Source organism: Dipodomys merriami, unplaced genomic scaffold (genome assembly GCF_024711535.1).
Source record: "Dipodomys merriami isolate MVZ:Mamm:240054 unplaced genomic scaffold, mDipMer1.0.p SCAF_9, whole genome shotgun sequence".
NCBI classification, from domain to species: domain Eukaryota; kingdom Metazoa; phylum Chordata; class Mammalia; order Rodentia; family Heteromyidae; genus Dipodomys; species Dipodomys merriami.
This window is the reverse complement of record NW_027206512.1, coordinates 8,896,712-8,957,659: the sequence shown is the minus strand read 5'-3', so window position 1 is coordinate 8,957,659 and position 60,948 is coordinate 8,896,712. Positions and strand designations below refer to the sequence as shown.

Sequence of the window (60,948 nt, the reverse complement as noted above, 5' to 3'; positions counted from 1 at the left end):
AGGTACACCCAAGTATGTGGCAATAAATTTTTAACTTATGACTTATGATGTTTCTTCCTTTTTTAAAAATTGAATTCAGGGCCTTAGCTTTCTAGGCAAGCACTCTATCATGTAAGCCAGTCCTCCCAGTGCTGTTATTAATATTTTTCCAGGGCTGAGCTGGAGCTCACTATTCTCCTGTCTTTAATTCCCATAAGCTAGAATTATTAGTGTGCATTGCTACACCTAAAAGACTTCATTTTGCACAAATGTTGCACTCCATATATATATACTAATAAATTTACTATATGGATTAGATTCTGCATTAGTTGTAATATTAATTGTAATGAATACAAATTATAATTACTTGTAATTATAATTAATGCTACAATTAACTTAACTGTAATATGAGTTTATTTTCTTCTTAGGAAACTACCCATGCTGTTTCTTCCTAGGGTGTCAGCTGTGAGTAGCTGCTGTTTATCCATTGCATTTGTATTCATCTCTGGCTCTGGTGGAGTGGTAAAAAGATAAGATTTGATTGTACTTCTATTCACCTGACCCAGGCTGAGTTCAAAAGACTGAAGAGCAGTGACTCAAGGCTTAGCCAAGGAAGAGCAGCCTGTGAGCAAGTCACATAGAAAACCAGATGTTGACTATGAAGCCCTAAGTATAAGACTTTGATCCCAGAAAGTTTGTCAGATCTCTGGAAAGGAATTCATGGCTCTAATTTTAGCAGTCATAGTGGAAAGTATGTCAGTGGTCAACTATAGCAAATGTATTAGTGAGGGATTGGGAACTCTAGAGTGAGAAGAAAAGGACAATTTAGGAGATTTGGATTTGTTCTGACATATTAAGGGAGGAATAATAGAAATAGGATCAGAAATTGTACAGGCTGCTCTTAAGAGTAGCAAGTCCTTAACCTAAATTTGACAAATATTGTTTGTGATACTTTGATTTAACCACAGAAATAAGATACTTAAAAGACAAATATTTGACAACTGTATTTAAATTGTTTGCTATAAAATAAAAACTGTCTACTCAAAAAAAAAGAGTGGCAAGTCTTAAGTTCTCTCATAGTGGGATTTACATAGATTTATTTTTTGCTCATCTAGAAATAAGGTTATCAAGGTAGCATCAGAAAATGCCACCTTCCTTTTCAAAGAATACTTGAGAATTTTTATAAATTTGCTTCTTAGCATGCACTTGCTCTTAGTAGTATTTTTATGTTTAGTATTTAGCAATATTTTCATACTAAAGGTAAGATGAAGCTTATAAAACTCATAATACCCAACCATTTTGACGTTTAAAGCACAAATTTCATAAGATTTAAATTTATTATGACAATAGTACTTAATATTTCACAATTTTATTGTTTTATGTGGTTTATAATAAGTGCACTTTTGGGTAATATTTTAAAATTATACATCACATTATAATTTTAGGTAAACAACTTTATAATGAAGATTTTTATATAATGCTACTTGGTAGGTAATTTTAACAATGTCTTATTATTATCAGCACCATTTTTAAATTACATTATAAAAAGCATTATTTATGGATATATTTTTTTATTGATTAAATTTCTGTTTGTATTTAGCATTAGGGTATGAATGAAGGCCTTATTACATATTTGGCAAGTGTTCTACCATTAAGCTTCAGCCTCAAACATGATTGAAAGTTTTCACTGCTGTGGAAGTGGGGGTGTGGGTCAAGTGGTAGAATACGTCTCAAATGGAAAAAGCCAAGCAAGAATTTGAGGCATTGAGTTTAAGCTCCACAGCAGTGTGTGTGTATGTGTGCACACATGCAAACACACACACAGTTTTCAGTGGCAATATATCATGTTAGTCAGGAAAAATGAATATTAAAATATCAATATCTATTTGAATGTTACTGCAAGTTATACTCTTAAGAGAAAACAAAAGCAGTTTTCATAATAAGCTTGTGTTTGACATGGCTGCAATTCATATTTCCAATCTCAGCCAAATTATTTTTTTGATATTCATGGTTATAATAAATAAGGAATGAAATGGAAGTTTATCTGTAACTATTTCTTTACCAATAGCACATTCCACAGTTCAGAGGAGAAAGCTGACTTTCTTTCTATAGCAATCTGCAAGCTGTAGAAAGTGTGACAGTTTACCTTGTTTATAATATGTATAGAGACTGCATATATTAACTTTATCTAAATGTCTTCCAAGAAGTTTTTGCTTTCCTCTTGGAAAGTACTAAAGCAATAGTCACCTAACTATTCTCTTCCTCCAAATCAGTATCCTAATAATTGTTTCTCTGTTTCTTCTGTAGTCTATCTACCTACTTACCACTAAGCAAATACTATTTGTCAATAGCTGTTCATGGGTGTAATCATAGAAAATTTGGAATGCTCAAATGGATGTGATAAAGTTAAGACTTAGCTAAGGGGTTTTAATGCTTTCCAGACAGACTACCTCTATACAAAGACATGAAATGTCAACAACAGAAAACGACTTCATACTACCAATGGTGATTTGTATGTCATTTGTTTTATTGAATTGCTGATGTTCCTTGCTTCAGAAAGGGTGAATGTTTTGAAAATAAATGTACTGAATCTCATGATAAATAAATATTTATTATTCTGATTTTCTCAGAGCTTCAGGTAAGGACATAAAGGAGGGTAAGAGGTGTTCTAAGATAGAAATGGTTAGGGGAGGAGTAGGGAGGTGGAGGCACAAAACTGACCACGTTAGACAGGATAAATAAACTTAGGGATCATTATAGTGGTAAAAATTTATTCCAGTACTCAGGAGGCTTAGGCAGGAAGATCTTATGTTTAGGCTAGTCTGAGCTACATTTACAAAAGCCTATCTCAAAAGCAAGAAATCAGGAAAGGAAGGAATGAGAAAAAGAAAGAAAGAGAGAAAGAGAGAAAGAAAGAAGGAAGGAAGGAAGAAAGAAAGAAGGAAGGAAGGAAGGAAGGAAGGAAGGAAGGAAGGAAGGAAGGAAGGAAGGAAGGAAGGAAGGAAAGGAGAAAGAAAGAAACAAAGAAACAGAAAGAAGGAAGGAAGGGAGAGAGAGATGGAGGGAGGAAGGAAGGAAGGGAGGAAGGAAGGAAGGAAAGAGAAAAAGAAAGAAAGAAAGAAAGAGAGAGAGAGAGAAAGAAAGGAAAAAGAGAGAAAGAGGGAGGAAGGAAGGAGGGAAGGAGGGACAGAAGGAAGGAAGGAAGGAGAAAAAGAAAGAAAGAGAAAGAAAGGAAAAAGAGAGAAAGAGGGAGGAAGGAAGGAGGGAGGGAGGAACAGAAGGAAGGAAGGAAGGAAAGGAAGCAAGCAAGCAGGAAAGCAAGAAAGCAAGCAGGAAGGAAATGAAAGAAGGAAGGAAGGAAAGGAGAAAGGAGGGACAGGAAATAAAAGAAAGAAGATTAAATTCATAAAATCAATGTTTTTAGTGGAATTACCTTGTGGGAGTTACAATGTACTGGAGCATTTATCCATGAGACTTCTCCTATTGGCTCAGGGCTTCTGAGTCTTATGCAATTGACAATTGTGGAGTAAGAGAAAATAAAAAAAGGACAAAATTGATTGGTGGGGCCAGGGGTAGTCTAGCAGATTTAACCTTTGAATTAGAGGTGAAAGAAAATGTCACATTATACAATAGATTTCATGTGGTGTTTTGTAGAACCAACTCTGTAATGGCTGAAAGAATTTTTTGTTGTTGGTGTTGTTGATTTATCTTCACTGTAGAATTTAACTGAACACTGGTGCTTGCCAGTGTTAATGTTCTTTGCACTGTTTTCACAACTTCACCTCCTCATTTGTATCCCAGCTTTAGAAATCAAAGAAAGAACAAGAGACATGCTTTGACTTAATACTCTTCACTTATTTTTTATTGTCTTTTGAGGTTCAGTTATTACCCATTTGAAAGGTAAAATCATTATTATGTTTCTTAATTTCTGAAACATATGTGATGGCTTCTAGGGCTCATTTTGGGCTCAGAATGTGCCTCTTACAAACATGCTTACCAAGCATTTTGGCTCCAGCATATTCCTTCTCTTAACTGTGTGTATATAAACTATGTACATCTGGAGATCTATAGTAAGAACTGAGATTACCAGAGATTACTGCATACACCTAAAGTCTCTCTCTCTGTCTCTCTGTCCCTCTGTCTCTCTCAACAGTTTAAAATAGGGTAATGAAAAAATAAGGTACTTTTAAAAAATAAAATGAAAAACTTTCCCAAGCTTAAGGAAACATCAGATTAATAATTTGGATTCCAATTTCTTTGGCAGTTGTTTTGGTTGGTACTGGAGCGATTTCTCTGTCTCAGTGGACTCTAAACCTCAATGCTCAGATGTCTGAGTCTCTAAGATTATAAGTGTGAGCCACTGGAACCTAATCCAACTGGAAAAAATTGACTATTGGCAAGATAATGACCTGAATATGATGATTTTTTAATTGTAAAGCCTAATTGAGGGTTTATTGTTGCAGTTGCTGCCTGAGGGAAGTAAGCAATCTGTCCACTACTTCTCCAAACACTAAGCTTATATCATTTTTCCCCTGGCATTGGGCTTTTAATTCAGGGTTTTAGTCACTTTATTACTTAAGTCATGCCTCCAGCCCTTTTTGCTGCTCTGTTTATTTTTGAGATAGGATTAGACTTTTAGTGGACTGTCTTCTGCTTTTTATGGCTTCTGCTGTAGCTGGATGACAGGCCAGCACTACCATCCCTAGCTTGTAATTGGTTGACAAGCCCAGCCTATCCTTAAATCATGATTCTTTTGATTGCAGCCTCTGTAATAGCTAGAATTACAGGTGTGAGATTCTGATGCCTGGCCAAATTTCAATCTTTGAATGATCAGTGGTATTACAAAAGCACATACCAGTGAACTGATACCACTCATCAGATTTAAGTAAAATACAAAGGAATAAGATTTTGTTCCTAAAATGTGAAAATTCTCCAGTTTATACTAAAAAGGCATTTTCTTATTCTCTTCACCGGTATGTTACCAATTAAATGGAGAGAACTTCGTATTCCAAAAGGCTGAGAAAGAATAGACTAGATTATTTAGCTCTATTACAAGTAAGCATACATTTGATTGAGAAATCAAGTGGTCCTTTCTGTTTCCTGCCACTATGTCAGTGATCCCAGCCCTTTCCTATACTCAGGCCCTGTCTTAAATATCAGCAATGACCAGCTAAGCTGTGCAGACCCAGAGGAGATTTGACTGGTATAGCATATGATTTCCATATTCTCAGTTCCCCTTACAGCACAGAATTTTTATATTGTTTAATCTGATAATGTTTAAACAACAATTAAACAGGATTTCAGGGTAGAACAGTATCTTCAAAATTGCAATCAATTTAAATGCTCTTCATTTATTTATTTGAGGAAGTTGATACATATGGAGGTTAAATACACTTTGCTCACATCATACAATTAATAGTAAAGCCAAGACTAGAAATGAGTTTCTGGTATCTAATGACTTGGGTAGAATGGACAAGATCTATCATTTTTGGAGTAATGGGGAGTGCTGTGTTAGTGGAGAACTCTTAGTAAGGAAGGCAGAGGGACTGGGAACAGGGTGATGTGCTTCTGTCTTTGCTCAACTAGCCTCAAACAAATGTGCAGAACCTAGGCCAAAAGAATACTCTATCACCAACACTGTTTAGAATTGTGGGCACATGGTTATTATTGTTTTAAGTTCTCTATAGATAATGAACCCAGAAATAAGTCCTACTATCATGCCATCTGTATGCCATAGATGGAAAGAAATCCATAAGGTTTAGTTAAATTCAAATACAATAGATTCAGAGCTTAATTTTTAGAGGATGTAACAGAGGAGTTAGGATGGGGGTATGGATTTGGGCTTTGAGCAGGTATCTGCTTCTCTAATGTAACATTTATCATTTGAGTTCAAATTTTAGCTTAGGATTTTTAAGGCTATTCTAATCTGAAAGAATAAATATTTTTCATTTCAGAAGCACATCTTTCTGGAAATGTACTCTTGGACTTGACTAGATAAATGCTATTTTTTTAAACTTGGCCTCTATTGATTTATTTAATGTTTGTTACTTTGGATATAAAAGCAGATTTTGTCAAGTCAGATGATTCAATTTGACAGAATAAGTCCTTAGCCAAACAATCTATGCCCAACGACAATCCACTTTAAAGTTTACAGAAGCTCAGTTCTGTGTCAATTGAAATGAGAACTTAGCTAAGAGTCCCAGAAGACTGCTGATTGGCTGAGGAGTGGCAAACAGGATATATAAAAGGCTGCCGTGGAACATCTGGGAAGTTCAATGTTACCGTTCTAAAGTCAACCTGCTTGCTCCCAACACAGTGTCTCTTCACCATGAGTGGGTGTCCGTTTTTAGGAAACAGCTTTGGGTGAGTATTTACCTGTCTTCTAATGGAGTTAGGCTCTTCAAAGTGCACAAAACAAACATGTTCATGTATGAGATTAAAGAGTATTCAGCCCTGCCACATTCATGCCCTTCATTAATAAACTAAACAAAATTAGTAAGAGTATTAGTTAGCTGAGTTTTCTCATGCTCTATTTTTTGTTCTTATTTATTTAAACTGTAGATATGTTCTTAAGAATCTATCTCTAGAAGGCACCAAAGAAGACGAGTCACAAACAGGTGTGAATAGAGCCAGCAGAGGAGGGCTTATCTATGGGAACTACTTACAGGTAAGTAGTGAGTGCTACAGATATTAGCTGCTATTTTAGACACTAAATTCTACTTCCTTCCATCTTTTTCTCTTGATTTTTCTTCCTTTCTTTCATCCCTTCTCTCTCTGTCTTTTGGTCTCGGTCTCCATTTCTGTCTCTCTCTCCCTCTCCCCTCTTCCTCTCTTTCTCCTTCCATTCTTCCTTCCTTCCTTCCTTCCGTCCGTTCGTTCTTTCTTTCTGCCTGTCTGTCTGTCTGCCTTTCTTTCTTTCTGTCTTTCTTTCTCTCCTTCCCATTTTCTTAATCATCAGTAGTATTACGTACCTAAAGATATCCATATCCATACCAATTTATACCTTTTCCCACTTCCATTTAGAATAGTCAAAGAGGCTTGTAAGTGAAAATTCAGCTCTGATAGAGGTGTAATAAAAAGCACAGAATCCAGACTCTGGGCAGAAAAGTATAAACAATAAAACAGTGTCAATAGCAGGCAGTTTTACATAACTTGGATAAATAAGAGAGAGTCAATAAATCTTCAGCCTAGGTATGTGTAAATGTATTTCAAATTCTCTCTTGAATCTTTTATCACAAAGTGGAAATGCAAAAGGCACACTAGTTATTTTCTTGAAATCATTAGTAAGTAAAAGAGAGATAACAACAGATGAAGTATTTGGAGACTCTCTGGTTCACTTGAAGTCTGTTTTTCTCCTTCTTTCATTCTGCCTCCTCCTTATCTTCCTCTTCCTCATTCTTCACAAGAAAATTTATTAGATTCAGGAGAGTTATTTATTTCTCAGAAGAATAAAAACTCACAAAACTCAATTTCTTCTCCATTATTTAAAGGAAAATTGACTTTTTTGAGAATTTTTGGACCTACCATTTCTAGACTGTCTTCTACCTTATGTTAAAGTTGATTTCATAATACAAGTTCTTCAATTTTAAAATTAGTGTTTCTGTATTTTCATTTAAAGTTGGAAAAAATTTTGAATGCACAAGAACTCCAGAGTGAAATAAAAGGAAATAAAATCCATGATGAACATCTTTTTATCATAACTCATCAAGGTAAGTTGCAAAGAGTTGAACAACTATTGCAGGTGGCCAATTATCAGTCATGAAGATAGCTGCTATCTTTTATCTAAAAGATGGTGAAGAACAAGGGATCGTGTTCATTAAAAAAGCTGAAGAATTCTTTTCCCTGTGAGATAAATTCTCACAGGACCCCTTTTGCATTTTACATCAGTCATCTCTATCTTCCTTATGCTAATGAGGTCACATAGGAGGACTTCAGCTTTGTCCATGGCTCCAGGGTGATTTTTATCTCTCAGAATTTCATGAAGACTTTGCTGTCTCAGATGTGCCCCTTTCAAGGAATATGACATTTGAATTTATTGCAGATTTACTTGTTTGTAAAAATCTAGTACTGAACAAAAAAGTAAAATTTGAGATATATTTATCAACTCCAGCGGCTATTAGCCCAGAAGTGTATTAATATAAAAGTTTGGAAGTTCCTGTGCGAAATTGGGTACACATTTTATGAATATGTACCTGTGGTCCACTAAACAGAAAACACTGTTTCTACAGTTGTCAGTGTTATAGTATAGTCATGTGTCCCGTTTTTGACCAGGACCCAATCACTCATATAGGTCCGTCTTCCATGGCTGCATACATTTGTATTCATATGACACTCCTGTGTTATTTTTACATTTTTGTTGTAGGCTGATGCAAAAGCAAATTGGTCGAAAAGGAATTGTGACCTAACACAAACTAGAAATTCAAAATCTGTTTAGAATACTATTTTTACTTTCAATTGTATGAACTTAGTCAGGTGATGAGGGCTCTGGAACCCATTTCTCTATTAGTAAAATGGAGAGAAATTTTGCTCTTTCTTTTTAATAGACTTTCCATAAAGATAAAATAAGGTCATGTGCATTAAGCACTTAGAGTATAGAACACAGTAAGCCTTTAACAGTCACTATCATTATTTAATAAGGATGCTTTCCTTCCATTCTTTTATCATAGTAGTAGCCAGTGGTTCATAGGACTAGTGACATAAAGTTAAACTTGAAAAAGAGACACATATACCAATAGATGTTTGACTTTCGCTGGGCCCAAATATAAAAATTACATCTCCCTAAAACCTCTTTAAATATAATTTAAAATTGTAACTAGATCATCCTAATTATCAAAAACCATAGCCTGTAATCTATAAAAATGAATAAAATAGGAAACACCAGAAGCATCTAATTTTACTTACTTCCTGTACTCATTTCATTATTATATTGACGATTTAATGTTTTCCATAAAATAACTCAGGTTTTATATTAAGCCAATACTATGCTAGCTATTCAAGGAACAAATATAGATGCATATAACCAAATCCTATTTCTAGAAGTTAAACTATTGGTAGAAAGGAAAAATAATTCAGATGTGAAAAACACATTTTTGCTTGCCAAAACAATCTAATAACACAAAGGAGTCAAAATATGTTAGACTTAGGCTTCTGCTTGTAACTAACTTGTCTAACTAGTCAAATCTTTCCTTTTCAATAGCATCAGTATAGTAGTTATTACCTTTAATGTCAGCTTTACCATTTGGTAGCCCCTGTGAAAGGGAAAAACAACTCCAAAGATCTTTCTTTGGAGAAGGATTCTTTGACAGAATTCATACTTAAATAGCCATAGAATCAGAATGGGTATTCTAAAAGATGTACTAGATAAAGTTGAATCAACTTCAGTAAAGGTTTTCTTGGGAATAAACCATGAGAGTAATAAGAAACTTTGTTGTTAATTGTTTTATCACATTTGGCCAAAGTGGGATTATTTATCCTGGCCCTTAAGTTGTTAGGGTTTTGTTTTTATAAATAAACACACAACACAACCCAACACATCTACTGCATTTTAAGTTACTTACCTCTAGAGTTTTAATGATAAACCTTCTAATCTTACATTTTGGCTAGTGATGATTAATTTCTCCATTTATTCTTAAAGCTGCATATCACTGTTTATTCTGTGTATACCTCCAGCTCCCACACAGGAAGTGAATTGGGTATGTACCCTACTCTAAGTTTGCTCATTGGAATCAGTTGAATAATAATAAATGTAATAATGTAGGTGAAAGCCTGGCACACTCACACATTGAGCAATTGTAGGCAATTGTAACATCAGCATTTAGTTGTGCCATAAAATGGGCATCTGTTTTCCATTTGGGGGTTTTAATTTATATGTTCATTTTTAAAAATTTAGTGTATAGAGGCACTAAATTGACAATGATTTTTCTATTACAGCTTATGAACTCTGGTTTAAGCAAATCCTCTGGGAGTTAGATTCTGTGCGAGAAATCTTTCAGAATGGCCATGTAAGTTGTTACATTATGATTTTGACAACATTTTGTTGAAAAATGGAAAATATTAGCATAAACATTTGAATACCAACTATTGAAATGACTAATATTAAAACAATTAAACTATCTGAACAGATCATTTAGTTATATTTTCCTACTGCCTTTGCTGTGAGGCTTCTTTCATTTTCAAGCTATTTGTGTAGACGTCAACATTTTTCTCTAAAATAAACTGCTATACATGATGGTCGATTACAGAGAGGTCCTTTAGGTAATACAACTGCATTTCTAATGAGCAATAGCGATGTGGAGAATACAAGAGTAATGAGCAAGATAGAAAATAATGAAAAGGAGTGACAGAATCAAGAGACAGAAAAGGAAGAGAAGAACAAGAGTAAGGAAAGAGAGAATGCAGAATAAGAAAAGATCAGGAGGACAAAGATGAGAGGAGGGCAGAACAGAGCCTAAGGGGTTGGCAAAAGTTCCAGTTGCACCTACCCACTTCCATTTGGCTTCTTCTTCCCAAGCCCCCAAAGAAATGTGTGTTCTTTGGTCCCTTCTGCTTCCTGGGGTCCTGAAAAGGCACCCCATGCATCCATATGCCCTTTCCAATGTGTGTAAGTACAGTTCCAAAACATGTCAATGGCAGTCCTGAAGGGTCGGTTTATCCAGATCTTGTTTAATCTTTACCTTAAAAGTCCTCATGGGAGGTTGATTTTCTCTGAAGCAAAACTAAAAAAATAAATTTGCTTTGAAATTAGTAGGAGTGATGTTCTAGAATTTACATCTACCTTGTGTTCATCTAATATTCTAATTTTAAAGAAAGAATTTTTCTGATCTTCTAAACATTCTTTGTCCACAATTCAGAACTGCTCTTAGCCTGACATGTACTTACAGAAAATTTGAGTTCTAAGATTCCTTTTTAAAGTAAAAGACATCTTACTGTCTCCGAATCTACATGGGATACTCAATGTTTTTCCTTTCTTGTCCATCAGGTCAGGGATGAAAGGAATATGCTCAAGGTGGTGACTCGGATGCACCGAATTGTGGTGATCCTTAAGCTCCTTGTACAGCAGTTCTCTGTGCTTGAAACCATGACAGCCTTAGACTTCAATGACTTCAGGTGAGCACCTGTGGCAGGCAAAGTGCAGTAGGGCTTGTCCTCTTGTTTATGTGGGGTAATAGGAGAATATATAAGGCATGGGATCTAAATAATCTGGCCTACTGACACAGAAGGATGCTGAGGTCTTTAATCAGAAAGCGTTTCCTTAATTACAAGCACTTCATGAGTTGCATTGACTTATAAAATAATAGGATCAGTTGAGTACCAGTGGCTTATTCCTGTAACCCTCACTACCAAGGAGGCTGAGATCTGAGGATTACAGTGTGAAGCCAGACTTTAGAGGAAAGGTCATGAGATTCTTAACTCCAATAAAATACCAAAAAGCCAGAAGTAGAACTGTGACTCAAGTGGTAGAACATTAGCCTTAAACAAAGGAAGCTCAGGGACAGTAGCCAGGCCCTGAGTTCATGCCCCAGGACTGTCACACACACAAAAAAATGTGATTAATTTCAGTTCATTATTGAATATCCTATTTGTCTCAAAAAAGAGAATTTTAGACACATAAGTAACATAGCTAATATAAACATGCTTTAAAAATAAAATCTGAAGTAAACAGAAATGATATTTAAAGAAGTATGTCAGGATGAAGTGAAGACAGTGTTAGAAAACTGGCCAAGTATACCCTATGACTTGAATTTGGTCCCTAGAACCACAAAACCCTTACCTAGCGTTCCAAATAGCTAGAAAAAAAGTCACTCGAAAATGTCTGATTGATAAAAATCATACACTCGAAAGTGTATGATTATATATTGAGCTATAAATTTATGATTTACTACATAATTTAGGCAATTAAAATGACTGAATACATATTTATTTGTATGTTTTATATACTTATAGAAATGTATGTATGCATATATATATGTTTTTAAAAATATGCATATATTTTAAACCAAAATTAGAGAAGTTTTTCAAGAAACTTAAGTGCTTCTGATATGTAATATGATATGTCCTCAAATGTTTGACAATCAAAGAAAAAGCGGTAGAATTATTTGTGGTATGTTTAGAATCAATTTGAAATACCAGAGCCTATTTGATGAAGTACACTTAATAAAGACATGAATGCTTGGGTGTTTGGTAAGGGGATAGTGAAAACATCTTTTGATTGGGGATTTGGTGTTAGCTGTATCATGTGTTTTAGAAATTCTCTCACTGATGCTTATGAAGGTAATGGATTATGTCTAAGAGTATAACTTGTAGGAAGAATTAAAAATATTTTTTTCCAGTCTTCTAATATTGTGAGGTAAAAACAATTGCCCGATGTTCATTTTTTCCTTAGAAAATATCACCACAAATGCACACGTATGTATATTAATACACATATACATAAGTCTATATGATATTTGTTCCAAGTACACTTGTGGCAAATTTATATAATTATATAAATTATATATAAAATTATGAATTACATACATACATTTGTGCACACCTGTATACAGTAGGTATTTCACAAGGACCAACTTCAAATTGCTTGACATCAATAACAATGCTTAAGTAGTTCATGTTTATTTTAAATTTCAGCAAGGATGAAGTTACATGTGGAGCTGGAGTGTGCTGCATATGTCTGTCTCTGGAGTACACTGACAGCCCTCACAGGGGAAGAAACATGCATAATAACAACCCATCTCTTCATTGATTCCTTTCTCTTCCATTCCTCTATTTTTTTTTCTTAAAGAGAGTATTTATCCCCTGCATCAGGCTTCCAGAGTTTACAATTCCGACTGCTAGAAAACAAGATTGGTGTTCTTCAGAGTTCCAGAGTCCCTTACAACAGAAGACATTATCGTGATAACTTCAGGGGAGAAGATAATAAACTGCTACTTAATTCTGAGCAGGAGAAAACCCTTCTGCAGCTCGTGGAGGTACATGCCCTGCTGTTTTTCCGATTAACTAGATACTTCTTATTAATTTAGCTTCTGCTAAATCCAAAATTTAAAACTCACGTTAGAGTTGGGTTATACATTCATAGCAAATAAAAAGAGAAAAATGTATGAAATACAAACCTTGTAATTTCAACTTATAAAATAATAAAATACAGAGAACCTTCTTGAGAAATTAGAAATTTTTCTGTAATTTATTATATGTTAATATTTAATAACTCCATTATGACACATACAATTCTTTTAAACATTTCTGCTAAGCAATATTCATTAAGGTAATTCTTTTGCTAACTGATTAAGTATTCAATTTTATGTATATAAAATATAATTGAAAACATTTCACTTGAGTATATTTCTTAATTAAATCAAATTACTTTAGAATTTGTTATAATACTTTAGAATTCTTTCCTTTCATATACATTTTCTCTAGGATCTATAAGTAACCTTCAAGAATTACTAATTCTAGTCAGGCATCAGTGGCTCATGCCTATAATCCTAGCTACTCAAGAGGCTGAGATTTGAGGATCTCAGGTCAAAGCCAGCCTGGGCAGGAAACACTGAGACTCTTATCTCCAATAAACCACTCAGAAAATTGGAAGTGGCACTGTGTCTCAAGTAGCAAGTGGTAGAGCACTTGCCTTGAGCTAGAGAGCTGAGGGATAGCACCCAGGCCAATAGTCCAAGTCCCAACAACAAAAATTACTAATTCTAGTTTTTGTAATTAAATTATGAAGGGATAGTGTGTTGTTTGTTCTTTCTTCACAAAGCCTTTATGAATGCAAATTAAATGTTTCTTTTTATGAGTTATACTATGTTCTTGAATCCCTGAGTGTTATGAATATAAACTTAGGTTACTATAGTTTACATGTTGTTATATAATTATTTATTAATATAGGGTCAACATTACAAAGCTAATTTTAAAACTAATTACAGAAAATATGCACGTCTTCATGAACTTTGTTTCATTTCTAAATATTGAATAATCTTAAAATAGATTGTATAGTCAATACAGTGCCCCTGAAAAGATATATTATTTTATATTTTCATATTTTCTTCAGCTTCTAAAATATTTTTTGAGACTAGAAACCAGAAGATATCATTAAAACAATGTAAACATCACCTGATATAGAAGAAATAATTGTATTGTCAAAGCTTATAGAATTCACAAAGTTAATTGTGAAGGTTAAATGTGTTTGTAACTTAACTATCACTATTCTACAATACTGTAAAATATGTGAAATTTATGTAAGCACCTAATCTCAATTTAAAACAAAAAAGTGAGAGAAGGGATGGGTTAGGAGTGATTGAAGGCAATGTTATCAGACACCTTGTATTCATGTACTGTTTTGTAGAATGGGAACTTCTTTGTACAACTACTTAACAATAATAATTTAAAAGTTAAAAAAAATCTCTCTACAACATAGAAAAGTATTAGCACATTAGGAATTTGTAATTTTAAACTGTAACTTTTATAATCATGAATAAATTATATAGAACATGCAAAAAAAAGGGCTGGGAAGGTGGCGCAGTGGTAGAGTGCTCGCCTTGCATGCATGAGGCCCGGGTTCGATTCCTCAGCACCACATAAGCAGAAAATGCCGGAAGTGGGTGCTGTGGCTCAAGTGGTAGAGTGCTACCCTACCCTTGAGCTGAAGAGCTGAGGGATAGCACCCAGGCCCAGAATTCAGGCCCCACGACCGACCAAAAAAAAAAAGGTATAGAACATGCAGGAAAAAAAAAAAAAAAAAGAAAGGACCCTTTGCAACAATGAGATGTACAAGTCTTTATGTCGAAAAACGAACTTTACAACTTTGGTGGGGGGTGGGGGGAAGGCTAAGTGGGAGGAGGGGGGAGTATGAGAAGGGATGGGAAGGGGAAACAAAGAGGAGGCAACAATGCTTGATAAGAAATGTACTCATTATCTTGCCCATGTAATTGTAACTCTTCTGTATGGTATTCTCACAATAAAAATAAAATAAAATTAAAAAAAGAAAAACAATGTTTAACTACATTCATAGATTGTAGCTATTCACAGCTTCCTACCTGGAAGCCAACTATGACTCCCATAAGTATGTACCATTTAAGGAAGAAAGAGCAAATATTATTAATAATGACTACCTTAAAGATCAGGAAATTGAAACACATCAATTTCTATCTCATAAATTAAATAAGCTAAAGGAAAAATTATTAAATCAATTTGTGTCAACTTTTTCAAACTTAGGAAGAGTTTTTTGCTTCAAGTTTCTAATAATGGTATATTTTATATGGCTTGAATTTTACCATGTAACTTATCTAAAACAATGATACTTACTTAAGGCATGGCTAGAAAGAACACCTGGTCTGGAGCCTCATGGATTTAACTTCTGGGGAAAGTTAGAAAAGAACATCATCAAAGGCCTGGAAGAGGAATTCATACAGATTCAGGTATTTATGATATCATGAGTTAATATGAATATATTAAGGGTGATAGCGTGACAATACTGGGGCTTGAACTCAGTATTGACATTCTCAGTTGGCTTTCTTGTTCAAGTCTTCTGCTATAACACCTGAACCACAATTCCACTTTCTTCTTTTTGCTATTTTATTGATGACAAGAGTCCTTCAGATTTGTCTGTCCAAGCTGGCTTTAAATCTTGATCCTCGGATCTCAGCATGTGAGCCACTAATTCCCAGCTCAATCAAATATATTATTTAAGCCACAAAACGTTTCTTTTCTTCTCCTTCTTCACCTTCTTCCTCTTCTTCACCTTCTTCCTCTTCTTCACCTTCTTCCTCTTCTTCACCTTCTTCCTCTTCTTCACCTTCTTCCTCTTCTTCTCCTTCTTCCTCTTCTCCTTCTTCCTCTTCTGCCTCTTCCTCTTCTGCCTCTTCCTCTTCTGCCTCTTCCTCTTCCTCTTCTTCTTCTTCTTCTTCTTCTTCTTCTTCTTCTTCTTCTTCTTCTTCTTCTTCTTCTTCTTCTTCTTCTTCTTCTTCTTCTTCTTCTTCTTCTTCTTCTTCTTCTTCTTCTTCTTCTTCTTCTCCTTCTCCTTCTTCTCCTTCTCCTTCTTCTCCTTCTCCTTCTTCTTCTTCTCCTTCTTCTTCTTCTCCTTCTTCTTCTTCTCCTCCTTCTCCTTCTCCTCCTTCTCCTTCTCCTCCTCCTCCTCCTCCTCCTCCTCCTCCTCCTCCTCCTCCTCCTCCTCCTCTTCTTCTTCCTTCTTCTTCTTCTTCTTCTTCTTCTTCTTCTTCTTCTTCTTCTTCTTCTTCTTCTTCTTCTTCTTCTTCTTCTTCTTCTTCTTCTTCTTCTTCTTCTTCTTCTTCTTCTTCTTCTTCTTCTTCTTTTTCTTCTTCTTCTTCTTCTTCTTCTCCTTCTTCTTCTCCTCCTTCTCCTCCTCCTCCTCCTCCTCCTCCTCCTCCTCCTCCTCCTCCTCCTCCTCCTCCTCCTCCTCCTCCTCCTCCTCCTCCTCCTCCTCCTCCTCCTCCTCCTCCTTCTTCTTCTTCTTCTTCTTCTTCTTCTTCTTCTTCCTTTCTTCCTTGAACTCTTTGCCTGGTTGCTTTCCCTCAGTTCTTCAGCTCATGGCTAGAGCTCTACTATTTGAGCCACAGCGCCACTTCCGGTTTTCTGGTGGTTTTTGGGAGATAAGACTTTCCTGCCTGGGCTGGCTTTGAACCTTGATCCTCAGATCTCGGCCTCCTGTGTAGCTAGGATTACAAGCGGGAGCCACCACGCCTGGCAAGTAATGATTTTTTTTAAGAAGTGCAGGGAAGCTTCTCCTTGCTTCACTTTTAACATTGGTAAAATGAGGATATCTATGTTAAATGTCTGGTAAGAGCATTTAATATAACCCATGCTTGGAAAGCATTTAGGAAAAAATCTCCCACGTAGACACAGGACAGAAATGAGATCATTAGATCATCATTAGATGATCTCAGTTATACCGGTTGCTTCGTTATTTGTACTTATTCATCCATAACCTCCAATTTGAATATTTGCTTGGTTTTCAGACTACATATTTAACACTCTAGTTGGTGTTTCCTTTAAAAAGATCAATAATACTGAAATTTCCCTATGCACTCTCACACTGAGCTTGTTTTAGAGTTAAGGTGATTTTCTCCTTTAACTCTTCTAAGATCAAGTCAGTCATCCAAGAGTAGGTCTTGCTCTCACTTTCTTCAACCACTTCTTTGAGTTGTCACCCAATCTGACCACATTTAGCTTTCAAATAGTTCTCAGATATCTCTGTTTCACCCACCAATAACATTGGAGAACAGAGGGGTGATGATGTTCACCTGGCTAAGTAAAGCCTTGGTTTAGAATTTCAATAGGCAGTGTAGTTTCTGCTAAGAATCCTTCTCTAAGGTGAATTACTTTATTTCCGTGTTAAAAAATTGCTATTTTAAATTATCTCACTAAAACGATAAAATAAAATTATCTCAATATTGACAATATTATTTCCCTCTTTCATTCACCTTAGTTGATCTCTCACAATTTGATTTTATTCTTTTGGTGACAGTCCTGGGACTTGAATTTAGGCTCTGGGCTCTGTTCCTGGGGTTTTCTGCTCAAAACTAGCAGTCTACTACTTAAGCCACAGCTCCACTTCTGGCTTTTTACATGGTTAATTGGAGAAAAGAGTCATAAACTTTCTTACCTGGGCTGGCTTAGAACCATGATCCTCAGATCTCAGTCTCTTGAGTAGCTGGGATTACAGGGGTGAGCCACTCACACAATTTCTTTAGGAAGAGAATATTGGAAATTTTCAAATTATTTAAATTTATATGAAAGGGTAAAACCAGTGTGTGGAAGATTCCTTTTCATATGGAATAATTGCTCAATTGTAATATTAACAATAAGATTAAATATTCCAGGCACACACTTTTAGCAAACTGAGAGTATATTTCTCCTATCTAAAGCATTCTAAAATAGGAATATATTTTGTCTCTTGAGAACATTCATGAAATTTTTCCTTAAAGGCTAAAGAAGAATCTGAAGACAAAGAGGAACAGATGGCTGAATTTCAGAAGCAGAAAGAGGTGTTAATGTCCTTATTTGACGAAAAGCGCCATGAGCATCTCCTTAGTAAAGGTAGATACAAAATTCTTTTAAAGATTCTTTCCCTGGAATATATATATATATATATATATATATGTATATATATATATATATGATATATGAGTATGATCATATAATTTTATAAGACTATCAAACCTAAATGAGGAAAATAAAAATTGCTATTCTACTTAAAGAAACAAGAATTGGGTCAAAGTCATCTTTCACAATCCTAGTTAACAAGTTCCTATGCCCACTGTGTATAAAATAAGCAAAATCTTTCCTACTAAATGCTATCAGGGATACAAGGGTAAATATTACACAGGTTTTGTTGTTGTTGCATGTTTTTTATTGGTGACAGAATTGGGGCTTAAATTTTTGTTGGACTTTTTTGCTAAAGGCTGGCTATCTACCATCTACATCTCCACTATCAGCCTTTTTGTGGTTGCTTTTGAAGTCTCTCAGATTTATCTGGCTGGGCTGGTTATGAAGTTTTATCCTCAAACCTCAACTCTGTTCCCAAATCTCAACTGAGTAACTAGAATAACATGTATAAGTGACCAGCATCCAGCCACAATACAGGTTTCAACAGGCTCACAGCCTCAGAAGGAAAGGAAAGGATCTCATTGTAATTAGGTACTCTGTGGTAGAGGTAGGAGGAGAAGGGAAATCCTTGAGGTTTCGGGGTTTTAATGGAGGAAGTGTTGTTTAGGGAGACCAGGAAATGTCCCTAGGTAGACTTTTGGCACAATTCACTTCCTGAAACTAATAAATATAATTAGGGCCTTTATTACTTAAATCTCTTATCTATTTGGACATATTGTGTTCACTTTGACTTAGAAATTTTATTGTAATATGCCTTAAAATTTTTGAGAAAAAGACAAGATAGAAGTAACCAGTCCAAGATGTGGCATAACATGATTTTAGCAAGAGTTTCCTTCTATAAGGTTAAATTCATTACCCTTATAGAGGTTTCCAAGACCTTTGGTGAAGGTTGACAAACCTTATTTTCCCGCTGTTAAGGGAAAAGCTTTCTTCTAGTATTTCATCTCTGTGCAGTTTAAGGCGATGAAAGCAAATTTTAAGTGAACGAGAGAAAACTACTTCTTATAGAAGTTACATTTATTTTTAAAAAACCAGCTTATCCTAACATGTTATTTAGAGGTTTTAAAGAGATGACACTGTTCAAAAACAAAGGTACTCATTACCTGACTTATGTAACTGTAACCCCTCTATACATCACCTTTACAATACAAATAAATTAAACAACAACAAAGTTAATGTATTAACGGCACACAGGAATTTATTGTGGTATTGCCCATATGTATATATAATATACTTTCATCAAATTCATGCCCTACCACTCACTAAAGGTTTTGAGGACTACAAAATTAAAGTTTATCTATCTATATTATAGATATATGATATGTACATATATTACATATTTTTGTGTGGGTGCTTACACACACATACAGGGAATAAAAAAATTAATCTGAGGCAGGGTGTTGGTGGCTTATGCCTGTAATTCTAGCTACTCAGGAAACTGAGATCTAAGGATAATGGTTTGAAGCCAGCCTGGGCAGAAAAGTTCCCATGAGACTATTATCGCCAATTAACCACTCAAAAACTGGAAGTGGCGCTGTGACTCAAGTGGTAGTGTGATAGCTTTGAGCATAAAGAAGCTTAGGGACTGTGCCAGGACCTGAGTTGCCCCATAACTGACAAAATAAATAAATAAATAAATTTGAATATTACATTGTTTTCTAAAAATATGTCCACTTAAATTTTTAAAAATTATCTCCTTGATAATTTTAAAAGAGATATCAAATTAATATGACTGCTGTATATTACCCATGAAATGAGAGCTTGCTCTGTGTCTTGTAGGTGAAAGACGACTGTCATACAGGGCACTCCAGGGAGCACTGATGATTTACTTTTACAGGTAAAACTTATCAGAACTGAGCTAATTCTCACATACTAAGTATACCACTTATATGTTGGAATCACAATGCAATATATTTAGAAAAAAAAGGAAATATTGTTTTAAACTTTTGAACAGAAGTATAATTCTATCCCTGTAGCAGATTATATGGATATGCACACACAGATTAATCAAAATCATTTTTATTAAATCATATAAAATAGTGTGGGCCATAAGTAAGTACCCTAAAGGCCAAGTTCAAGTTTTCTTAGAAACTGCAATGTGTTCTGTCATTTGAACTATAAGCTTTTTTCTAAGTTAATATTTGCCATCTATATTATCAATTTCAAATAAAATTGCCTTTCCTTTCTGAAATATGCACTAGCCTTGGAGTGTTCACTTCCTCCTTTTCATGGGGGTAAAGGTTATATGGGGTGGGAGCCTAAGCCACTGATTGGTTCATCAGTAGCAGAAAAGATTCAAGTGTCTACAGGATGTTTTACTTCCTTGTAATTTAACTTTTAAAACCTTTCAATCTGTTCCTTCAGAATATCAACATAAACCAAACCTTTTTTGTTTCCTATACTCAAAATTAATATATACCATTAAAGTGAAGCTATCCTGAGCAAATTAAGTAATCAGAAAGTTGAAAAATTTGAGGAAAAATGGGGAAAATATAAAAAGTGAAAAATAGTTCTCTGTGTGTGTATGTATGTGTGTGTATATGTGTGTGTATATGTGTGTGTATATGTGTGTGTGTGTGTTTAATCTAGAAGCTTTTGATTCATTTGATTTAGATTTGGAACAGTATATATCTTCCTTTCAAGAATCTGTTCAGAGTAACTTTGGCTAATTACATCATGTATATCTTATAGAACCACATAGACTTCACATAAATTCTAGGAAGTAGTATTATTAGTATTTGAGAGGTAACGAAAAACACAAACTGAAAATAATCCAAACTTGTCACCACTCCCACGTGGCTAAATTTACATTTTTTTCCAGGGCTAATTATAAAACTCATGTTCTTCCAGACCAACTGATTCTCTTAAAAAAATATCTTCTCACTCTTTTGTGTAGGGAAGAACCTCGATTCCAGGTCCCTTTCCAGTTGCTGACCTCTCTGATGGACATAGACACACTCATGACGAAATGGAGATGTAAGTCTTCCTCTTGCCTTCACAGTCCTCCCATACTTCTATTCCTTTACTCCAATACTCTTGGGGACTCATCAAAATATTTTAATCCATTTCAAATCAGAAAGAAAATGAACTTTAAGTCAAAGAAAATGTTTTAATATATAATAGTGATCCATTCATCTAATGCAAAGCATTTTCAAGTATAGCTTTACATTCTCTTTTTTCAATGGAGGAGGGGTTTCCCAAAGGCCAAACTGGCAAGGATCCATGAGAAGTCATTAAGTGGCCATTCTGCCCTTGTTGCGCTTACAGACTCATTGCAGTGATGGATGGAGCCCATGCCATGTGGGATGCTAGGCAACCTACTGTCCTCATCTGGTGCTCACAGATGAGCCTTCCATCTGCTAAGTGATAAGGTGTCAGCCTTTTCTCAGAAACGATCATCATTACCAAATCCTTGTTTTTAGAATATTTACCAACTAATGGCATCAAATATCCATGTAATAAATGTGTTTGCCTAGATAACCATGTGTGCATGGTGCATAGAATGCTGGGCAGCAAAGCTGGCACTGGAGGTTCCTCAGGCTACCACTACCTGCGCTCAACCGTGAGGTAAGAGGCAAGTTCTTCTATTCATTGGGGTGGCAATCACCCAGTCTGTTTCTGAACATTTGTACTGATAATAGCACATTTGTAGTTAGCTAACACTGCTCCTCTTGGTCTTTTGGAGGAAGTCGTATACAATCCTCCATGGTGGAATTTCATCATTTTGCTTCTGTGATAGAAAAGTACCTGAAAATGCTGTGTCTTTGCAAACTTGTTCCAGCTCAATTTTTCAGTAATCTACAACCATCAGCATCCATTTTCCTAATGTCATCTTTGCTAGATAAAGAGCACAGCTAAAACAATTTCTTATTTCCCCATGTGCCTATTTAATATCATAAAACTACTTTCAACTATCAAAAGAGAGCGCTATCATTTATTGAAGACTTAAGACATGCTCAAGCAGCTTCCAGGGCTTGTATATTCGTATTTTATTTAGTATTCCCTATTATAGATAAATGGGTAATGTGAAAATGAGGGGAAATGGCTCCTTGGAAAAGAAGAATCATCAATAATGAATTAGATATTCATATTTATTTTGCCAAATTCTTTAATTGTTCCCATCCCTAATCTTACTACCAGATTGGATGATATATAAAACACACAGGTTAGAATTGTTATTGCATATTTTGACTTTCCATGATAATAAATTCTTGATCTTACCAGGCAGTCAATGACTGTACTAAATAAACACAAATATCACAGATGCCATTGCCATTGTGCCTTTATCTTATTTGGTCTTTACAAAGGCCAACTAGAAGGAGGAATTGTAGGTTTTCATTTATAGAGGTAGAAAATGGAACACTAGGGCTGGGAAGGTGGCTCAGTGGTAGAGCGCTTGCCTTGCATGCATGAGGCCCTGGGTTAGATTCCTCAGCACCACATAAACAGAAAAAATAGCCAGAAGTGGCGCTGTGGCTCAAGTGGTAGATCTAGCCTTGAGATGAAGAGCTGAGGGACAGCGTCCAGGCCCAGAGTTCAGGCCCCACGACCGGACATCACCCTCCCCCCCCAAAAAAAAAGAAAAGAAAATGGAACACTAATGTTCAAACCGTATGTCTAAGAGTTTTGTGATTAAACCAGAATTCAGGCCGAGATTTATTTGACTTCAAGCAAATGTTCTTCCTCCATAAGGCTACATCCACTGAAAAAGTGCTACAGTTTAAAATATTTGACTTACAAGCTGAAAGTAACAAACTACACTTATAATTACACAAAGATGGTATCTTAATGTATTAGGTTGTCCCCTTATCATAGTTATTTGGTAGCTAATGTGAAGTTGGGAAATATTGTCCAATGAACAGCTAAGAACTCCATGCACAGTTTGCACACCATCTGGTGAAAACAAGAACATGCCATTAATATTATGAAAGTGGCAGGACATTAATGGTGTTAAGTTTTAATCTTTATCTCCATGGTCTGACTCAACAAAGCACAATACAATCTTTCTTGTGTGTGTGTGTGTGTGTGTGTGTGTGTGTGTGTGTGTGTGTGTGTGTGTGTGTGTGTGTGTGTGTGTGTGTGTAAGGGAGAGAGAGAGAGTGTGTGTGTCCTTGAACTCTAGGCCTCAGTGCTTGCTGTTCTTTAGGTTTTCTCTCAAGGCTTCAAGTATAGCACTTTACCACTTGAGCCACAGCTCCACTTCTGGCTTTTATTTAAAATAGTTAGTTGAAGATAAGAGACTCACAGACTTTCTTGCCCAGACTGGCTTCAAACTGTGATCCTCGGATTTCAGCCTTCTGAGTAAAGGCATGAGCCATTTATGCCCAGCCTAACAAAATGCACCTTAAAAGTATGAATGTAGCCAGGAAATGGTATCCCACACTTGCAGTTCTAGCTAATCAAGTGGCTAAGCTCACAGTTCAACACCACCTTGGGGGGAAAGTGCACAAGACTCTTTTCCAACTAACTAGCAAAGAGATGGGCTGTAGATGAGGCTCAAGACAAGCAAACTGAGTAAGCTTGATGCCCTGAATTCACAACCCTATACTGAGGAGACAAAAGCATGGAACATGAAACATGAACTTTGGTTATGAGTAAATAACTAGCAGTCTTAATAATGCTACATAACATACTGCATACATATATGTATATATGTATACCTACATAGATGTTTGGGTGTATGTATACACATATATACATACAAATATGTTATATATATATATATATATGTGTGTGTGTGTGTGCTATTCACAGCAGATAATACAATTTTGAATACATAGTATAGCTTTTAATATCAATTATTAAAATATCTAAAAGAAATTAGAGAAGAAATGTTTAGATATTTCATGTGAGCAAATCTTACACATCTTCATCTGTATGTCTTTCAGTGACAGGTACAAGGTGTTTGTGGATTTATTTAACCTTTCCACATACTTGGTTTCTCGACACTGGATACCGAAGACAAACCCAATGATTCATAAATTCATCTACACAGCTGAGTACTGTGACAGCTCCTACTTCAGCAGTGAAGAATCAGACTAAACTCATGAAAATTCTGTGAACAATATTGATTTCTCAGGCTATTTTTTTATTTTCTAAATTCCCATCAACGTCTGGAAATTCTTTGGGAGATGTATTTTTACATTTAGTTCAGACCAATGGTATGTTGATTCAACTCTGGAAAAAATTTTATTGCCATCAGTTTGTGATCATATAAAATGAAACATCAAGAAGAGAAGTAAGCTAATTGTAACATTGTACATGTTTTTATTAGAAATTTTTGTGTGTTTGTGCATGTGTGTGTGTGTGTTATATTCCTATAATTCCAGCTACCTGGGAGGCAGAGACAAGAAGAATGGATGGTGGTTTGAGTCCAGCCAGGGAAAAATATTAGAAAGACTCCATATTATAATAGGCTTATACCTATTATCCTAGCTACTCAGAAAGATGAGATATGAAGATTACAGTTCAAAGCCAGCCCTAGCTGCGAATCTTAACTACAATTAACCAGCAAAATGCTGGAAGTGGAGATGTGGCTCAAGTGGTATTGAGTGCTGGTCTTGAATGGAAAAGTCAAGAAAGAGCTTGAGGCCCTGAGTTCAAGTCCCTGAAACTGGCACAAACATTAAAAAAAGAAAAGAAAAGGACATGAAAATAAAGACTTCATCTCAAACAATAAGCTATGCATGGTGGTACACTTAGGTGGGAGAATCACAGTTCAGTACTGGCCTTGGGCAAAAGTGAGACCCTATCTGAAAAAAACTAAATAAAAAAGGATGTGTTGTGGCTATATGGTAGCATATTTGGCTAGCATGAACAAGATCTTGAATTCAAACCCAATGACAAAAAGAAGTCAAAATTTTAAATTCAACTTCCCCTGATTTTTAACACTAATGTAACCACTTCATATTATCTTATTGTTCTATACTTTATAAGCTTATAAATTACATCAAATCTTTGTCCAATAAAATGTATACTTCTGTACAAACTGACTCAAACAAACTGACTCAAACAAAAAGTGCAATAGTAAAACTGTATTATTAAACTTTGGGTTATGTAATTTTTTGTTTGTTTTGTATTTTTAGAACACTGTATTTGTTAGGGCACTTGATTACACTGGCAGAAATCTTCTGAAGTTGTTAAAGGAGATTTTCTGGCTCACTTCTCCATTAGCTACCAGAATGCAAGAGAGTGTTAGGAGAAGAGCCCGAAGACTAGGCCTACCTCGGGAACTGGGTTTAGTTCTTGGCATCCCATATATGTGTCATGCTTTGAAAATCCTCTAGCAATTGTCCTCTTTGTGGTGTCAGAGAATAGCTAGCCATTTTCTTTCTCTATGTATCTAAGTTTTATCAGATTTGCACTTTCAGAAAGACTCATTTATCCAATCCCAATACCTGTCCTCCGGGAGGTAGAGTCAGCTATAATGCAAGGGACATTGAGGTAGGAATGAGTAATAGTGCCCACAAGAACAGAGTTCTCTCCAAAAGAATGCAGAGATAAGTAGACTAACTAGCAATCCTATTTATTCCAGATATAATGTTACTGGTAGAATCTAGAATGCATATCACCTTTGACTAGACTGATTTTTCTCTAGCAGACAATAAGTTCTTAAGAAATGGCCTATTCTTTGGTCTCAATTTCAAAGTTTTTAAAGTATCCTATCACCTTGTGGGTCTCTTAACTGCATGTAAAATGGACACTTCATCAGTAGTTATGGTTTCAACATACTGTCATTTCAATCTATAAGTAAATACACTGGATGGTAAGCAAGCAGTCACAAATGAATTAGCTGAAGTGTAATAGACTCTACAGAGTGCAAATAGTGTAGTTCTTTGAACAGACTAAGAGCCCCCCAAATAATAGTATAATAACATGCAAACACAACCATATGTAAATATTATTCCATTTTACGCAAAAGATTGAACATATTCAGATTTCAGTATGTATGGGCATCTTGAACAAATGCCCCACACTCATGGAGGGATGAATACAATTGTTTCACCTGCTTCACTTGTGTGTGTGTGTGTGTGTGTGTGTGTGTGTGTGTACATGCCCATGTGTGTAGTGAGCAGAAGTGTTAAGCTGAAAACACTGAGTCAAACAATACAAATCCTTGATTTGTATTGTTTGTCTAGCAAATTCTGGTTCTGCTAATCACATATCACAAAAATCATTGTAAGGCTGAGTCAGCATTCACCCTGAGACCGTTGAGAATTACTCACAGCAACATTCTGCTGATTTTCATTAGGGCTTGAGAGTTAGCAGTGAGACTGTCACTGCTCTGGGAAAAGTAGTCTGTTAACTTGAGCATCAAACAATCCAAGGATGCAAAGGTAGAGCAGCCTTCCTCATGCAGCTTACCAACAGAAGTTGCCTGCTATCTTGAAGGCCATTTGGGAGCTATTAAATGGCTTACAGGGGACAAATTTATACCAGTACATTTTAAAAGATAAATGTTGGGAGAATATAGACTACAGTAACTTAGGATCAACTGAACCCTAATCTACTTTGAGAATCCTGGGTAAAGGGACATTGAGTTTAGTTAGTAATGTCTAGCCCAAGTAAAAAAAAAAAAAACCAAAACCTAAAATTATGAGGATTTTAGATAGATATGTGGGATGGGCAGAACTGTGACAAAGACAGTTAAACCACAGCGTTACACAAATGCTAACCCTAACTTCATACAAAAAAACAAAACAAAACAAAACAAAAAAACCTTTGGCTGGGTGCTGTTGGCTACTGCCTGTAATCCTAGCTAATCAGGAGGCTGAGATCTGAGGATCGTTGTTTGAAGCCACCCTGTGCAGGAAAGTCCTTTAGCCAGAAGTGGTGCTGTGGTTCAAGTAGTAAGGCACTGGCCCTGCGCAAAAGAAGCTCAGGGACAGAGCTCAGACCCAGAGTTAAAGTCCCAGGACTGGCAAAAAAAAAAAACCAAACCAAACAAAAAACAAAACAAAAAAACCCAAACACCCTTAGGTAATATCTGCTCACTACCAGCTTGCTAAGCCTTGTGCTGGTTGTCATTTTAGTACTGATCCCTATAGCTCAGGACCTATGCGACTTAACATCACTTTTAATTTACCTTTAAATACCTTTCTTTCCTTCTGTAGCTTTGGATATACCTCCACATATTCACCTCACAATGTACCTTCAGAATAAACTCATTCTCTTGGGAGACTATCTGTCCACCTTTTAGTTTAGGTAATGCAAGTGAGGATTGATGGGCATTCTACAGGCACACCTCAGTAAAAATGGACAGGCCAATGGATAGATTCTCAAGGCTTGTGTAGCCTGATTAGGGTATCTAAGATTTCTTTTACCTTTATATATTAGGTGATCAAAGAATATTGATGTTGTTGACAAAAACAGACACCCACCCTAGGGAATGAAGGAACGTTGAGGAGTGATTGAGGATGATGAGTAGAATTTGGGAGAGCATAAGATCAAGTGTCTAGGAAAACAATACTTGGACATATGTACTTGGGGACAAGCAGTCTGCACAAACAGATAGTATGACAGTCTTGCACAATTGGGTGTCTAATGAGCAGGCACATTCAGAAGAGTTGGAATAAGCAATTTATTCCCTAATGGGCAAATCCCGTCTACACTCCTAATTGGTTAAGCACTATGGGATGTACAATGTTCCCTGGAGTTTTGTTATTTTTCTATTGAGTAATTTAAAATATGTGTCTTTTTAAAACATAAATAAATAAAATAAAATATGCATCTTTGTGGTTAGTTGAATTATAGAAGAGGGTCTTATTTCCACCAATGCTTTGTTCTCTTGTGGGGGAAGGGCTTTCGTGGGTATGCACTTTCTGGCATGTATACATTTTACTTCATGTTCTTGTGGTCAACCCTTTCTTCTGCTAGTTGCACCCCCTTTCTAATGTTTTGCCTACTCTGTTAGGTTGGGAAATTTCAAGTGTGTAGACTTTCTGGCTCTCACACCAGCAAGCTGTAAAGTCATTGTCTAAGAAACCTTTTACATGGGGCTGAATGCCATGTCTTGAAAATGAACCACCACTATTTTCCACAAATGTTAAGGCACCATGACAATACAATTTAAGCTACCCAGGTAGTTCAAAGCCATAAATACCTTGTTTATTATAAATGTTTACAAAATCTAGAACCCTTAGAAATATTAATCATGGTGAAATTTTAAAACTCCTTCAGCATTTGAAAAATAATTTGAACAGTGTTTATATCATATGGAACACCAGTAACACAAACTAGAACCAGGACTTTTCTAGCCTGTTTAAATGATTACAATATTTATTAGTAAAATATCAATATTTGGCTTTCCTAAACATTTTTTGGCCAGTTTTGGGGCTTGAACTCAGAGGCTGAGCACTGTCCCTGAGCTTCTTTTGCTCAAGGCTAGAGCTCTATCACTTGTGCCATAGCACTAGTTCTGACTTTTTCTATTTATGTGGTACTGAGGAATCAAACCCAGGGCTTCTTGCATGCTAGGCAAGCACTCTACCACTAAGGCACATTCCAAGCCCCCCCTAAACATCTTTGTATCTTCTTTTAGGATTGCTTCTTGTTGTTGTAAAAAAGTATTATCAAATGTTATTCCAATAAAGGAAATGAAGAAACCACAAAAAATAAGAGCAACATTGTCCTAGATTCTTTCTTTAGTGGTTGATGCTGCTATTTTAAAGTTTTATTTTAGTCACAGTTTTCTACTTTTTAGAAGCAGTGATGAATCTGAGAAAATGTTTACCACAGTAACTCTTTTGATACAGTTGCCTTTGTGTTTAGTCAGAAGGCCAGCTCCTTTCTTCTGAGTTTCTTACACTGCCACTCAAGAAGTGGTCTGTGGGCTCCTCACAGGATGGGACCGTACTGTTCATTCTGAGCTCACAGTGTTAGGATCCCTGTCCAGGATGCAATTAGATGTATATCAATGGCACAGCATGTGTAGTCATTCCTAGAATTAGCAAAATAAGAATGAGCATAAAGTGTGAAGAACAAGGAACCAAGAGAAAGCCAAAGGGAAATTAAAAAAAAAAGAACCTAGGACAATCACATCTGAGCTGACACACTAGCTTAAGGTATGGTGTTAAAGGAGTAGTATGTAGAATTCTAGGAAGACAGTGAGATTCAAATATTATAGACACCTAGAGATAAAAGAGTACAGAGAGTGGCAGAATGCTGACAGTGTCAAGAATGTTAGAGAAGTCTTTAGGCACAAAGCCATACTCCTAGGGCAATTAGGGTATCAAACAGTGAAGCATAAGAGAGGGAGAGAGAAAAAACATCTAGAAAAAATATTTTCTTCTTTGCTACAGAGCAAAGAGTAAAATCTGAGAGTCATACTGAAATGAAATTTTCTCAACAGTGATTTTCCCTCAGGCAATACAGCTTGAAGTTTCTTATCTCACACCTGTCATACTGATCTTTATTTTGGAGGTAGTTGGATTTGTACTCAGGACCTTGCACTTACTCAGCAGGCACTTGAGCCACACCCCTAGTCCATTTGGCTTTACTTTTCAGCTAGTGTTTCTCTTTTACCCAGACTGGCCTAGCACTGAAACCTCCTAATGATACATCCTGAAGAGCTTGGATGATAGGTATGGAACAGATGTGGTCTTTGATTTTCAGAAGAAATTCATCCCTTTGTCCTTTTGTTTTCTTTACTATTCAAAGGTAAGCTCCATATGACCAAGTAAAGCAGCTAGTTCGTCAAATATGTATGTTCTTCCATCAGAAGGCTGCTGCTGAAAGGCATCTATTCCATTAGGTTGGGCCATTCTAATTTTAGTCTAGTGATTATATCTTACATGAAAAGAAAGTCTTGGGGCTGGGAAGGTAGCTCAGTGGTAGAGCGCTTGCCTTGCATGCATGAGGCCCTGGGTTCAATTCCTCGGCACCACATAAGCAGAAAAATAAAAAGCCGGAAGTGGTGCTGTGGCTCAAGTGGTAGAGTGCTAGCCTTGAGCTGAAGAGCTGAGGGGCAGCACCTAGGCCCAGAGTTCAGGCCCCACGACTGGACCCCCCCAAAAAAAAGAAAGAAAAGAAAAGAAAGTCTTATAACCTCTGATTCCAGCTGATCAAATAAAAAGGAAATAAAAAAATCAAAGAAAGAAAGAAATGAGAGGGGCTGGGAAGGTGGCTCAGTGGTAGAGCGCTTGCCTTGCAGGCATGAGGCCCTGGGTTTGATTCCTCAGCACCACATAAGCAAAAATAAAAAAAGCCAGAAGTGGCGCTGTGGCTCAAGTGGTAGAGTGCTAGCCTTGAGCTGAAGAGCTGAGGGACAGCACCCAGGCCCAGAGTTCAGGCCCCACAACTAGACCCAAAAAAATTAAAAAAAAAAGAAAGAAAGAAACTAGAACAGAATATGACAAAAACATAAAAATAGCTTCTTCATTTACAATTTTAAAAAGTATTTTAAAAAGGCTTTCAATGAACACTTAAATAGCTTCTTCAAGTTGGAGGTCCTTAAAACTGGTCCCAATCTAAATTTTGTCCCAGAGTAGGACATGTTTCACAGGTTTCCCTGTAAGCTGAGGGGCTGGAGTTCCTCTGAAAGTCTACATAAAGGGGACACATGCCACATAGGTAAATACTACTAGATCTAAGAAGCTTGTGTAGGTTGTTGCTGAAGCTTGTAGTGGAGCAATATTTAGAATGAAGCAGTGAATGACCCTTCTTGCCTTGTGTAAACTTTTCTTTCTCAGCTGTCTCTTGATATTTCCAGTGGATCACACAGATACAGCAGACACAGAATCCGCGATACCTAAGATAAAAACAAACAAACAAATATTAGTACTTTATATTTGCTCTTCATCTGTCTTCAAGCAGAAAAGTAAAGTTATTTTTTATTTAGGTTTGGAATCAGCTGTTGTCTACTAAAAAATAAGGTAATGGTTAGTGCTACCAGAGGGGAAAAAAAACTCAAAACCTGAGCAATGGTGGCTCATGCCTGTAATCTTAGCTATTCAATAGGCTGATATCAGTTCAAAGCCAATCTGAGTGAGAAAGTTACTTTCAATTAACTAGCAAAAATACAGAAGTGAAGATGTAGGTCAATTGGTAGAGTGCCAGCCTTGAATAAAAAAAAAATTCCAAGGAGAGCTCAAGACCTTGAGTTAAAGCCCTAACAGCAGTCCACACACAAAAATAATGATATGCTTAATATTTTATATCAAGACACTAAAATTTTACAACCAAATATTAGTGAACCTAAAAGATGAATGCATCTGAGACCAATTTATTTCATTGCTATGTATTTCTTAGCGGAAATAAAATAGCTGGTCAGGTTAACTATAAACAAAATTTCAGGTTGTAAACTCTATAATTTGAACTTGAATAAAATTTCAATAAATTTCATGTGTCCTGTCCTTTCTTAGCCTGAAGCTCAACACCATACCCAAAGCAGTAAGTAGCAGTAAGTAAGTCTGAATTTTCTTGTAGTGATCCCCAGCTTTGAATTCTCTAGAGGATGTGGAACAGTAGCTACATGATGCCACTGTTCATAGAGTAATATAATTTTCAGGATACACTGGTGGGAAGAATTTAGGCCACTGATGATCACTGATGATGCAGCCAGATCGTTGGATAGTTGCACTGGGAAAGCTAGTGGGAGACTTTATCTCAAGTCATCCTAGGCAGCTGTAGGGCTGGGGGTAAAGCATCAGCATTGTTGCCATCATTATAAATCAATGTTTGAACTGTAATCTCACCATTATCCTGCTAGAGCTTTGAAAACAGCTCCCCCTCAGCACAAATCCAACCATTCACTTCCCATTAGGACAATTAGGCCAGTGAGGGGCAACAGCAATTTACCTTCCAGTTTCATACACAGGAAGTACCAGGCAATTAGGACAAGTACAAGCCTGGCTTGCCCTCAGCTTTGGCAGGCAGACTTTAGGGACATGAACTATCCCCAGTAAATAACGTATAAGAACCTTCATTGGAGGAAGAGCTAAGGTTATTTACTAACATTCCTGGGTTCTATTTTATGGAATGTTCAGAGAGTAATCATTAGATTGAATCAAAACACTGACTGATAACTTTTCCCCTAATTTTATTTTAGTCTCACCATCTGGAAAGTTCTACCAATTTTAAACACTTGTATCCTTTATATGATAGAACTCACTGCAATGAAAAATTCAAAGTTGCTTTCTATCTGAAATTTAGATAGCTTGACTTTAGAGAGTATGCTGATTTTCCATACTGGCCTGAAATTCAAGACTTAGAATATATTTTTGGATACAGGTTCAGCATAGATCTTAGAGTGCTTCAGCTTTTTTATTCAGTTTGTAGTTGATAATTTTTAAGTTTGTATATAGTACATGGCTAATTCTCTAAATATCAGTGGGCATTTTGCTAGAATTGTATATTTGATAAGGATGAAATTAAGTCAGAATCAAGAATGATACTTAGCTTTTTCTGTTTTCAAAGAAAGAAAATGGAACCATATTTTTTTCTTTCACTTTGGTTTTCTTCTTTTGCAGGGCTAGGGATGAAACCCAGAGCTTTGCATATGCTAGGTGCCCAACATTGAGTGCTTCTCTGAAGACATATGATCATTAAGCAGGAATTAAAATGCACAAATCAGGAAAAAATCACAATGTAAAAGTGAATTTGGAACAGAAAGATATTTCTGGAGTGGCTCAGCAACTTGAGTGTTCATCTGATCTCTGAAGTAGTTAACTTCAGTAATGAATTGTTTGGGGTAATGTTTTGAAAAACAAGTGAATGACATATTTAAGTTTTCTACTTCACAATGTGAACGTGGCTGAGCACTGGTGGCTAATGCCTATAATCTTAATCTTTTCATGAAGCTGAGATTTGAGGATTATAGTATGAAGTCAGCCACGGCAGGAAAGTCCAATGAGACTCTTACCTTCAATAAACTACCAAAAACCTAGAAGTGGAGCTGTGACTCAAGCAGCAGTCTTGCCCTTGAGTAAAAACACTCAGGGACAGTGCCTATACCATTCTGAGTTCAAGCTCTAGGACCAGCACAAAAGAAACAATGTGAATATGTTCAACAGTGCCTCTTTTTAAAATTTTCAACAGGGTGAAGATTAACTTATTAGTACAAAGTACTCTGAGTTTGCTGACAGCATTTTCTAAATTAGAAATATTTACAATTTTAATATTCCCAAAGAATATTAATTGATACTTAGCCAGAAGTTTGCAAAACAAATCTATGACTTACCACAAATATTACTGCCCATTTTCACATGTGCATAGCCATCTACTCCCCAGGAACGCCCCCAGGAGTTCCGAACTATCCAGTATGGAATTCTTCCTAAAAACAGAAAGTGTTAATAACTTCTACTTGGTAGGAATGCATGAATTTCATATAAAGTTGGCAGAGTCCAAATAAATCTACTAGTTCTGAAAAAGATATTAAGTGTAATACATTTACATATATATTGCATAAATTATGTTATATAAGTGTAAGTAAACAAGCTTCATAATTAACAGTTGTATTTAGTATATACTCATTAGAATACATGTCTAATTCTAGTAAATTAGGTGGGGGAAGGAGTATTAGAGATGTGTGACAAATCAGGAAATAGTTATCTTTTCCCAACATTGATTCCAAATATTCCAAATAACAACTGCATTATTTTTTTTCCTTAGTCCAAGACTGGGACTCAAACTTGAGGCTTTTGCTCACTGGCAGGTGCCCTACCACCTAAACCATGATTCCAACCTCTAAAAGGTTGGTTAGTTTTTTTTCTTTTTTGTATTATTTAAGTTAATAATATATCGGAATCAGGCTGGGAAGATAGATCAGTGACAGACCACTAGCTTTGTATGTGTATTACACTAGGACAAACCTTCAGCTCTCCATAAACCAAAAAAAGACATCAACAATTGATAAGTGGTAGTGCATAGAATATTTACATCTGAGAGGTCACCTACAAGTCAGTTCTTAGGCATTACACACCAAACTGTATTGCTCTACAGGTTGGCCTTTTTGGCAGAGTTCAACCTGGATAGTGTGTTGTAATCACTCACCTGTTTTATCAAACCCAGTTACGAGGACAGCATGGTTTGCTTCTCCACTAGAGCAGTGGTGCTGTATTATGCCTCCCAGGTAATCTTGCCAACTCACCGCATCTACCACCACAACCAAAGGACCAAAGGTCAAAAGTGCTCTTGCCATCTCATCTTCCTGCTCACTACCAAGACAGAAAAGCATAACATGGGCAAGGTAATAATCAAAATAGTCTTGCAAATCTGCATATTGTTAGGGATACGTTTGGTTAAAATTACAAATGACCTAAACAACAGAGGGTAAGAGATGACTTGAATAAGGACATTTTAGTACGGTCTGAGGCCCCAAGATAACAGAACTCAGCCTTCATACTCACTATCTTCTCGGCCTACACCTGCTGATAGATCTCCCACCATTTAACATATGTTTTTGACAGCAGGAAGGGGAAAGGCAATGAGGTGCTACATCTCTGTTGAGAAGAATCCTAAGAAATGATATGTACTTCTGCATGTAAAGATCTCCCTGGCCAGGGGAGAGTTACCTGTCCCAGTCTGGCTTAAAGAAAGATGGAAAAAAAGAGTTTATAATAGTTGGCTGGCAAAGTATTCAGGTTAAAATAACATAGTAATTGCTTGGATAACAACAGTGTAAAGATTCGATATTCAGAAATTCTTTGTCATCACACTATGTGAGAACTGAGAGCCTAAGCAACTTAGGTTAATGAATTTCCAATACAGAAACTGCACACTGGAAATGATATACTAGACAATATGTCAAAATAAATAAAGCAATAAAAACTGAAGAACTATTAAGTTGCCTGGGAAACTGGGTGCTACATGGCCAGAATGGCAAACAGTTACGACTTTCACAATTGTGATGGAGAACATACTCACCATTTGGCCTCCATGGATCACAAAAGTATGTGATAAAACCATCATGTACACAGTTCAAAGGACAGCTTCGTGGGTGGAAGATGCAGAACCAAGGTAGTGATAGTTCAGGCCATTAGTAGCATGGTGTGGTTTATTACTGCAGTGAGTGTGGTGGCTTAGCAGACAGAGTAAATAATCTTCTCGGTGTCCAGCTTGGGACCAGTTTATAGTAAGGAGATTCTGACTACACATGAGGAAAACCCTGAGTTCATAAACCATGCACTTTATGACACACAAGCCAGGCAGCAATTTCTAGAATTTATTCATGTGAACTATTCAGCTAAAATTTGTGTTTTGGACATCACAAGCAGGCATTTCTAATATTTGCTCTAGAAGTGAAAATTCTTTCAGATAATTCCAATACAAACAAAATTATAATAAAATTTTTCAAAGGTATAATGAAAGAAACCAAGCTTTAAATTTCCCCAAACCCAGATTCAAATTGCATTTATACATTATAGTCATTGTTTCTACCTTGCTGAATCAACACAGCCTAATACTATTGAGTTTCATAACCTGTAAGTTATACAGCATGTCTGGGATGAATTCTATTCTAACCTCTTAATAAAAATTCTTTCTTCATTTTTAAATCGTTGAAGAGAAATTTTGTGCAGCACAGATCTTGGTATATGATGTATATGTTATTGTCTTTAAATTATCTGAACATGTTGTAATGTAAATGGGACACATATGACAATCTCTATGTTTACTATAGCATAGTTTTTTTTTTCCATCCAATTAAAACAAGGCAGAAAAGAGAGAACTGAGATTTGAGGTCAATCCAGGCAAAAAGTTTAGTGAGCCTCTCTCTAAAATGTCAGATTTAAATGAGTAAAAAAAAAAAGTGAATTTCAGAGGAGCAAAAGATAGAATTGTGTGTGTGTGCACATGTGTGTGCGTGTGTACTCACGTCAGTCTTGGGGGCTTGAATGCAGAACTTGGCTTGCAGTCCCTGAGGTATTTGTTGTTGTTGTTGTTGTTGTTGTTGTTGTTTGGGGCTGGACCTGGGGCTGGAACTCAGGGCCTTGGGTACTGTCCCTAAGCTTTTTGTCCAAGGCCAGCAATGTATCATTTGAGTCAAAGTTCCACTTCTAGATTTTTTTGGTAATTTACTGGAGATGAGAATCTCATGGACTTTCCTGCCAGATCTGGCTTCAAATGGTGATCTTTAGATCTCAGCTTCCTGAGTAGCTATGATTAGAAGCATGAGCCATTAGCACTGGCCTGAATTCCTTTTAATGATATTATGGAAGTACGTTTCCTTCTGTGCACACCCCACATTAAGGAGCAAGGTGCATTTTCTCAAGTCCTCATTTTAGGAAACACATTACCTTTATCCCCAAAGGAGCATTAACAAGGTTTCTGAGGCTGCTACACATACTATGTAAACCCCTCATTGCCTGGCAGCCAGAGATCACAACTCTTTGATGTGAGGTTTCTAGGTTTCCCAGACCCTGTCAGCAAAAGGAACCTGGCTTGACAACCTGCCAGTCCCAGGCACACATGCTCATTTAAGAACTCTATTTCATCCAAGGATCTAATTTCCTTCGTGGCTCCCTTATGCTGCTCTGTACTGCTACCATCTGGGTAAAGATATTCTCATATGTTCAGGCTTGGAAAGTCACTGGCATTCTGTTTCCTTATTCATATCCATTTTCTCTGCTTCAAAAAGTTGTGTAAATTCTCCATCGTATTTATTTGATGAAGCTATGAGTGGGTAGAGTTTTCTTTGGACTTTATCACCCCCAGACACCTATTTTGCACTTGTTCACTAGGTTACAATGATTCTTGGGTACCGTCCCTAAGCTTTTTGTTTCGTGTACACTTTTAAAGCATATTTAAAGGCATATTAACCTATGAAAAGGTACCTCCTTTGGATTTTTTCATTTTAAAAAATTATTTTAATTTTTTAAATACATTTTTATTGTAAAAATACAGTTACATGAGCAAGGTAATGAGTACATTTCCTATCAAGCATTGTTACCTCCTTTGTTTTTCCCCTACTCTCCCTTCCCTTACACTTCCAAAACTATGCTTCGCCCTTTCCCCATTCCCTTCTCCCAACCTAATTTGTAAAGTTCTTTTTCAACATAGTGTCTTGTATATCTCATTGTTATAATGGGTCAACCTGTATCCCTATTTAAGCATTTTGTTTTTTCCCTTCCCCTCCCCAAGGTGAGAAGTGTATATACCAGATGCAGGACACTGGAAACAAAAACAGTCAAAACAGGAGTTATACTGTAGGGGCAGAACATACAAAGAAAAACAAATCACATTGGAAAATTATAAATATGTTAGGAACAACAGCAAGAAAGAAAAAAAAAACACTTGTGTCCCTATCTTGGGGTTCATTTTGCTTATCATCTTATCTGGTCATATGTACATAGTTTTTTTTTTACCTTTTCTGCTTGTACCAGATATATACTAGTTATTGCAAATAAGGGAAACCATAGGACCTATGTTTCTTTGGGCCTGGCTTACTTCACTTAATATAATTTTTTCCAAGTCTTTCCATTTCCTAACAACTGAGGCAATGTCATTCTTTCTGATGGAGGCATAGAATTCCATTGTGTTTGTGTTTGTGTGTGTGTGTGTGTGTGTGTGTGTTTGTGTGTGTGTGTGTGTGTGTGTGTGTGTGTGTGTGTGTGTGTGTGTATCACATTTTCTTGATCCATTCATCTACTGAGGGGCATCTGGGTTGGTTCTATATCTTAGCTATGGTAAATAATGCTGCAATAAATATAGTTGTGCTGGTAGCTTTAGTATGGTCTTGTTTGTGATCATTTGGGTAAATGCCCAGAAGTAGGACTGCTGGGTCATAGGGGAGCTCTATGGAGAGTGGTTGAACAAGTTTACACTCTCACCAGCAATGCAGTAGGGTTTCCTTCTGGCCACATGCCCTGAAGCATCTGTTGTTATTAGATTTCTTGTTTATAGCCATTCTAACTAGGGTAAGGTGGAATCTCAATGTTGTTTTGCTTTGCATTTCTTTTATGGCTAGAGAGGCTGAGCAGTTCTTCATGTATATTGGCCATTCTTATTTCTTCTTCAGAGAAGTTTCTCTTTAAGTCTTTAGCCCACTTGTTTATCAGGCAGTTGTTTTGAGGATTTGTTGTTGGGGGATTTAATTTTTTTTGAGTTCCAAGTACATTTTAGTTATGAGACCCTTATCCATTGTATGGCTAGTGAACATCTTCTCCCAGTCTGTGGGCTTTCTATTGATCTTGCTAGCTATGTCCTTTGCCATGCAGAAGCTCTGCAATTTCATGCAATCCCATTTGTCCAACCTTTCTTTGATTTGTTGTGTTTCTGGGTCTCTATTGATAAAATTTCAGCATGATATCCAACAAAAATGAATACACAAATTACCAGCTCCTCTAAGACAGAGCAAAGGCCGTACTCAGAGGCAATTTCATAGCTCTGAGTTCCTACATCAACAAATTGGAGAGATCTGAAACCAACAATTTAATGAGACATCTGAACCCCCTTGAAAAAGAGCAGCAAATTAAACCCCAATCCAGTAGATGGAAAGAAATAATTAAAATTAAATCAGAATTAAATGAATTAGAATCCAATAAAATCATAGAAAGAATCAACAAAAGAAAGAGATGGTTCTTCAAAAAAATTAACAAAATTGACACACTCTTAGCAAATCTCATCAGAAAAAGAACAGAACACACTCAAAAAACAAACTCAGAGATGAGAATGGAAACATCACCACAGAAACAACCAAGATTCAGAACATTATAAGGGAATACTTCTCAAACTTTTATGCTAATAAGTTTGAGAATCTCAAGAAATGGACGATTTTCTAGCAAAAACTAAACCAGGATGAGTTAAACCAACTTAACAGACCCATATCAAGCATCGAAATAGAAACAGCAATAAGAGACCTCCCATAAAAGAAAAGCACAGGAACGATGGATTTACAGCAGAGTTCTACAAGGCCTTCAAAGCAGAGTTCACAGCAATATTCCTCCAAATTTTCAATGAAATTGAAAGAGAAAATTCATTACCTCACTTTCTATGAAGCCATTGTAACCCTCATCCCAAAACCAGGCAGAGACTCATCAAAGAAAAAGAACTATAGAACCATTTCTATGATGAACATCAATGCAAAACTTCTCAACAAAATTTTGGGCAATCCACTTCAACAATTCATAAAAAACATCATACACTATGATTAAATAAGGTTCATTTCAGAGATGCAAAGTTGGCTCAATATATGCAAATCAATTAATATAACTCATCAAATCAACAAGAGCAAGGATAAGAACCACATGGTTATCTCAACAGATGCAGAAAAAGAATTTGGCAAGATCCAACAACACTTTATGATGAAGGCTCTGGAAACACTAGGAATCCATGGAACATTCCTCAATACAATAAAGGCTGTATATGACAAACCTACAGCCAGCATTATACTTGGAGGAGAACACTAAAACCATTTTCTCTAAACTCAGGAACAAGACAAGGATTTCCACTCTCTACACTTATCTTCAATTTAGTATAAGAATGCCTAGCTACAGCATTAAGACAAGATGCAAACATAAAGGGGATCCAAATAGGGAAAGATGAACTAAAACTCTCCCTCTTTGTAGAGGACATGATCTTGTATTTAAAGAATCCCACAGACTCCACTCCCAAATTACTTGAGTTGATCGGAGACTTTGGCAAAGTAGCAGGATATAAAATTAACCCTCAAAAATCAATGGCTTTTCTGTAATACAACAATGAGAAGAGTACAGCTGAAATCAGGAAAGCAACTCCCTTTGTAATAGCCTCATAAAAAATAAAATACCTAGGAATTAACTTAACTAAAGAAGTGAAGGACCTCTATGATGAAAATTTTAAAAACCTGTAAAAGGAAATAAAAGCAGAATTTAGGAAGTGGAAAAACCTCCCATGCTCCTGGATTGGAAGGATCAACATCGTGAAAATGGCAATACTTCCCAAGGATATCTACAAATTCAATGTGATACCTATCAATATTCCAAACTCATTCTTCAATGAAATAGAAGAAGTAATCCAAAAATTCATATGGAACAATAAAAGACCCCGATAAGCAAAAATGATCCTTAACAGAAAAAATAGTGCTGGAGGAATATCAATATTAAATTTCAAACTCTACTACAAAGCCATAGTAATCAAAACAGCTTGGTACTGACACAAGAACAGACCTGAGGACCAATGGAATAGAACTGAAAACCCAGAAATGAACCCATAGACCTATAGCCACCTAATCTTTGATAAGGGAGCTAAAAAAATAGAATGGAAGAAAGATAGCCTCTTCAGTAAATGGTGCTGGTAAAATTGGTTAAATGCCTGTAGAAAACTGAAGTTAGATCCCTATATATCACCCTGCACCAGAATCAACTCCAAATGGATCAAAGATCTCAAAGTCAAAGCAGATATCCTGAAAACATTACAGGAAGGAATAGGAGAAACCCTTGGCCTCTTTTTGATTTTTAACCCAGTCCTTTCCCCCTGACAATTTGTGTCTATCCCCAAAATGCCACCCTGCCTACACAATGCATAACTAATTTTCACTCAAAGTCTTGGTTTGTGGTTTTCTTACAGCTGATGCCTGTTTGGAGAATGCTCCAAACTTCTTCTTGGCCAGAAAGTCTATATGATTTTGGATGGACTCAACATAAGGCTGAAATAAGTTGACGGTACTATTGCATCTGAATTTGATAAAAGGGAGCTTATAAATATAAAATTACGCTTTAAGGTTGATTTAAATTCCTAATTTTAATTTCTTATTTCTAGTGAAAAGACCCATTTTTTAAAAGCCACCTTTAAGAAACATCAGTCAGGTACTGGTGGCCCATCTCTGTAATCCCAGCTTCTCAGGAAGCTAAGATCTGAGAATCACAGTTTGAAGTTAGCTGGTACACATTCTATCTCCAATTAATTAGCAAAAATATAGACTGAAGGAGTTGTTCAAATGGTAGAGTACCAGTCCTGAGCAAGAAAACCAAATGAGAGCTTAATATAAGCCCTAGAAGTGGAAAAAGAAATAGAGAGAAAGAGATAGAAAGAGGAAATGAAAGAATAGCATGTATCATATCCCAATAGATCATAAGTTAGAAATGTATACAGACCAACACAAGAGAATATGGTATTTACCTGAAGTCATGTGAAGTATAGTCTTTGACTGACACTCCAGACTGGGACAAAGAGAAGTAACGGCACAGGCCATTTTGAGCTTTAAATGGGTATTCAGAGTCTTCCACTAGCTTCACCTGAGTCTACAAGAAAACAGTGCTCCAATGTCTTCAGTGTCAGTTGGTTTAAAATTTCAATAGAACTGTTTTCCCTCACTGTCATGTGGGCAGGAGTTGTTAAATTAAGACTTTAGTCTTGTAATAGACTTCCTAGCCAACTATAGTTAGTATCTTGCTTTGACTACAATTTTTCTTATGCCTTTCTTTCTTAGACTTACGCTGCAAAAGACCATTGATCATCTTTCTCCTGAGGGTGTGACCATCACAGACTTTCCCAGGATTTCTACCTATGTGTTAGCTACTACAATGATCTCTATATAGTCAATGGCTAACTCATACATGGCATTTGAACTTAGGGCCTCCACTTGTCTGGTACAGTGCCAGTGAGCCACACTTCTAGCCCCATTTTTCACTGGTTATGTACAAAATATAATCAGTGCAATCTAGGATGCAAGCCTGCTCCATGATCTGCCTACTTTAGGCTTCCATGGTAGCTGGTGTACAGTAACACACCATCGACTCTATCTTGCCTCTGTAGAGATGAGATCTTGTCGACTTTTCTGCCTAGGCTGGCCTGATACATAGATCCTCCTAATCTCAGTCTCTTATGTAGTCTGAGATAGCAGGAGTGCACCATTGCATACAGTTATGGGTTGAGAAGGGGCTTTGTCTGGTGAGCTTTCTGCCCAGACTTATCTTGAACTTTGATCTCTCATTCTCAGCTAGAATTATGGATAGCACCACCAGTACCCATCTTAGGCCACTTATACTGATACCATGTCTGTTCAGAAAATAGATCCCAGATAAGAATCTTCACCATTGGCTATTCTATGGTGAAGCTCTATGCTTGGAAGCCATTCCTTCTGAAACCTTCTAACTAATTCCCTCCCAATTTGGCCATTTAACTTTCTAAAGTTGAAAACAGTGGAGTTTGTGAGAATAACTGAACTGTGAACTCACATAAAGAAGCTAAGAGACCAGGAATTAAGGGCTGAGAAGCAGTCACCTTGTTTAGCCATCTCAAAGCATTGAGTGGAGAGCCTCCTCCACAGCCATCGTCCTTATAGGAGCAATCGAGGACCTGCTGCACGCTGAGGACTTCCAAAGGCTCCCCTTGTATGGCACGTGCAGACTCCACGGCACCCACCACACTGAAGGCCCAGCACCCTCCGCACTGTGTGAGAACAAAGTTGAGGAGGGTAATAGTGACTAGTATACAGTGTGTTACATCAAACTGACCAATGGTTCTAAATAGGCCAAGTGATGAAATCTAGCAACGTTTCCAAGAGCTGGAATCTACCCAACTATGCATCTCCATTGTCTAACTTTGCCAACTGAAATGCAAAAAAATGAAACCAAAATTCTCTTTGAAACAAGGGCATCTAATTATTTTTAAGATTCAATCAGTAAAGTCACTAGCCTAAGTAACACAGGGTAAAGTTAATGATCCAGAACTAGTAACATTTGAACAACTGATGACACTTGGAGAGAGTTGGTTCATTGAGCATATGACTTCTCTAAGTGGATTCTCTACTGGAGATTGCACACTGACTTCCACTGATGGATTGGTATACCAATGGACCATGATGCTAGTGTGTACCTAGTGTGTACCTACTAAGTGTGTCTATCACACATGCACTGCATATGTCCCAAGAAAGAATAGTATTGCCCAAATACTGCTGAGTCATTGCTGATTGTGGATCTATAATCAGGTTCCTATTTAAAAGATAAGAATAGGGTAAAAAGACTTATTCTAAAAGAATAGAAGAGACAGAGGGAGTGGCCTTAGAGAGGGGAAAAGGAAGCAAGATCCTTAAAAAAGGCAAATCTGAAAACAGACCAAAATCCTTAGAGTCTCAGCCTCCTGAATATCTAGGTTGCCCAGCCATGGATGTACTTTGTGGTGTGTGTATGCTGATTTTGGAGCTTGAACTGAGGACCTGGGCACTGTCCATGGACTTTTGTGCTTAAGGCTAATGCTCACCACTTGAATCCCACTTCTGAAATTTTTGGTGTTTAACTGGAGATGAGTCTCACAGACTTTACTGTCTGGGCTGGCTTTGAACCACAATCCTCAGACCTCAGCTTCCTGAGGATTATAGGTGTGAGCCACCTGTGTCCAGGCTGAAGGTACTTTTAAGAATCACAAGGTGAGAATAGGGGTGGCTTTATTGATGGAGCAACTGTATGGGGTACAGTAGAGAACAGAGGATACCTGTCTACACTATTGGCAAATGTAGGCATGCAGCTTAATCATTCACTTTTTGAATTATGTAACAGTAAGTGTTCCCCTTCTCCAGCTCAACACATGTGATTCTACAGGAATCTCAGTACCTGTGGTACAGCTGCTGGGACATATCCCTGAGTTAGTGTGCTAGGGGCAACTGCAATTAGTGAGTGAATACAACAAAGAAGATTGATGGCGAGGAATAAAAGTTAGGTTTGCCATCTGCATCTCATTCCTCAAAGATTCTCCCTTCATTATCATTTTTGCATGACTGATGTGTGCTTTTTACCTAGAAGAAAATGATGAGTCTCATTACATGTTTGATAGCACTTGACCTCTAAGGTAATATCCAATGTTAGATGATTAAGATAAATCAAACGTGAGCTCACCATCTGCTGGCTTCTCACTTGCGTGACAACATGCTTGTCTCTCCAATCAAATCTCAGTGGCAAGGACACGTTGAGGATGGGCTTGTACATTTCTGTGGGTTGTCTGGGAAACATGGCAGGTTTGCTCCTTAAATAGATAGCTGAGTGGAAACAGGAAAGGAAGATACAACAGGGAGTATATTAGAAGGAGGGCCCTTAGGAACTCCTTCTGGAGCATATCTTCTAACAGAAAAGGCAGCTCTTTGGTAAACCTGCCAGGTTAATCTTCCCCTGTGCTGTTTTGCAACATGGAACATATTCACTGAAGGCCACTCAACAGAATTCCTGCCACAAGGTGGAGCTAACTCATAAAATGACCCATTTGATACAATCAGGTCAACAATAAAACTGTATATAATTCCTTCCATCTCTCCCTCCCTCCTTCCCTCCTTCACTTCCTTCCTTCCTTCCTTCCTTCCTTCCTTCCTTCCTTCCTTCCTTCTTTCTTCCTTCCTTCTCTCTCTCCCTTCTTCCCTCCTTCTTTATTTTCTTCCTTACCTTCTCTTTCTTTGCTCATTCTTCCTGGGCAAGTTCTTCGCCTCTTGAGCCACATGCTAGGTCTTTTTGCTTTGTGTTTGGGCCAGCCTCTTACTGCAGTCTTCCTACCTCTACCTCCAGTAGAAAGGATTACAGATATAAGCCTCTATGCCTTGCTTGTTCTTTGGTATGGATCTCCTTTGTTGTCTAAGCCTTGAACTTTGATCTTCTCATCTCAACCTGTTTTGTAGCTGGGCATGTTCTGCCACACCTGGTTCTTTAATATCCTTTCTTTCATCATAATCTAAAAAACTGTAAGTGTCCTGAATAGAAACTGTATCACAAAACTGTAGAAGCCAAGAGACAATTGTCCCTTATAGTTACATAGCCTTGTATGTAAAATGTTAGTTTCTAAATAGTTACTTTCAAAATGTTGGGAATTTATTTTTCTTATGGTTAGTACTTAGTACATGAAAAATAATGCATAAGTATTTAATAAATATGAACTATTATTAATTTACCAGATTTGAAATTAAAGTATCATTCAAAAACTCAGCAAAGATGTCAAGAAGCAGGAAATCAAACATTCCAGAGTGCCATAAGAACATACCTTTAAACTCTTCAGGGAACAAATAAGAAAACTGATTTACTCCATAGAAGGCAGTGGTGTTCTCCCAAGGAGAAGAATTCAAGAATCGATGTCTACGAAGACTTTCCTAAACAACAACAAGAAGAAGGTATTTTATGTCTACTTTATCAGCTAAAGCAATCTCTGGGTGAATAACTTGGAGATGTTTCCAGGTACAAAAGTAAAAGCTTGGTTTATTTCCTTCATATTATAACTAAATATTGTATAAGAAATCTGTATCTGATGTATAAACATTTTGTTTTTAGAATTATTAGCCATATCTGATTTATAAACACTTTGGTTTTAGAATTATCAGTCATATCTCGACTGTGGTGGTGTATGCATGTAAGTCTAGCTACTCACGAGGCTGAAACACTTTTTGTAGCACTGAGGACCTAAGCCAGCAAAAGCTGTACCACTTAGCTACCCCTCCAGCCTTAGCAATGCTGAAACTCTAAATATTGTAAGTTCATAGAAATGCTGGCTGGGAGACAGGGGGACAAAATTTCCCCATACCCTTTTAATACATTTAAAAGTCTTAAGGCAGATAGATCTTCCTAGATCACTTTTTTTGTAATCTTATTAGAAACAAAACCTAAAACAGTGCCACTCTGAGTTAGCACAGTTCCATCCATAAAAGCTAAATATACTTAAGAGAGAAACAAACTTACATATGCTCATGTTCTCAGTGAGTTTCCATGTACTTCTTAATAGCATTGCCATAGGAATGTCATCTGATTTTTAAGTGAAGTAGTTTCAGTAACTTAATAAAGGCAGATACAATGTTTCTATTTTAAATACTAATGTCCTTAATTTTCAGTGATGATTCCAATAACACTGCTTGATTTGGGTCTTGCACATGTGCTTCTGAAGGAACCCTACTTTCTACCACTCCCTATCTGCAGCTGTTCTTTCATTAATGTGAGCCATGCAAGTATTTGCCATCTTCATGGAAACACTGCCCACTTCTGCTTGGTCCATCAGAGGTCAACTAGAACAAATTTCATTAACCCAATCTTGTTTATCACTCGAGCCCTTTTGTGGCTCTCTGCAGGCCATGCAAGGGAGGCATAATGTAGGCATTTGCCAACAGCATAAAACTCTGAAGTTTTTGCTGTATCCCTCCCACCAATTCCTACTCTGTCCTCTTGACTTTCAAGATAATAACATGCTGGAAGTATGTCCCTATACATTCAGAACAAAACATAATTCCATTACAGCCTCAGCCTCTCTCTCTCTCTCTCTCTCTCTCTCTCTCTCTCTCTCTCTCTCTCTCTCTCTCTCTCTCTCTCTCTCTCTCTTTTCCATTCTCTCTCTCTTTTCCATTCTCTCTCTCTAACACACACACACTGCCCCCATTTGGGTAGATTTCTTACAAACTATATCTTCCTTTGTGTTTAAACATAGAACACCTGGAGTCTAGAACCTATCATTCAAAGATCGTAACTCTCATGTTTACTGGGGTTAAAGCAGAGCCAATATCTCTCCTAGTATTAGAAATAAAGACTACTTCCTTATTAAAAGCTTTCATATTAAAATTCTATCATGACTGAAATCCAATAATGAGCTATTCTCCGGTATTCTGCAACAATTCAAATTCACCATAACCTTGATTCATTTCCATGTTCCTTTTCTCTGTCTCCCTTGCCCCCTTGTACTGGGGTTTGGACTTGGGGCCTTACATAGCCACATCTCGGGCTCTACTTCTGTGCTGGCTAAATTGGAGATACCATATTGTATACTTTTATGTCCAGGCTAGTCTCAACATGTTCCTCCAGATCTCAATCCCCTTAGAACTAGGATTCCAAGCATGACTCATTGGCACCTGGATTCTTCTTGTTCTTTAATTATCTGTTTCTTCAAGTGCATCTCCTGGCTGCCCTCAATTCTTGACATGGATGGCAAGCAGCACAGGCTGCAATGAACCACTTGTACTGGGAGATGAATAGTAGGCATAAAGATCAATTAACACATGTTCCTAACATGGCACACTAGAGGACCTGATGATATGCAGTGTGTAGTAACCACCTCCAATGACAAATAAAACACTTGAATGAAAGGCATGAACCTTTAAAATAATTTTCGTTTTGATATTTGGTGCTGAGGATTGTAACCAGGGCCTTATGCATACTAAGCATACTAAGAGGAGTATGGAGACATTTGTGAAACATGCAGGGAACTTCTAATTAATTCAGTTTTGAAAGGTGAGGAAGTTAGAAGTTAAAATGTCAGGTGTATCATACATAAGGAAATGACAGCTGGCAATAATGAAGAATAGTCTTTGAAATAAATGGATTTCCCAGCTTCCTGCCTGCTGGGCAACTTAACCTGAAGATCTTGAAGATATTTTCTTATGATTACAAAACAAGGGGAAACTTGTGCTATTGATATTAATAGATACTGTGCATACTAAAATCTCTCTAATCAACATTATATCCTAAGACTCTGACCCTACAATCAGCCCTTCTGAGAGTAATTCTGAGAGCCATCCTGAGATTTTAGTTCTTAGGATGGCTTTCAGGTTATGTAGTTGCTTGTCTGTGTGTGTGTGTGTGTGTGTGTGTGTGTGTGTGTGTGTGTGTGTGTGTGTGTGTGTGTGTGTGTGTGTGTGTAGTTGCTTGTCTGTGTGTGTGTGTGTAGTTGCTTGTCTGTGTGTGTGTGTTGTGTGTGTGTGTTTTGTGTGTGTGTGTGTGTGTGTGTGTGTGTGTGTGTGTGTGTGTGTGTAGTACACAGGCCCTGAAAACCATTTCATATCAAACTTAAATTTGTGAGATACTGCTAAGCAGTCTCCTTGGTATTCTAATTTGCTGCTTAGCTAGAAGGTTTCATAACAATCGGAAATTCTTACCAATCCATAATCAAGTATCAATAACAATGCTTGCTGCTAAGCACTCTGCTAATAATGGGGTGGAAGAGGCAGCAAATTACCCATTGTGTTACTGATGCAAAGCGTCCTTCTCCACCATTTGGGGTCATTTGTTATAATTATGAGGAGCTGGACATGGTAGCACACATCTGTAGTCTCAGAACATAGGAGGGAGGCTGAAGCTGAAGGATCTCAAGTTCCAGGCCAGTCTGATCTACATAGCAAGATGCTGGCTCAAAACATACTACCAAAACACAAAACTAAAAACAATGCGATGATAGTCTATATATGCATAAGCAATAATGCCTAAAGGATGAAGAATATAATAAAGATAATCTGAGCAGTATTCTTAAGGTAAGTAAAACCTTAAGAATATGTGCAAAATCACATGCATAATGACATATAACATTATTTTTGATTTATTAGTTTTGGTGACATTGGGGTTTGAGCTCAGCATCTTGTACTTTTGAGGAAGATTCTCTACCATGTGAGTCATGCTTTCAATCCATATACTTTGGATAAATTTTCAGGTAGGATTTTGTTTTGTGTTCAGGCTGTCTCCACACTATGATCTTCATTCTATGCCAGAATCTCATTCTTCTAATTGTTACGGTTACCAAAAAAAGCAAGGCCCCTCCATCTTTTTCTGAATCCCTCTATCCCAGATGGATAGCTTCAGAGATGTTCATAATTTCTGGCAAGCCTAAACACTCCCCTCAACAAGGAACTCCTACCAGCAGTAATTGCCTGGAAAACTTCTTCAGTAGTTCTCAACTCAGCCTCCAACATACACTAAGCTTTTAAAGGTTGTCCTTTACTAATGACTTTCCAAACCGGATCCTTGTATTCTCCTGAGAAAACTTTTATTTGCAATCCTTGTGTCTCCTGGCTAGAAGCTTACATAGGACCAATAGGAGTAAGTACACACACACACACACACACACACACACACACACACACACACACACACACACACACAAAATCAAATACTATTTAAAATACATTCGTGACTTTCCTTCTTGAGCCTACAACTCTCAAAAAATTATCTGAGAAGTATGGTCATATGTTTCCTTAGCTAATGAATACACTACTAACATAGGTGACATGTATGGGGGAAGGTGCCACCTCAGGACATTTAACCAAGCTTAGAACAGGGAACAACATAGACCAGAAAATTCATTCTCCTGTGACTGTAGTAGTGTTTCCAGGTTTTTGAGGGGTTTGGTTGGTTTTGGTTTTTGGTGTCAGTACTAGGGCCATGATTCCCAGATCCCAGCCTCTCAAGTAGCTAGGATTACAGGCATGAGCCATCTGCACCTAGCTTTACTTCTGGTTTTGAAATCTAGGACTGTGATCACGGTACTAACCTGGAGATAAAATATCACACCACTGTTTAAGCAAAAACCGAGAGTAGGCAAATCAGGAAGGGCTGGACTTCCTCCTAATCCATGAAGCTCTTCATGGAAGGTAGAATGAGAACTGCAGTTACAGAAATCCCAGGGGACAATCACAGACACTTCCAAAGAGCCACACTACTGAGTTGAATTATTTTTCATTGCGAAAGTGAATTTTCCTTTGTAATAAAGTCATGAAAATGATACCGTTTTAAGATTAAAAAAGTGTTATATGGGATGATCTTAGGAACAGAGTGAGAAAAGATGAATGGATTACTCTGGCAGTCCCTTGGTTCTGGGAAATCTCTTACTTAAACTCAGCTAATGGATCCCTTCCAGAGTTTTCAGGCTGGAGTAAATTCGAAGTATCATTATAACAACTTCCCTAAACCGCAATTATAAGCTTATTTTAGTCCACCAAGTCACAAAGAACTTTAGGAGGGTGCGCGGAGAGGGCTCCTGGGAAGAACATATTTAGCATCAGGACCATCTCCCTGAACTAGGCTTTGTGCATAAAGATGGATGATCTACCGCCCCCTGCTGGCAGCAAAACGAACAACAGGTTTTTCTCAGCTCACCTCCCAACTCCTGCCCCCCCCCTCCCCCCCAGGAAGGCAACTGGCACCAGCTTGGCTGGGACTGGGGGGGGGGGGGGCTCCCATGGACCGCGCAGAGGGGCGCTTCTTCCCATCAGCAGCACTCCGAACACAGCCAGTGGCTGCCTGGGGTGCACCGCACAAACCTCGTGGTGGCAAAGGGGCGGGAACGGAGGAATCTGGGGAGAGCTGGCCCTGGAGCCGCCAGGGCCGCGCACAGCGCGCACTCGGGGTCCCCTCCCCACCCGCCCCGGACAGGGAGGGAGGGACTCCAGGAAGATCGAGGTACCCGGAAGGCGGCTGCGTCTCTCCCGCGGCTCCTAGACCAGGTCGGGGTGACCGTGGATCCCGGGTCAGCGGCCTCAAGAGCGAGGCAGCAGCAGCTCAGAAGCCAGAGCCTCCAGGGCGCGCGCTCCATACCGGCGCCGCGGGTCCTCCTCCGCCCGCTTTCTCTTTCGCTCCCCGGGCTCCGCCCCGCGTCGGGGCGGGAGCGCTCGGTCCCTTGGCCACCCCTGTGATCTCCAGAGTGAACGCTGGGGGTTCTGCTCTTTTTGACTTGAGAAAGGCTTTTGGTTCGTTGGGAATGTGCACTTGATGCACTTACTAGTCTCCCTAAGAAGCTGGGGGAAAATAAAACAAGGAGGGGGCCGGGAGGTGGAAACCTAGGAGACAGACTATGCATTAACCTGAAAATCCAAACTGCTGTGTCCGCACTTCCAGAATTCACCCCGTTATTCTTTTTATCTCAAATGAGAAGATTGCTTCAGTCCGTTGATTTGAACTTAGGCTTCATTGTGTCCTTTCTTTCTGGATGTTCAGTAATGTTGAGTACCCCAAATAATGTGTGAAATTGTAAACGTGTGAAGCAAATTATGTAAAAGTGTGACAGTTGTGAAAAATCTAGTTTCCTCATCTGTAATGCTGTGGTCAAATCGCCATCTGCAAGAAGGATGGAATTAGCCCACTCACTTCCTGACTGTGTAAAGTTTAATTACATCCATCCACATCAAAACTGATTTTATCGCGTGCATATTTTAAGTGCTGTAGCTATTTGCTTTTGTTAGGTAGCATTTTTTTGTGTGTATGCCAATCTTGGGGCTTGATTGCAGGGCCTGAGCGTTGTCCCTGAGCTATTTTACTCAGGGCTAGAGCTCTACCACTTGAGATACAGCTCCACTTCCAGCATTTTTGGTACTCAATTGGAAGTAAGAGTCTCATGGCTTTTTCCTGCCCCTGCTGGCTTGGGACCTTTTGAGTCTCAGATCTCAGCCTCCTTAGTAGCTAGGATAACAAGTGTGAGCCACTGGCTCCCAGCAGGTAGTTTTTTGTATTTTATATGTAATTATATTGCCGTCTTTATACTTGGCTTACTTCATTTATCAAGTTTTTCTCTCTTTGTATGTATGTATGTATTTATGCTGATATTGGGACTTGAAGTTAGGATCCCTCACACTTGCTTGGCTTGTTCTTTCAAGAGTAGGCTCTCTACTACTCAAGCCACAGTTCCATGTTTTTTGCTGGGTAATTGGAAATAAGAGCCTCATGGACTCTTCTGCCCCAGTTGGTTTCTACCGATGATCCTTAAATCTCAGCTTCCTTCACATCACCCATCAGTGCCTAGCTTCTTTTTTTTCATGCTATTTTATTCCATTTGCCTTCAACATTAGAACATGGATCTGCGCAAACAGGAGGAAAAATGTTCTAATCACATAATACACTAATTTACCAATATCTTAGGTTAAAGAAGTTCTGGTGGACTAGGTGTTGGAACTTTACGGATTCTGGGTGACGTCACAAATCCCTTACCTTCAGTCATGGGTGATTCTCCCACAGTGCAGCAGCTCCTCAGAATGAAGTGTGCACTGGAAGCACATTTCCTGCTTCCATAGTGGAGATGAGAATCTCCAAAAGGGTATATGTTAACACATATACCTGGGAAGGTGGCTCAGTGATAGAGTGCTTGCCTTACATGCATGAGGCCCTGGGTTTGATTCCTCAGCACCACATAAGCAGGAAAAAGCCAGAAGTGGCGCTGCGGCTCAAGGGAAAGCGCCCAGTCCCAGAGTTCAGGCCCCACGACCAACAACAACAACAAAAAAAAGTGGGATTCTAGTGTTGGAAGTGGTGGGATCTATGGAAAGTGAGCCTAATATGAGGTGCTTGGATCAGTATCTGTGTAGCCTTGAAGGAGGCTGAGTGACCTCAGCCCCTGCTCTCAGCTTCCTGGCTCATAAAGGTGCTGTTTATTCTGCTACACACTTTGTGTGATGTTCTGTTCCCACCCAAAGTACAGAAGAACAGGCTTATCCCACCATTTTCAGGAACCTACAGAAATGTGAGCCAAAATGAATCTTTTCTCTTTGTACATTATCTGTCTTTGTGTTATCTATTTTATTATAGGGATGAGAAAGTCAGCCAATACAGCTTGATTACCCAACTCAGAGAAGCATCTGTTTGTCCTTGGGCAGTGAGAGGTACTCAGGTGATTTGGATCAGTGATATTATCTTTTCTGAGCTTCTGGGCTGGTTACATAATTTTCAGGGACCAGTGTAAAATGAAATAGAGGTCACTTGTCCCTAGAGTATTATGAATTTCAAGATGGTAACATAAAAGCCTTAATACACCACGATGGGCCTTTCTAATCACCGGCTCCTGCTCAAATGCCTAATTGGCTGGCTCTTTTTTACCATAGTACATTTTAACTAAGGGTTCCAGATATCTATGCAATTGATGTCTTAGATATTTGGAGCTAACATCAATTTATATCTCCATTTTACTAGGGGGAATATGTAAGTACTCTTGATATAAAATTTGTAGGAAAAAGAGCATGTATACCTGCTCTGAGTAGTGAGAAAAATAAGGGAGTCTGTTTACATGCATCTTTGAGACATACTTGCTCTCAGAAAAGGATAGTGACATGAATTCCATTTATGTAACAACACAGATCATGTTCATGTTCACTTTAGGAAGTCTTTTACACCTGAATCTCCCTTCTTCAAGCCCCTTCATTCTTTTTTATAGACCAAGATTGGCCTTCCAATTATGGCTCCTTTTTATTGGCACTCATGAATTGGAATATTTAAATATAATCAGTCAACTTTTTGCCATGATCATTGGTATCATAAACCCCAAAAGTTATTTGAACTTAACTTTCCTCATAAACCCATACGAACAGCATTTACTCTGTGGGCCACAGGTGATTTCAACACTACTACTAGCTACTCGAGAGGCTGAGATCTAAGGTTCATGATTCAAACCAAACCTGGGCAGACAAACATAAGATAATTAACCATCAGAAAGCCAGAAGTGGAAGTATGGCTCAAGTGGCAGAGCATCAGCCTTGATGAAAAAGCCAAGCGAAAGCAAGAGGCCATGAGTTCCAGCCTCAGTACAAAGAAAGTCAAAAACAACCAAACAAACCCAATATATATTGAGTTCCTACTATTTGATGGGTTCATGAGGGGCTAGAAATGAAATACCAAAATTGGCATTACAGGAAAAGGATGCTGTTTAAGATAAGGAGACTCGGGAATGTGAAGGAGAGGAGTGGGGTGAGAGTTGCAGGGCAGGCATTCATGATGAGAGGACAGGGGAGCACAGATCTCCAGTAGAAGGGAGTGAGTCCTGTGGCTGTGTAGATATCTGCAGATGGTAATTTCCTATAGAAGGAATGGTGGCCCATATCCTCGGAACGCAAGTGTATTTAGTACCTCATGAAGAGAGAGAAATCAAATATGGAGAATGTGGAGGGGAAAAACAGGCCTGCGAGCTGAGATGACAAGCACATACATCATAGAGACCTTTATGATGAGTCATTTAAAAGAACTAGTTATTAAGTAATTTTAAAAACCACCACAATTTTAAGTGCCTTGAAAAGACTTTCATGTGGAAAAATAGAAGTTACAGGTATCTGATCATTCTGAAATATTACATGCATCACTATAGGGAGGATATAATTTTGCCCATCAAATTTGCAAAATATGCCGGATAGGGAGAATGAACATCATGAAAATGGCAATACTGCCAAATGCTGTCTACAAATTCAATGCGATACCTATCAATATCCCAACCTCATTCTTCAATGAAATAGAAGAAGCAACCCCGAAATTCACATGGAACAATAAAAGACCCGAATAGCAAAAACAATCCTTTTTTATGATACTCAAAGCAGATTGTACTCCCACTGAACTTGCTTGGGAGGAATGTCATAAAGTTCCCAGTAAGGAAGAGCTTCATTCTGCCTGCTCAAACAAACTGATTTAAGAAACCAATCAAGCCACAGGCAAACACCACAAGCAAAACAGAGACTCCATCAAGAAACTGGTTACAGACATAGGGGAGACACAAGATCCTCCCCCACCCCACCAAAAAACAATCAAAGAACTCTTTTTTCTACTTAATTTTTAATTAAAAAATTCTTTTCTGTATTTTTCATCATTTTAAAAAATATATCGTTTTATTGTAAAAATACTGTACAGACAGATTACAGGTAAATGAGTAGGGTAACGAGTACATTTCCTATCGAGCATTGTTACCTCCTCCTTTGTTCTTCCCCTACCATCCCTTCCCTCCCCACTATCCCAGCCTTTCCCTCCCCCCCCACCTGACATTGTAAAGTTCATTTTCAACATAATATCCTGTACATCTCATCATCACAATGGATCAACTTGCATCCTTTTAAGCATCCCACTATATTCCTTCCCTTCCCCAAATTACAAAAATGTATATATATGATGCAGAGTACCAGAATCAAATACAGTGAAACCAGGGGTTATACTGTGGGGGAAGAACATACAATAGAAACAAAAGAATCACATAATGCATTGTAAGTACATTAAAAACAATAGCAACAAAGGAAAAAAAACAACACTTGTTTCCTGTCTTGGGGTACATTTCACTTAACATCATCATATTGATCATATGTACATAGCCTTTGACCTACTGTGCTTATCCTAGACATGTACTAGTCATTGCAAACAAGGAAAACCATTGGAGCTATGTTTCTTTGGGCCTGGCTTACTTCACTTAATGTAATTTTTTCTAAGTCTTTCAATTTCCTAACAAATGGGGCAATGCCATTCTTTCTGATGGGAGCATAGCATTCCATTGTACCTATATACCACATTTTCTTGATCCATTTATCTACTGAGGGGCATCTGGGTTGGTTCCATATCTTAGCTATGGTGAATAATGCTTCGATAAACGTGGTTGTGCTGGTAGCTTTAGTATGACTTAGTTTGTGATCATTTGGGTAAATGCCCAAAAGTGGGATTGCTGGGTCATAGGAGAGCCCTATGTGGAGTCTTTTGAGGAACTCCTGGGCTCCTTGGTTCAGGCTGAAATTTTCTTAATCAAGATCCAGACACATAACAAATCAAAGAAAGGTTGGACAAATGGGATTGCATGAAACTGCAGAGCTTCTGCATGGCAAAGGACATAGCTAGCAAGATCAATAGAAAGCCCACAGACTGGGAGAAGATCTTCACTAGCCATACAACAGACAAGGACCTCATATCTAAAATACACCTGGTACTCAAAAAATTAAATCCCCCAACAACAAATCCTCAGAGAGACAACTTCCCCATTGATAAGTGGGCTAAAGATTTAAGAGAGACTTCTCTGAAGAGGAAATAAGAATGGTCAAAAGACACATGAAGAAATGTTCAACTTCTCCAGCCATAAAGAAATGCAAATCAAAACAATATTGAGATTCCACTTCAAGCAAGTTAGAATAGCTATAATCAAGAAATCTAATAACAGATGCTGGAGGGTATGTGTCCAGAAGGGAACCCTAGGGCATTGTTGGTGGTAGTGTTGTTTGTTCAACCACTTTGGAAAGCAGTATGGAGATTACTCAAATGACTCCGCATGGAGCTCCCCTGTGACCCAGCAATCACACTTTTGTGCATTTACCCAAGTGATCATAAACAAACTACCAACACAACTATGTTTATCACAGCACTATTCACCATAACTAAGATATGGAACCAACCCAGATGCCCCTCAGTAGATGAATGGATCAAGAAAATGTGATATATATATATATATATATATATATATATATATATATATATATATGAATTCTATGCCTCCATCAGAAAGAATGACACTGCCCAATTTGTTAGGAAATTGAAAGACATGGAAAAAATTATGTTAAGTGAAGGCCCAAAGAATCATAGGTCCCATGGTTTATCTTCTTTGCTATAAGTAGTATATGTCTAGGACAAGAAGAAAAGTTCAAAAGCTATGTACATTTGACCTATAAAATGATGCTAAGTGAAGTAAACCCCATGATAGGGACACAAGAAGTTTTCTCTTTTTTGTTGTTGTTTTTAATGTTTGGGGCTGGGAAGGTGGCTCAGTGGTAGAGCGCTTGCCTTGCATGCATGAGGCCCTGGGTTCGATTCCTCAGCACCACATAAGAAAAAAGCCAGAAGTGGCGCTGTGGCTCAAGTGGTAGAGTGCTAGCCTTGAGCTGAAGAGCTAAGGGACAGCGCCCAAGCCCAGAGTTCAGGCCCCATGACCGGACCCCCCCAAAAAAAAACTAAAAAAAATCACAGTTTGAAAGGCAAAAATAAAAATAAAAAATAAAATGTGCCATATATGTATAATAGAATTCTATGCTTCCATCAGAAAGAACAACACTGCCCCATTTGTTAGGAAATCGAAAGACTTGGAAAACATCTTAAGTAAGCCAGTCCCAAAGAAATTTAGGTCCCATGATTTTCCTTATCTGCAATAATTAGTATACATATAGGACGATGTTGTCAGATGAGCAGAAAAGCTCAAAAGCTATGTACATATGTCCATATAAGATGATGCTAAGTGAAATGAACCCAAAATATGGACACAAGAAGTGTGTCTTTATTGTTTTTGTTTTAAATATACTATGTGATTTCTTTGTTGTTTGTTTCCTTTGTATGTTCTTCCCCCTATGGCTTATCCCTGTTTTCACTGTACTTGATTTTGACACCCTGCATCTTGTATATACATTTGTCTAATCTGGGGAGGGGAAAGGGAATAGAAAACGCTGAAACAAGGGCACAGGATGACCCATTGCAACAATGTTACCTGAATGACAGTATATTGGAAGGGAACTTTACAACTTTGGAGGGGGGGCGGTAGTGGGGCAGTGGGGTGGGAGGAGTGTGTGAGGTGGGGGAGGGATGGGATAGTGGGACAACAACAAGGGAAGGAGTAACAATAATCTACAAGTGATCTACTCATTGCCTTGCTTATATAACTGTAACCACTCTGTACAGCATCTTTACAATAAAATAAAATCTAAAAAACCCAAAAGATTAAAAATAATTGCAAAATACGCAGGCTCAGGTGGCTCACAACTGTAATCCTAGCTAGGATCTGAGTTCTGAGGATTGTAGTTCAAAACCATCCTGGGCACAAAATTCAGTGAGACTCTTAACTCCAATTAACCAGCCAAAAGTCAGAAGTGAAGCTGTGGCCAAGTGGCACAGTGCTAGCCTTGAGGCAAAAAAAGCTAAGAGACAGCACACAAGCCCTGCATTCAAGTCCTCAGGTTTGAATTAATTGTGTGCTGCTGCACAAATAAGCTCCAAATTTAGCAACTTCAAAACACTGATATTAGTTGGCTCACACTGATATCAGTTGGCTCACACATTTTTTTTTTTTTTTTTTTTAGGCAGAGAGACTGGGTTTTATCTTAAGGTCTCTCCTGAGTGCAAACATTCTCATGAATGTGGCAGCATGAACCTGAACATTTCACAGGTTGGAGAAATTCTGAGCCTTACCACCTGGCCTTGCCTGGGGGCTGCATGTGCTCTGACAGTCAACTGTCTTTCTCAAGAGGGAAAGGTGTGAGGGAGAGCCATGAGAGAAAATGGACCAAGACGGAAGTGACAGAGACCTTTTTGTAACTTCATCATGGACATGCCATCGTTTCTGCTACTGGTTACACAGACCAAACTTGGAATAATGTAGGGATGGGGATCACACAAGGCCATGGATAATGGGAAGAGGGTACCACGAGGTGCCATCTTGGAAGCTGGTGTTTAGTATCACTAGCCCAATGGACCATCATGATCATTTTCTTTGGGTTTGAAAATACATCAAGATGTTATCCATTTTTCCATTACTTTTCTCCCTTTATGACTTTCAAAAAATGGTATCTTTATCCTCTCATGAACTTCCTGCATTTTCTTTAGGACTCTGCTGGGGAGAGAAGGTGGAGGGCTTGAGATTCGGTCTTGTTATGTAGATCAGGCTTTTAACTTTTCACATGGTTAATAGCCTATATAGATGATAAATCCTGAAGAAAGTGTTCCAGGACTTTCCAGGTAATAGACAGTCAAACTTCTCTGTTCGTAAGGAAATTCAATCCCTGGGTTTGTTTAGTTTCAGAAGTGGCTTAGCCACTTGAAAGCCACAGTGAAAGGCAGTGAGTGACCATGGCTGGCAAAAATGCACTGAAACTCAGGAGAACATGGGACTCCACCATGTTCCTTTTCTAACAATGAAGGAAACAGCATCATGAAAAGGCTGCATGTGTACCCCTTTCTCAAAACAATACATGAAGCCAAGTACCAGGAGAACACCATCAGCAGTTTCTATGGAAACCTCATCCATTTCCATTTTTCTGGCCTTTGAGTAACTATGAAGAGATGGGGGTTTTAGCTCTGGTTCATGACTGCTCAATGGAGAACGGAGACCACATTAATGAGTGGATCTTAGAATCATTATTGTAGTGTCTGGTCTCTCCTTCGACCCTAAGAATGTTCCATAGTTCACATTACTTACCAAAAATCTGAGATCAATAAGCAAAATACTTTTTATGTAACCCTAATAAAATAAAAGCTAAAACCTCTTTTCCTCATTTATGTAATAATGTAATAACTAAAACAATAGTATTAGTATTATTATCAATATTAATATTATCATAGTCTAAAGAATAAGTCTGACATCTTTAATCAAGTGTATATTATTATTACCAGTGCTACATTCTGCATTAATAGCTGTCATTGCAAGTTAAAAGAAACTTGCAAGAATTGCCTGCTTTTTTTCTTTTTCTTTCTTTTCTTTTCTTTCTTTTTTTTCTTTTTTGGTACTTATACTAGGGCTTGAACTCAGAGCCGTACAAACTTGGTTGTCTCATTTCACTCAAGGCTGGTTGTTCTACTACTTGAGCCACAGCACCTTTTCTGTTTTTGTCATTGTTGTTGTTGTTTGTTGTTGTTGTTTTCTGCTGATTAATAAAAGATCAGAGTCTCTTGGACTTTTCTTCCTGAGGCTGACTTCTAACAACAATTTCAGATCTCAACTTCTGAGCAACTATGATTATAGGCATCAGCCACCAGCATCCAAAAAATCTTTCTCTTGTCCCTACAAATATCATATTATACCATAGGAAAGGTGCAGGAAAAGGCAAGGGCAGATTCACAGATAGAGGAGTAATGGAAAAAGGCATTTTTAGTTGGAGCTTGTTCAATAGCTGGAAATCCTAACTGCAGCATGTGCAGAAGTAAGCTCCTTGGAGTCGAATCACAGAGGCAGTTAGGTAGAGGATGGCTCTGTATCATTGCTTTGAGGGAAACCTTGCTTTAAGTGATTTCTGTTTGATTACAATTCTCTCTCCGTCTGTGTCTTATGTGGCGGTACTGAGTTTTGGACTTAGGGCTTCCCATTTGGTAAACTGGTACTTTACTATTTAAGCGATAACTCCAGCCTATTTTTAATATGCTTTTGATTGTAGAAATACTGAACAGAGTGGTTACAGTTACACGAGTAAGGTAATGAGTACATTTCCTATCAAGCATTGTTACCTCCTCCTTTGTTTTTCTCTTACCATCTCTTCTTTCCCTACCTCCCCAACTCCTCCCCCCCCCCACTAAGTTGTAAAGTTCATTTTCAACATAGTGTCTTGTACATCTCATTGTTAAAATGGGTCAACCTGTGTCCTTATTTCAGCATTTTGTTATTTCCCTTCCCATCCCCAAATTAGAAAAATGTATATACAAGATGCAGGACACCGACATCAAATACAGTGAAAATGGGATATACCCTGGGGGAAGAACATACAAAAGAAACAAAAAAAAATCACATAGTACATTTTAAGTATATTAAAAACAATAGCAAGAAAGAAAAAAACAGTTGTGTTCCTATCTTGGGGTTCATTTCACTTAACTTCATCTTATCTGGTCATAGGTACATAGCTTTTGAACTTTTCTGCTTGTCGTAGACTTATACTAGATATTGCAAATAAGGGAAACCATGGGACCTATGTTTCTTTGGGCCTAGCTTACTTCAGTTAATACAATTTTTTCCAGGTCTTTCCATTTCCTAACAAATGGAGCAATTTCATTCTTTCTGATGGAGGCACCGAATTCCATTATATATATATACATACATACACAACACATTTTCTTGATCCATTTATCTACTGAGGGGCATCTGGGTTGGTTCCATATCTTAGCTATGGTGAGTAATGCTGCGATAAACATAGTTGTGCTTGTATCCAGCCCTAATTTTGAAATAAGCTTTTTTGTGTTTGTTTCTTGTTTGTTAGATTTATTTATTCATTCATTTTTGCAGTCATGTAACTGAAACCTAGGGTGCGGATACAGTCCCTGAGCTTCTTTTTGCTCTATGCTAGCGTTCCACCATTTGAGTTACAGCTGCATTGCCAAATTTTGTGGTAGTTAATTGGAGATAAGAGTCTCATGGGCTTTCTTGCCCAAGCTGGCCTCAAAGGGCAGTCTTCATTTTTCAACTCCCAGAGTAGCTAGGATTACAGGCTTAAACCACAGGCGATCTGCTGATGAAATAAGGTTTTATGAACTATTCTGTCCAGGCTGGCCTCAAGCTATATAGTTCTCCTACCTTCTGAGTTCTCAGCCTTCAGAGTAGTTGAGATTACAGGCATAAGTCACTGGTTCCTGGATTATTTTTTTTTAATTTAATTTTATTTTATTTGAGAACATACTGTACAGAGGGGTTACAATTACATGGGCAAGATAATGCATACATTTCTTACCAAGCATTGCAGCCTCCTCCTTTGTTTACCCTTCACCTCCCTTCCCAGCATCTCCCCTCCCCCCCACCCAATCATACCCCCCTCCCTCCCACACACCG

General features: G+C 37.7%; 2 protein-coding genes across 3 annotated transcripts; one reads left to right on the top strand and one right to left on the bottom strand.

Annotated features, from left to right (window-relative positions):
- Positions 1-6,091: 6,091 nt before the first annotated feature.
- Positions 6,092-25,153, top strand: Tdo2 (tryptophan 2,3-dioxygenase). The gene is made up of 12 exons (XM_070012472.1): positions 6,092-6,342; positions 6,541-6,646; positions 7,598-7,688; positions 9,910-9,980; positions 10,958-11,085; positions 12,758-12,944; positions 15,279-15,386; positions 17,913-18,024; positions 19,873-19,930; positions 20,990-21,069; positions 21,570-21,660; positions 23,982-25,153. The coding sequence occupies exons 1-12, from the start codon at positions 6,308-6,310 to the stop codon at positions 24,133-24,135; spliced, it is 1,221 nt and encodes a 406-aa protein (XP_069868573.1). The 5' UTR covers positions 6,092-6,307; the 3' UTR covers positions 24,136-25,153.
- A 2,531-nt stretch (positions 25,154-27,684) lies between these two features.
- Positions 27,685-50,275, bottom strand: Ctso (cathepsin O). 2 transcript variants are annotated; one of them, XM_070012307.1, is made up of 9 exons: positions 50,131-50,275; positions 44,968-45,073; positions 43,842-43,981; positions 42,232-42,399; positions 41,128-41,249; positions 34,084-34,247; positions 33,272-33,364; positions 30,759-30,841; positions 27,685-29,032 (listed from the first exon to the last, which is right to left on the bottom strand). In XM_070012307.1, exons 1-8 carry the CDS (start codon positions 50,257-50,259, stop codon positions 30,807-30,809), a joined length of 957 nt encoding a protein of 318 aa, XP_069868408.1. In that variant the 5' UTR covers positions 50,260-50,275; the 3' UTR covers positions 27,685-29,032; positions 30,759-30,806. The 2 variants fall into 2 exon arrangements, with proteins under 2 accessions (XP_069868408.1, XP_069868409.1); XM_070012308.1 differs by having other exon boundaries at positions 27,685-28,979.
- Between the last annotated feature and the right edge of the window lie 10,673 nt (positions 50,276-60,948).

Coding starts and splice junctions, on each gene's coding strand:
- Ctso (XM_070012307.1), bottom strand. CDS start 50,259: ATGGAGCGCGCGCCCTGGAGGCTCTGGCTTCTGAGCTGCTGCTGCCTC. Junction 34,248..41,127: donor TATACTTCACATGACTTCAG/GTAAATACCATA, acceptor CTGTCTTGGTAG/TGAGCAGGAAGATGAGATGG. Junction 33,365..34,083: donor AACTGGGTTTGATAAAACAG/GTGAGTGATTAC, acceptor TTCTGTTTTTAG/GAAGAATTCCATACTGGATA.
- Tdo2 (XM_070012472.1), top strand. CDS start 6,308: ATGAGTGGGTGTCCGTTTTTAGGAAACAGCTTTGG. Junction 7,689..9,909: donor TTTTATCATAACTCATCAAG/GTAAGTTGCAAA, acceptor TTTCTATTACAG/CTTATGAACTCTGGTTTAAG. Junction 9,981..10,957: donor AAATCTTTCAGAATGGCCAT/GTAAGTTGTTAC, acceptor CTTGTCCATCAG/GTCAGGGATGAAAGGAATAT.